Raw genomic sequence first — 56,290 nt, 5'->3', positions numbered from 1 at the left:
AATAAACAGGTTAAAACCCCTTCCCAGTACATTCTGCATAAGTGATAACGCAACATATCAATATACTACAATGACTTTTATATTCTGGACGGAAATTGTAAAAGATATTTTATAAGTTTACGTTCGAAAATAAAACTCATATATTTTCGACTGTTCCGCAACCATGCGTCTCCATTACAACTTTTTTTCAAAAAAGTAAATTTTTCGTTCTTAGCGCAGTTTTGCGCAGACAGTGACGTATATCCCCAAAAACTAGACAAGATTTGGGATTAGATGCATCACACCTGATCGTTCCGAACTGTTTCATTAAAAAGTACTAGATCAATGTAGCCTGAATTCATAATCCAAAAAATCAGTAAAAGTTACATTTTTTGAATGGTCTTAAAAGACAACAAATGTAAGCTAAGATTAAGATTAAATGTTGTAATGCTGAGGTTAAATGTATCCCAAAACAATAACAAAATTTTTGGATTTCAATATCAGCTATATGTTACACATTGCGACATTGAAATTATGGTTTGAAATTATGATGATAAAAACAAATTATTCAGTACATAATTGTTCAACTTTGAAAAATTCCCCTGGACTCAATTTTGATTCAATTGACATGAAAATTTGGATTTTTCTTAGTTGAAGTATTTATAATAAAAGAAAAATATCAAAGCAATGAAATTTTGAGATGAAATTTTGAGATGAAATTTTGAGGTTTTGTCCGGCCTCCGGCCACTGTGCATGGGCGAGAATGCTGCAACACCGTACGAGAGCGAATGAGGCACGTTACAGACAGGCGCGAAACAGGCAGAACTCAGTTTTCCGGATGAAGAAGCGCCAGCAGGAAGATCGGTAGGGTTCACGTTTCGTGCCCATAGAGGACGACCGGTCTAATCAGCGTTTTGTAGATAGTTAACTTCGTGTTACGGCGAACTTTATTCGATCGTAGAGTTCTGCGGAGTCCAAAGTAAGCACGATTTTCTGCCACAATGCGCCTCTGAATTTCTCTGCTGGTGTCGTTGTCGGCGGTCACCAGTGAGCCCAAGTACACGATTTCTTTAACCGCCTCGATTTCATCACCGTCGATATAAATTCCGGGTGGCGGGCGCGGTGATTCCTCCCTGGAGCCTTTTGCCATCATGTACTTTACTTTCGACACATTAATGACTAATCCGATTCGCCTGGCTTCACTCTTTAGTCGGATGTACGTTTCCGCCATCGTCTCAAATTTACGAACTATAATATCAATATCATCAGCGAAACCAAGCAGCTGAGCGGACTTCGTGAAAATCGTTCCACTCGTGTTTATCCCCGCTCTCCTAATTATACCCTCTAAAGCGATGTTGAACAGCAAGCACGAAAGACCATCACCTTGCCGTAACCCTCTGCGAGATTCGAAGGGACTCGAGAGTGTCCCTGATACTCGAACTACGCACATCACTCGATCCATCGTCGCCTTGATCAATCGTATCAGTTTGTCCGGGAATCCGTATTAGTGCATAATATGCCATAGGGCCCATATAGCCGAGGCGGTAAACGTACGGGTAACCAGCATGACCATGCTGAGGGTGACGGGTTCGATTCCCGGTCGGTCCAGGATCTTTTCGTAAAGGAAATTTCCTTAACTTCCTTGGGCAAAGAGTATCTTCGTGCCTGCCACACGATATACGCATGCAAAATGGTCATTGGCAGAGGAAGCTCTCAGTTAATAACTGTGGAAGTGCTCATAGAACACTAAGCTGAGAAGCAGGCTTTGTCCCAGTGAGGACGTTACGCCAAGAAGAGGAGAGGAGGATGCCATAGCTGTTCTCAATCGATTGTATCATACGCCGATTTGAAACCGATGAACAAGTGATGTGTTCACCTGGCGGATGGTGAACATCTGGTCCGTTGTAGCGCGTTCACCCATAAATCCAGCCTGATATTGCCCCACGAACTCTCTTGCAATCGGTGATAGACGGCGGCATAAAATTTGAGAGAGTATCTTGTAGGCAGCGCACAGTAGTGTGATCACGCGGTAGTTCCGACTTGTCGCCCTTTTGTAGATGGGACACACGATACCTTCCATCCATTCCTCCGGTAATACTTCCTCCTCCCAAATCTTAGTATTGACCCAGTGTAGTGCTCTCACCAGTGCTTCTACACCGTATTTTAGAAGCTCGCTTGGTAGTTCATCTGCTCCAGTGGCTTTGTTATTTTTCAACCGGCCAACCACCTCCTCAATCTCTTGGAGGTCAGGGGCCGGAAGTCTTTCATCCTGTGCACATACTCCTAGATCTTTTACCACGCCACCTTCGGTACTTGCAACGTCGCCATTGAGGGGCTCATCGTAATGCTGCCGCCACCTCTCGACCACCTCACGCTCGCTCGTGAGAATATTCCCGTGTTTATCTCGGCACATGTCAGCTTGTGGCACAAAGCCTCTGCGCGAGCGGTTCAGCTTCTCGTAGAACTTTCGTGTGTCCTTAGTGCGGTACAGCTCTTCCTTCGCTTCGTGATCTCGTTCTTCCTGCTGGCGCTTCTTCATCCGGAATACTGAGTTCTGTCTATTCCGCGCCTGTCTATAACGTGCCTCAATCGCTCTCGTAAGGTGTTGCAGCATTCTCTCCCATGCTGCATTCTTCTCGTTTTTCAACTGTTCACATTCGCCGTCGTACCAGTAGTTTCTGTGATTCGGAGTCGCGAAGCCTAGTGCTGTAGCCGAGGTACTACCTATGGCGGATCGGATGTCCCTCCAGCCATCATCAAGTGTAGCTGCGCCAAGCTGTTCTTCCGTTCGTTGGTAGGGCCACTGCTAACTGCTGCGCGTAGTCTTGAGCCACTTCTACGTTACACAGCTGCTCGATGTTGAGTCGCGGCGTTCGACTTCGACGCATGGTAAGGCGCCGTCCACAAATTACGTAACGCTCTAGGGGAAGGGGGAGTCCGGCCGAGCTTTACGGCCCATACAAAAATTTTGGGGTTTTCATACAATAAAGCGTTACGGAGGGGGGGGGGGATCGAAAAATGTCAATTTTAGCGTTACGTAATAAATGGATGCTGCCTAACAACCGTCGAAACTTTTGAGCGCATGTATACAGCTACTAAGTATTTTTCCGAATCTATATTCGTACTGCGGTATGTGCGGACATTGGTTATCTCTCTGTCTTCCTGGCGTAACGTCCTCATTGGGACAAAAGCCTGCTTCTCAGCTTAGTGTTCTATGAGCACTTCCACAGTTATTAACTAAGAGCTTCCTCTGCCTATGACCATTTTGCATGCGTATATCGTGTGGCAGGCACGAAGATACACTATGCCCAAGGAAGTCAAGGAAATTTCCTTTACGAAAAGATCCTGGACCGACCGGGAATCAAACCCGTCACCCTCAGCATGGTCATGCTGAATACCCGTGCGTTTACCGTCTCGGCTATATGGGCGGACATTGGTTATATCCGAGATGAATTTACCGTCGATTGAAACGTGGTCGATTTGGTTTTCTGTTTGATGGTCGGATGATCTCCAGGTGGCTTAGTGGATATCTTTACGGGGGAAGAAGCTGCTTCGGACTACCATACGACGGGAGGCTGCAAAGTTTTCGCATCGCTGGCCGTTATCATTCGATACGGCGTGCAGGCTGTTTCGCCCGATTATCGATCTGTACATTTCCTCCCTTCCTACTTGCGCGTTCATGTCGCCGACAACGATTTTCACGTCACGCGGCGAGCAACCATCGTATGTTTGCTCTAACTGCGCGTAGAACGCTTCTTTCTCGTCATCAGGTCTCCTGTCTCGCCGGAAGGCCATCGTACCTGTTCTGTTCAACGTCCCAACCAACACTTGGACGACCACGCTGATGGGGCTACCACCTTGGATCTAGCTGGGCGTGATGCATTCTTGCTCAGCCGCTGGATGCCAGAACAGACGCTATTTGAGCCGCACCTCCTTGGTGAACAGACGCTTGGGTCGTTCCTCCTCAATCTAGCTGAAGTCAGAAGGACGACAATGCCCAGGCTGCATTACCAGCTAAGCACACAACTCTTAGCTGGCGGTCTTTGACATCGCTTGACCCGTGGAAGCATGAAGTAGGAACTTGTGAGAACCAGAGCTATGTTGGACACTCTCCATTGAAATCACCATGGGCGTCCACTCGCCCTGGAGTATCGACGTCCAAACGCCTCGGCCAGCTCACCTTCCAAGTTATCTCAAGGTCGGCTTTAGACCCGGGAGAACTGAGCAACCCTACACTTACCTCTGCGTATCGAGCGAACAATGGAAGGCCACTAGAGTAATGGGATTTGGATTGCTCTCTTGCTTTTGTGGAATGTAAAAGTATAAAGTTGAGTAAGAAAAATAGATTTTATTCTACGGTAGGCGATCGTGGGGAAAAACACTGCTTCGGCTGTTCGTTGGGACCCTTGTCGCAACGTACACGGGGAGAGAGAGAGAGTTGAGCTGCCTACCTTGCTGAGCACTTGGTCATGGGACCAGGAGTGCGACGTCGGCGCCGCCGCGGGCCGGCGGGCAGAAACTTTGGTCGGCTGAGAACACGCCGCCGCGTACCGGCGGGCACAATCTTCAGGCGACCGAATGGGCCAAAAACTTGGAACTCGCCCCAAGATGGGTTTACACTGGAGCACAGTTGGAGCGCGATTCTAGAAACCGTTGGCGGTAGGTTTCGGAATCGGTGCCGTCGGGTATTGGAAATCCGGGGGTCACGCTAGGAAGCAACGTCGCGCGTACCGGAGCGTCCCGTTGAGCTATCGCGTAGGCTGACGGAGTTACACCAATTGACGGAGTGTAATCCGGACCTCACCTTCGAGATAAACGTCACTCGGCCTAAAGGTTAAACCTTAGTGTGGTAATGATATTTGTATTATATTTGTCATATGTATGTCTATTGTCTGTGACGCATTGGTTGTCTATTTGTCTATGGAAATGTCATATTGATGATGCTCATAATAAATAATAATAGTAAAATGTATAGAATGTGTTACATTATTTTGATTATTGAAATACCACAAATTGGCGACGAGGATGGGATTCTTTATCCGTAGTTGTGTGAAATAGTGATTAGTGTTATTAGTGTTTACTGGGAAGTGCAAAATCGTGGACACCAGGACGTTTGTCAGGTAAATATAAAACTGTTTGTACCTTGAGCTGCAGCTAGAGCTTGTAGGATTAAAACTGATGAATATTGAGAATTAACATATGAATCTGTGTGGAATGGATTTAATTGCTGCTACGCGACTTGGAAACGGACTTGGATGGAAGATACAATGAGCTTCAAGATGAGCTTCGTGACGTGTAAGCGTGAATGATAGCTTTCATTTGATACGCGGATTTTAATGAAAATTCAATTGGCTACGCGACATGATAGCGGATATGAAAGCTTTAGTTTGCTACGCGACATGAGAGCGGAAGAAACACATAGCCTGGATGGATACGCGGCTTGATAGCGGAAACAAAGAATTTGTAACAGATACGCAACATGTAAGCGGTAACTAAGCATTTTATTGGCTATGTGGCATGAAAAGGATTAAAAGTTGATTACGCAAAGACTAAAGAAATACGCGACAAGATAGCGGTTGATAAAACTACGCAGCATGAGAGCGGAACTGTGATATATTCTCGGATTTATCACATAGTATTTAATGATTCGAAGTGCCGCGATAAGAGAGCGGCAAGAGTAAGTAAATTAGCTTTGACTACCGATCCTAATATAAATTTGGCAGTTATTTGATTTTGAAAGATTTGGTTTGGATGGCATTGATGTCCTGAAAAGCGGGTTCTTGTTGAAATGGGAATTGGTGATAAACGATACAGGATTGCAGAAATAACCTTGTACTGGAGAGTGAGGTTTGGAGGCACATCCAGTGAGTCATATGACACTTGAGTTAAGAAGAATGGGTGATAGTATTGATGCAAATGCAAGGTGAGCGACCTGATCGGGATGGAATTGGTCAATTGAGGATATTGATCTTGGTTGCTCACAGAAGTTTCTGGTTAGTGAGTTGGGGTTTCGTACTCCTGATATATTGGATTTCTGGCAAGCGTAATGATAGTTTGAGGATTGGTAATCGATGGAGGGTCTGATTAAGGTGGGCAATGTTTGAGTGTTCCTACCTTCTACTAGTGTTAACTGAAGTTGAATCGACATAGTTACGGCTGGATGGCTGGAGCTGTCGTGGAGCTCAGCAACAGGTTGTTGTGGATTATGACCGGACTGTATAAGAATGTGTAACTCGGTTTAAAAGCGTAAACCGATTGGAATTAATATTTTGCATGAGAATGCATGTTTTCTTCTGAGTTTCTCGACTACATCTACAAAGGAGACACGCATTTATTTGACCATTTCAGCGATATGAGATGGCAATGGCAGTGCCGTGATTTAAGGGCCACAATGATAGCTATGTATATGATAATATTGTTTCTAATGGTTACGATTTATGCAGCAACGAAGAGGTTGGGTGAAGGAAACTGAAACAAGTTAGTATTGCTTTGTATTCCATTATGATTGATGTTCAATTAGTATAGGCCATTACCAATTGGAATTGTAGTCGGAGAATATTCATTGCGTTGTATGAAGGCTCTCCATACTTGGAGGATGGATTCAAAAGGAATTGTTTAGGTCAGTTAAAAGTCGTCATTCAGTTTCAAGGGACAAGTGAGTGCATGTAGATGAATTAGCTTTTCATAGCAGATGCCGTTTGAAACGAAATTTCCTGTTAACTGCGATGGACGATTAACAGAATAGTTTCATGATTGTTGTCCTGAGCTTAATTGATACACGCGAGGCCACATGGTAGAATGAGTAGAGGGTTTCCTTTTGTAGGAGTGTTTTGTAATGTGTGTTGGTTGAAATCCGAAGTGACCTGGGGTGAGAAAAATGAGTTTTTACCTACTGTTGTGTGTCGTAACTCGATTTGGATGAGTGAATGGTGCGCAATGCAAATAATCGATTCAGACTTACTTCTCATCTGTAACTTCGCATGTCGCACAAGTCGCGACTTCGATTTGGTGCTGCGACGATAATAACGATAATAATAAATGTGATTAACATGCATAGAATTACATTAATTTTTTGGTATTTACATTGATTCTCTCATGTTTTGATATACACTAGAGTGCAAGTTGATAGAGAGAATAAATTGGAGCCTACCTACTTCATGTTATTAGATGAAACCTAGTGCTTCCATGAGCTTGGTTTGGTTGGATAACACCAGCTTGATACCCATTTTCGTTCGAATGTTTGTATCTTAACAGCTTTTTGATATGCTAGGGTAATTCGCCAATTGTTGAACGGTTAGTACTGTCATTTTTGTTTTCGTTTATTTTAACGTGCATAATTCCACTTTAGTTGAAAAATATCCAGTGAACGTCTAGATCCACTCATTCCGTATGCTTCCCATTGAATTTAAATTCCCTTAAATTCCATTTTCTAAGAGAAAATAGAACATTTGTATGGGAAGTCTGTTACCCAAATGTTGAACGCTTCCTTAAGCTAGCTTATCCTAATGTTGGACGATTCTCGCTAATTGTTGAACGGTTCAAGCTTTGTTTGTAATTGATGACGTATAACCCGACATCAACCTATCATTGACCTGTTTCTATTTTGGCTACCAAACCCAACATAGACCCTACAGTTATCCGATGTGGGTCCAACAATGGTCCAACATTTGATAAAATTTGACCCGACTTTGACCCGACATCCGATATTTTTTCAATCTGGCGGAATTTTTCCAAGTTTTTCGTGTTTTGTGACCAGTAAGTCATTTGAGTGGCATTTTTTTTTCAAATGACAGAGAATTGCTTCTCATTTGAAAAGAGATCTTGTGGACTGAAACCGTTTTAAACATGACTAGATGTAAAAAATGTCTGAAAATATTTTACTAGAAGCGAAAACGATTGAAGAAAAGAACGCCTTTAAAAACCCCTGAAACACTCTTGGATACCCATGGGACCCATTCAACCCCCTAGAACACCCCTGCAACGACTCTGAAATCCCTTACAAACTCGTGGATCGCTCTAAAATTCCTCTGGAACGCCCTGAAATACTCCTGGGACCACCTTAACACTCTGAATCCCTCTGGAACACCTCTGGGACACCCTTGAAACCCATTGAAAACCCCTAGAGGCCTAGAACCATCCTGAAGCCCTCTGCAACATCCCTGGAACATACCTAGAACGCCCTTGGAACCCCATGACATGCACGATTAGGTAAAGTGGAAAAATAAATCTGGCAGTCATGCTAACATCGTAGGTTATGTCAGTGTTCAACAATTGGATCCTAGATGCATAATGATAGTGTGATAAAAAATATATTTTTTACAAATGAAATTACAATGAAAATGTAATTTTAAACAATGTTAAACTGTTAAGGACATCCTTCCAGTTCTTGTAACTATGGTGTGACTTTGATATTTGTGGTCGATTTGCCAGCAAAGCTTATTTCGTAAGAGCAATTTCTTAAAATTAATCTTAAGAATTGTGCAGTTTTCGTGTCATCAGCGGTACAAAATTTGCAATCATCTTTTTTGACGTGAAATATGTATAATTTTGTAACTTAATTGGAGAAATATCGTGACACACATGTATACGCATCTACATCATACGTTTACGTTGAGCGAAAATTGCTCAAGTTAGATTTATAATAAAATTTTAAGAAACTGTTCAACATTTGGGTGGTGTTCAACAATTAGCGAATTACCCTATACATTTTGAATCGTTCGAGGGATTTCAGGTAATCATTGAGCAAACTAGCGGCTGCAACATGGCTAATATAGGTTTTGATGTTGTGTGTTTCCGTGGAAGGAAGGGGAAATATGTATGTTTGTGCTTCTTTATTCAAGGCTCGATTCTGAGTTACTATCCTGTTCCAAGAAGATAAGACATTGATTCGGTAATCTTTATTTGAACAAACAGGGCTTTGATATTAATATTCGAAAAAGGATGCAGGATGACTTGTCGATCGTATGATAATAAACTTAAAAAATATTTAAAAAAAGGGAGATGTGGTAATGATATTTGTATTATACACTGAAACCTCCATTTAAGTCGATGCATGGCTGATAGAAAATAATTTTTATCATGCAGGCAATGACAAAACTATAGACTTTTATATTTTTTAGCACTTCGCATGACAAAGGAGATTTGTCAAAAAATATAAAACTGTACAGTTTAGTCATTGCCTGTACGGTAAAATTTATTTTCGATCAGCCATGCATCGACTTAAATGGAGGTTTCAGTGTATTTGTCATTTGTATGTCTATTGTCTGTGACGCATTGGTTGTCTATTTGTCTATTAAAATGTCATATTGATGATGCACACTCAATTTCTGTTTCACTGTTCGGTAATTTATTTTACGGATGTTATACCGCAAACAACCTAAAATACTGAGATTTCAGCATTTTGCATTGAGAAATACTGACGATCGGTTGTTGTGATGGCTTTTTACTGAAATTCAGTAGTTATTTTTACTGAACACATTGCAAAAATGGTGCCTCGCCGAATCAGCTCAGTGAATATAAAAAGTCAGTAAAAACTAGTACCGAAATATCAGCACACAATATATTTTTACTGAACATTCGGTAAAAATAATTGTAAACATTCGAGGAATCGAAAGTAGACGTCAAACGGAAACAATGGTCTGGAATGTTTGCCATCGACGATTGACGACTCTATCGAATTAGCAGTTTACAGATTCTTGAGTGATTATTTTATTCTACGCCTTGGCCAGCTGGTAAGCAATTAAACGAAAATTAGCAATGAAAAAGTGTTATTGCTAAACGAAGCTATAATCGCAAATGTAGGATTGCAAGGATTCCGCGCCCACATATTGAGGTTGTGTTTGGGTTTGGTAGGACATCGTACCACAAACTCAATCGAGTTTTTTCTCTCTCTTTACTGGCTCAGACCTTTTGATCCATAAATCTTCAATCGAGTTTGTGATCATATTTAATGATATTCAATATTCAATAAAATCAGAAGTCATTAAAAAAAAACTAGCGGGGAACCTTGCAGTTGCATTGATTGCGACGATCCGGTTAAATTTTCTCAAATAGGCACACTAGTTCATTGCAAATTATCAAGCGCTTCTCCCGGGAGGCGCAGTCTCGATTGGGTTCTTATGTGTGAATAGCTGGCCAAAGTGCGACTAACTTTGAAGTAGAAGCGGTGGGAATGAATGCTTATTTTTTCAGCGAATGGTAAGAGTCTGAACCACAATTTAGCATGAAAATGTGAATTCAAGCTTTACATCAATAAGCAATAAATTAACAGAAAACTGAGATTTCTGCTTGCACCAAAGAGCTGAAATACTCAGTAACCTGAAGTACACAAAAAAGTACCGAAAAAGACAGCATTGATTTTGGCGCCAATAATTACCGACTTATTCAGTATATGATTTGACAGATGATGGATTTTTTACTCTACTGAGTTTTCGGTATTTCCAAAAATAACTGAGTTTTCTCTGCTGTTCAAAAACCCAGTAAAAATTTACCGAGTTCGGTAATCAAATCTGAGTGTGTGCTCATAATAAACAATAATAGTAAAATATATAGAATGTGTTACATTATTTTGATTATTGAATTACCACACTTAGGAACACTACGCGCTCAACTTTTTTGATTGTAATGCACTATTACATCGATCTTTTCTTAACAGTGAGGAACTTTTTCAAAAAAACGTCTGTTTCGCTTCCTATCCCAAACTTAAGTGACCGACCGTTCCCAAGTCCAATCAACTCCAACCTCCTCTTCCAAAAGTCCTCTCCTCTTCTCCCCTCCTACAGTTCCTCTCCCCTCCTCCATCAGCAGTCAATGCGTTTAGCTGGATCCGGTGTTGCCCTGTCTTCACTTTGATCCTCTTTATAATTTATCTTCCATCAAGGGATGTACATGTGTTTTTTATAGCAAATTTTTACATTTGAATTTTTACATTATTTATTTGATAGGATACATATAGGTTTTAATATTCGTTTTATTTATTTTATTTACTAACAATAACATTTAATTTAAAATAATTTCTAAACAATATTGTTGAGCAAAATATTTGATAATAGGCAAAATTTAAAGAAATACACTAATTAACAAAACTATAACATAATGACCTTCATTGTTGCCGAATTAATCGGTAACACCTTATCGACTCACCGTTTTGCAGTCCAATATACTGCCCTCGGACGCATAAATGTCACATGTTACAATAGAAAAACCCGAGAAAAACACATTTGAAATTTTAAAATAAACTTTGACTATTGTCGCATTTGATTGACTTCAACGCAATTCAACTATCGAAACCTGTAAAAATTCATATGTTGACAAAATATTTCAAAAATACTTATCAAAATATGACTTTTGACATAAAAACCTCAAAAATGTCAAAATGTAACAAGTGACGGCAGTATAGTATTGCAGAAATCTTTCTTCCATAACATCACTGCCGGACAGTGCGATTAGTTGGATCACACACACACACATATGCAAATTTCAATTCAAATTGAAAAGGTATGATTAGTAATCTTTCGAAATCGGGCGTATAAAAATAAACATTTGTTAAATATTTAGCCAAACTAGACACAAATCTTGAATCCTCTCATTTACATGAGAACAACGCTTTAATGCACCTTCGCCTTGCGATGATGAAAAGCAAACGGTGTACTGATTGCCACTTTTTCTCGCTTTCGACACTGATTGCAGATTGCCGGTCGATTCTGTTTGCTCTCGCAAGCACTGTTAACACCCCAGAGTCAGTAGAATTGAGAAGTATAATTCAAATCCTTCAGGTAATAAGGAACCGCCGCCAAGCTAAAACTGTTTGCTAGTTGGCTCGGTTAATTGGAGGACTCGTGACTCGTGCCTAAACGGTTTGTCTCAGGAGGTGAACTGATATACATTTCTTCCAAAAACATAAATAAATGTGTTTCAAACCATAATGATTCTTGCGAGATGAAGGTAGGTACCTGGATGTTTTTAACTTGACCGGAATGTTGAAAAGGGTTGTACTCTTGGTTGTACCTTTTGATAGATTTTTCTCAGTGCATCTTTGCTGCACTCAGAACATTCAATGGCCAGTTGCAATAAGCGGGAAATAAAGACATTATGCACGGTTCGGTGCGTTTCAATTGTGAGTAGGGTCTTGAACCATTTGGGCAGGTGTACCTATTTTGGGCACTTGCCGCTATAACTAAGTCATTTTCAAACCGATTGATTTGAGTTTTTGTACAGAGTTAGATACTGTACGTCTCTTACTGTACTTATTTCAAAGAATCATCTTTGCGGTAAACGCTACGCAGTAGGCCTAGCCGCTTTGACGCTTGTGTCATATCATCGATATGCTGCAAGCATCAATACTGACAAGAAAAATGATCGGGTGTAATCTAACCCGATTATTTTCCAGGATGCTTTCTTGTACTGGCTGCGTATGTGTTAGATTAGATTAGATTAGATTAGTTAGATACTGTACGTATCTAACTCTATACAAAATTTCAAATCAATCCGTTTGAAACTGACTTAGTTATAGCGGCAAGTGCTCAAAATAGGTACACCTGTCCAAATGGTACAAGACCCTATTTGAAGCAGAATGATAGGATGAGCAAAAGTGCTTTTGCGTCCCGGCCAATCGATGGAAGCTTTCGGTATGATCTAGAGTTTCTTTCATGGTAGAAGATTCAAAGGATAAGATGCTCGTAGAAGTATGCCTATTCGAGCAAAATTTTAATTTTTATTTATAGATTTATTTTTGAAAGTTAATACATGTTGTACTTTATTAGCTGTGAGAACACTAGTACCGTATTTTTATATAGACTGTGTTTAGTACCCCTCTCTTCATTTAGGTCATTTCATCCGCATCACCAGACGCCACCAAACGCATGCTATCATTCGAACTAGCACGCATTACACCTTTGAGTATCCAAACAATCAAAGTAAATTGAACTAATGTGGAAAGATAATAAAAAGTTTGATGGATAGAAATGATATCACTGATAAATAGGCAAAACTTACGAGTTAGAAGTATTATCACAGTCATGACCAATATTGTCATACCGTATGCCAGTCTACCATTTTCATCAGCAGTTTCACCACGGATTTGGCCTATCCAGATACCAGCTGCAATGCAACCGATAACTAGTCCAGCAAAAATTAGCGCGTGAATAATTGAGATGAAGCATAGATAACATCTGATGAATTCCACTCGATGCTGAAAAGAGGATACTTTTTAAATAACATGAAAATCACTTAAGGAGTTTTAAGATGTGATGATGATGAAAAAACTATCAAGACTAAATTACTTTTTGGTACCTATGATAGTTAAAACGTGTAGACTGCGATGAATGTCTTCAGTTGATTCAAGTACGAGATTTTTTGGGGTGAAAACAGGTCAATATTACAATCTACATAATTTGGTTGTAGAAGCTGTTTTGGCTTACAATTTAAAATACCGTCAAGACAGTAGAGGCAATAAGGTCGCCTGATTCCGTGGTAGGTCACCATTCACCGTGGTAGTAGGGACCCATTCACCGTGTATTAGAAATGCTACTCTATTTTGTTTAAAAATGATCAAAACAACCCAGCCAAGGGAATTTTCTTCGTTTATATTCATTTCAAGTAGTAACTCGCAAGATTTTATTTAAAAAGCGAATGTTCAAATTTTCAATATTTTTCTAGGTTTATGGGACTATATGGGGCACGGTGAATGGAGATCATTGATTTTAAGGGTATTCATTTACCGTGCCCATTTGTTTCAATTAAAAAGTACGAGTAATCATACTTTCGTGTAAAACTTGCTTCGGTAATGCAAAACACATACCTGATAAGTGAATTTAATTCCTTCTTGGTGGAATAAAAACTTTACTACATTCAGTTTATCGCTTAAATCACCTTAGCGCAGTTTTCGTTTGAATCCAGTGAACGAGTAGAAGCCCGCTTCATGTAAACTCACTTTAGTGTCAAAATGATACTTTCAAAAGTTTCTAATGAGCGTTTTGACATGGTAACAATACATTAGTGTCGTATTGGTGAAATTTAACCCGTAAACACCCGGGACGATCTACTTTTGGTAGAAATGCAATATCTTCTTTGTTTTAAAACATTTTACCCCGGATTTTTTTTTATAGTCAAGGGGAATAGTTGTGCTAAGAAATGCATGGTACCTCCCCCCTTTGCACCCTCCCCCCTTTTGCGGGGAGCCGAAAATACGTGGCTTTTTTTTTGTATTTTTTATAAATTCTGCATGTTTTTGCTCAAATTTCATCGTTTTGCTAATCATCAATAGTTTTTACTGATCCTAGACATGCAATGTATTACTACCCATCATAGTCTGTTGAAGTTTTGATCCCAGAGCTATTCTAAGGCCTCCAAAATACTCCGAAGTTTGTGACACAAAGCTAACATTCTCAACCAAATTTTATGCACGATGAATGATTACAGAACATGGTCTACGGTACTCAAAAAGCCTCAAAGCACCCCTAGAAAATTTGCGGTACATGACTTGGGTGATCTAGGTCATCCAAACTACTCTGGAATTTATTTTCTTAAGATCTATATGCATCTACCACCGTTTGTGTTCACTCTGTTCAAAAAATTTAGTCACGTTGATGTCCTTTAGGCCTCACTATGCTATGAGCAACTTTATATTGTGGTAGTTGGACATTCCGTGAAATACAAATGGCCTCCAATACACTTTGAAATTTGGGTTACGATATCTACATACTGTATCATGCTTTAGTTGTGAAAAATGTTCGTGGAATGTAGTCTATACTGATGATGGAACCTCAGTGCACATCTATAATGCTTTTGGTACACTCATGGGATATTCCAGGCTTTCCAAACTATTCTGGAGTTAGGAACTTCAAGGCCTACAGGCTCTGCTCTTGTTTTTCTTTACTCTAACGGCATATTTCTTTCACGATTGTGTCTGTTGCACCTTATTATATTACGAGTATCTCTATTTGTTGCTATTTGGGTGTCTACTGGCATACAAATGGGCCCAATGTATTTTGAAGTATGGGTCGCAATATCTGTAAATCTTAGAATATTTTTATTGTAGCGAATGCTCGCGGAATATAATCTACGCTACCCAAGTAACCAGTAAGCATTTAAAATAGCATTCCTTCAGCATTATAGTAGCCTTTATGACAAGGCGTTTAATGCTAATTAGCCGTATATGCGCCTATAGTGCTACCTCACAGCAGGTTTTGGCAAAATAACGGGCTGTCTTAGTGCTATCCCTTCAGGAACGTCGTGACGAAATGTCAAAGAAGCGTAACGCCTCGTCGAGCAAAAAAAAAAATAGATTGACGTCTGCTTCTCGTTCTCTCAGCCTGCTTCCCCGCTTCATCGTCCTTCCATATTCCAGCCGGTGCTAGGTGGTACTTTTTTTTTTGCTGATTTGTGTAGTGATGTAGGTTTGAACTTACGATCCGAAGATTGATTAATCATATCTGCTTCGGATTCTGTTGCTCCTGATCCACGATGCTAAAGCTGTCCCGGTGGCGTGCGTTGATTTAATCGCCAATATAAATAATGATTCGATAACAGCTTCAGATTGAACATCCAAAACTTGTTTTCATTGAGATATTTCATTGTGGTAGAGCATTACAATCCCTTCTTTTAAATATCTGTGGAATATGATTTTCTTCCCTCTTTCAAACAATCCTATGATCCACCAAAGCATCCACCTATTCGAAACATATTTTCCGACGAAATGATAAATAATTGGTGGTTTTTTGATGGACAAGTTCCCAATCCAACCCAGCTGCAGTAATGTTTTCTTTGGTGCTTTTGGATGAGTAGGGGAAAATGAAGAAACAAATAAGATGCACAAATTTGTAAACAGAAGCATAGGCTTTGTAAGAGAGAGTAAAAATGTGTTGCCAAATGCGTAACACATCTCCCAACCTTTTTACTCCTAGCATTTAAAGAGCAGTTGAATAGCATTCTGTATGCTCCTAAGTGAAACCACTTCAAGCAGTTGAAATGCTAATTAACAGCCGAAAGCTTTTGAGCAGCACAGCTTATGCTAACTCAAGGCAGCTATGCATTCGAACTGCTTATGTAGGGCAGCAAGCAGTTTAAATGCGTAATACGGGCTGATACACGGCTTATTCAAATGCTTAGTGATTACCTGGGATATACTCTTAGAACCTCAGAGTGCAATTCTGGTAACTTAGCAACATTCGCTTGGTGATCTAGGTCATCCAAACTGTTCTGGAATTAAGACCTTCAAGCTCTACAAGCTCTACTCTTGTATCTCTTTACTTAATCGATGTAATTCTTCACCTCTGTTGTAACTCATAACACGTTGCCCGAGCAAAGTCTATCAACAAAATGATAGCAAATCGAAAACACGATTTGTAATCAGCAGCAAATTGATATCATGTTTTGATATCAGATTATCTTGATTGATTTCGATTTCAAATTTTGATATCGTTTTGCTGTCATTTAAAATTATTACAAATATTTAAGTTTTTGTGTTATTTCAAAACTTCTAGGCGACCTTGTATAAAGCATCTAATGATATACCATCAGTGCAATTAACGTATTGCATTTAGGTTTTCATATTATTCGAAAAACTCTACATTTAACGATTTTTTCATTTTTTCGCACTGATAGCAAAAACAGTAATCAATTTGCCATCACTGATAGCAGGAATTGTTTTCAACTTGCTCTCACAGGAACATTTTTCTGCTTTCATTTTTGATGTTTTAACCGTTAAAACGACCAAAACGACATCAACCTGAGTAATCATAATTTACAATATCACAACATCTAAATTTGTTTTCGATTTGCTGTCAGACTTTGCTCGGGTGAGTATTTCTTTGTGTTCCTTGTGCATCCACTGACATACAAATGATCTTTATGGTATTTGGAAGTGCCGGAAATTACCCAAGAACTCCTCTAGGCGTTCCTCGGAAATTTCTCCAGGAGTCCCTAAGAAGTTCATCGTGATGTTTTCCAAAAATACCTGTACGAGTTTCTAGGGAATGTCTCTGGACTTCCCGTGAAATTCTTCTGGAGATTCCCAGCAGTTTCTCGAAAATTTCATGCTGGAATTCCTCCGAACGTTCCTCAGCATTTATGACAATAATCCATTCAAGAATTTCGCCAGAAATTCCTCCACGGATTTTCCAGAAATTCCTCAAGAAAATACTCCCGGGACAACTGCAGGGATTCCACCGAGAAAAACTCCAAGGATTTCTCCAAGAACTGCTTCGAGACTTCTTCCAGGAATTCCTCCAATATTTCTCAAGGAAATACTTCAAGAATTCCTTCAAAACTTTCTCCAAAATTTCCAGGAATTTCTCCAGATATTCCTTCAAGAATCCGTCCAGGAATTTTTCCTTTTAAGAAGTCCAACAGGAACTCTAATAAGAATTTCTCCAAGACCTTTCTCCAATATTTGTGTCGAAATTCCCCCAAGAATCCGCCCCGGAATTTTGCCAGGGATTCCTTTATAAATTTCTCCAGAAATTCCTCCAGGGATTTTCAATAAATACCTTCAGAAATTCCATCTGAAATGCCTACAGGAATACCTCCAAGAATTCGTCCAGGAATTTCTCCAAGACATCCACCAAGAACTACTTCAGCAATCTCTTCTAGAACTCCTTTCCATGAATTCCTTCAGCAATACCTCCAAGAAATCTTTCAAGAATTCCTCCAAGAATCTCTTTAGGGATTTCTCCAGAAATTCCTTGAAGATTTTTTTTCATGAATTCCTCCCAGAATTCCTACAAGAATACTTCCTGGAATGTCTTCAAAAGTTTCTTGAAGAAATGTCTGGAGAATTCTCTGGAGGAATACCTGGAGTACTTTTTGCAAGAATTCATGTAGTAATTTGTGAAGGAAATTTTAAAGAATTTTCCAGGGAAATTCTTAGAGGAATTCCTGAAGAATTTCCTTGAACTGCGAGGAAATTTTGAAGTTATGTTCAATTTTTATTTACTGGAGGATTTTATGAAGTATTTCCTGTAAAATTCATGGAGCAATTCATGCAAGTAATTCCGAATTCACGTTAAGTATTTCCCACAAGAACTGGAATTGAAGGGATTTCTGGAGAAATTCCTGTAGTAATTCCTACAGCAATTCGTGTAGGAATTCCTGCAGTTATTCCTGGAGGAATTCCTAGAATATTCCATGAAGGAATTCTTGAGGTGTTTCCCGGAACAATTCCTAGATGATTTACTGTAGTTATTCCAGAAGGAATTCGTAGAGTAACTCCTTGAGAAATTCCTGGAGTAAATCTTGAAGGAACTCCTGGAGTATTTGCTGTAGTTATTTCTAAAATATATCCTGGAGTATATCCAGAAAGAATTTCTGGAGGAATTCCTGGAGAAATGACTGATAGAATTCCTGAAAGACTTTAAGGAATCCCTGTGAGGAATTCCGGGAAGAACCCCTGCTGGAATTGCTGGAGGTATACTGGGATAATTTTGTGGAGGAATTCCTGGAGGTATTCCTGGGGGAACTCCTGGAAGTATTTCTGTAGGACACCGTGGAGGAGTTTCTAAAGGAATCCCTTGATGAATTCATAGATTAATTATCAGTTATTCCTGAAGAAATTCCTGGAGGTTTTCCTGGAGGAACTTCTTGAGAAATTAACCGGGAAAGTTACCCGGAAAAAAATCCCTAGAGAAATTCCTGGAGTATTCCCTGGAAGAATTTCTGGAGGAAACTCTGGAGGAATCCCTTGAAGAATTTCTGGCGAAATTCTTAAAGGGATTATAGGCACAAATCTTAGAGGGTTCTCTGGTGAAATTCTTAGGGAAGGATTCTTGGAAGAATTCTAGGGGACTTCTGTGGAATCCTCGGGGAGTTTTCAGAGGAATTGCTGAGGAACGTTCAAAGGAATTCCAGCATGAAATTTTCGAGAAACTGCTGGGAATCTTCAGAAGAATTTCACGGGAAGTCCTGAGACGTTCCCTAGAAACTCGTACAGGTATTCTTGGAGAACATCACGATGAACTTCTGATGGACTCCTGGAGGAATTTCCGAGGAACGCCTAGAGGAGTTCTTGGGTAATTTCCGGCACTTCCAAATACCATAAAGATCATTTGTATGACAGTGAATGCACAAGGAACACAAAGAAATACTCAACATGTTATGAGTTACAACAGAGGTGAAGAATTACATCGATAAAGTAAAGAGATACAAAAGTAGAGCTTGTAGAGCTTGAAGGTCTTAATTCAGGACAGTTTGGATGACCTAGATCACCAAGTGAATGTTGCTAAGATACCAGAATTGCACTCTGAGGTTCTAAGAGTAGCGTAGATTATATTCCGCGAGCATTCGCTACAATAAAAATATTCTAAGATTTACAGATATTGCGACCCATACTTCAAAATACATTGGGCCCATTTGTATGCCAGTAGACACCCAAGTAGCTACAAATGGATATACTCGTAATATAATAAGGTGCAACAGACACAATCGTGAAAGAATCATGCCGTTAGAGTAAAGAAAAACAAGAGTAGCGCCTGTAGGCCTTGAAGTTCCTAACTCCAGAATAGTTTGGAAAGCCTGGAATATCCCATGAGTGTACCAAAAGCATTATAGATATGCACTGAGGTTCCATCATCAGCCTAGACTACATTCCACGAATATTTTTCACAACTAAAGCATGATACAGTATGTAGATATCGTAACTCAAACTTCAAAGAGTATTGGAGGCCATTTGTATTTCACGGAATGACCAACTACCACAATATAAAGTTGCTCATAGCATAGTGAGATCTAATGGACATCAACGTGAATAAATTTCTTGAACAGAGTGAACACAAACGATGGTAGATGCATATAGATCTTGATAAAATAAATTCCAGAGTAGTTTGGATGACCTAGATCACCCAAGTCATGTACCGCAAATTTTCTAGGGGTGTTTTGAGGCTTTTTGAGTACCGTAGACCATGTTCTGTGATCATTTATCGTGCATAAAATTTGATTGAGAATGTTAGCTTTGTGTCACAAACTTCGGAGTATTTTGGAGGTCTTAGAATAGCTCTGGGATCAAAACTTCAACAGACTATGATGGGTAGTAATACATAGCATGTCTAGGATCAGTGAAAACTATTGATGATTATAGCAAAACGATGAAATTTGAGCAAAAACATGCAGAATTTATAAAAAATACAAAAAAAGCCACGTATTTTCGGCTCCCCGCAAAAGGGGGGAGGGTGCAAAGGGGGGAGGTACCATGCACTTCTTAGCACAACTATTCCCCTTGACTATAAAAAAAATCCGGGGTAAAATGTTTTAAAACAAAGAAGATATTGCATTTCTACCAAAAGTAGATCGTCCCGGGTGTTTACGGGTTAAAGGAAATTGTCATACCATTGAATTGTAATATGGAAATAATGAAGAAATATTCGAAGGCACACGGTGAATGGAGCCCCCACGGTGACTGGCACCTTGAAGGTACCGTAATCCGGGGTCAAATTTATCACTTTAAAACAACTTGTGCGGATAACATCAGTGCCGATTCAAATATTTCCAAAAGAATTTCTGTAAATCCAATACCCAGTGGATCTCCATGGAACCGTGTTATAGAATTTTGTTCAACAAATTTAAACTTTAAGTTAAATAACTTCAAACATCAAAAAAATGGAAATGCCACTTTGGGGCGAAATTGATCAGTATACAATTAAGCATCGGTTGGAAACGAACATTTCCTTCTAAGCTTAATTTTGCTCTTCTAAAACCGAATAACGCGCTCAAAATCTTACAACTAGTGAATTCAATACTTAAAATGCAAAATTAAATTTTGAAATTTCTCCTTAAATGCCTAAAGGTAGGCAATTTCATTTGAAATAAGTGATTTCTATCAGAATAAAGGACTATTTCATCATAAAATGAACTTTTTTGTAAGTAGGGTAATTGTTCCCATCGTTGTGGTAGTACCTATTGTTGCGGTAATGGCAATTGAGCACTTTTTCGACTGAAACGTTACCAAAAGGTATTTTTAATAGATGTATGGTGCTTAAATTATGAGATTGCACCATTTGTTTGCTTAAGATTTGCCCAAAAACCTATTTTAAAAAAATATTTTCCTAAATGTGTTTGCTGCTGTGTTCCTATTGTTGCGGTAGTGTTCCTAATGTTGCGGTATCCCATATGATTTCAATGGGATACCGCAACAATAGGAACAAAATACCGCAACATTAGGAACACATACCGCAACATTAGGAACACAATGTTCTTTCAGATAAAAACGAATAAAATGCTCATAACAACATCAAAGTGGCAATATTTCGTTATTTTCCCGTAGATTAAGGATGGATTTTATTATTTTCAATTCAATCCATGTAAAAAGTTTGCTTGGGGCGATACAATTATGGTTTAAACATGAACCCAGCGCTTAACTCCTCCATGATCGGATCAATTACCCTATTTCATGTTCTGATTAGCTACATAACTTCCCAACCAAGGCTCCACTAAAATGTTAAAACAGAGAATTTACGGGAAGTCCTATTGGCAATCGATTGTTTAGTAGCAATGATTTAAGTTAAATGAGAAGTAAATTGCAAATTCCTAAAAAAAATAAGGCAAAACTAACTTTTTTCTAAAAAAAATAAAAGTCTATACTCATCTCTGGACATCTACGAACCAGATGACGTAAAAAGTTTAAGATCATTACGACGCTTAAGAGTTCCCAGTATGGAATAACAATGTAGTGCCCGAATGATCAATTTGACCCCGGTCTACGGTATCTCAGATAATATTGCAAAAATCACTGGCGTTAAAGATAATATTTTGAAATCCTGGATTCCCAATAATAAAATATTATATCATGCTATTAGTTTATATTACCAAACCTAACATTTGAAAATGGCCCATCTGCTTTGAATGAACAAACACGTTTCTGTCTCTGTGGGACCTATCTGTATCCACCCACATAAATCAACACCCTTATCAAAAAGAGTAATCTACCGTGACTTCAGGTGAAACCGACGAGAGATTTATTTTCATTTATATAAAAACGCTTTAAACTTAAAGCATGATTTGAAAAATGACTATCATATGACTCAAGGGTTATTAAATAATAGCAAAAATAAATGCCCCATAAAATATGCATTTTCTCACTTTTTGGTTTTTGATTTTTTTTTTATTGAATAATGCAGCAATATTTTCAAAATCCGTTTTCGTACACAGTTAGAGGACGATCAAGGTATCTCCTGATTTTTTTTCAGGTGGAAAATGTTTTTCAGTTTTAAGAAAACCATTTTTGGACAAAATTTCGAAAAAATATGGTTTCTGAAAAATTGGCAAAAGCTTAACACCTGGAAAAAAAATCAGGATATAGCTCGACCCTTCCTCTAACTGTGTATGAAAATCGATTTTGAAAATATTGTTTCGTTATTTAATAAAAAAAATCAAAAACCAATAATAATATAAAATGCGTCCAGTTTCGCCAATAAAGGAATAGGGACGGAAGCAATAATAAATTATAAAAATTCCATAAACATTGCATAAGTAAATCACAGTTTCCCACGTATAACACTAGTTTACAAAATAAAATGAAAGTCATGAACTTCTGTCAACGTTCAAAGTTTTTGAAGCATAATTTAGCGCTGATTTCGAAACCACGCTTCAAAAAATTTTAAGTAGAGAAGTTTTTAAGTTTAAGCTCAATATCTAGTTTAACATTTTTTTTTAAATATGAAATTTACTAAAATTCAAATATCTTGGGTTTTTTTCAACCAATTTCAAATCTTTTTCCATAAATTAAAAGCTGAATACAATACCATTCAATCATCTGAATGCAGATTGATGAAATTCAAGATATTGGCGAGTTTTAGGGACGATCTCCTTAAATTTTAGCAAAATTTCCAAAAATTTATGAAGAAATGTATTTTTTTCAACAAGAAAAAAACAATTTAAAAATCCTTTCTCAACGTTTATGTGACATATCATATATGGGCGAGTTACAGTAAAAAAATCAGCTAAATCGGAGCATTGATTACGGAGAATGAGATTGTGCAGTGAGCGACTTTGCTTAAAAATAGAACAAAAATCGATTTCAAATCATCAACATTGTATGGAAAGTCGAAAAAATTTCCGCACTACTGTAATTTTTTTCCTTCGCGTTTTCGAACTCAGAGCATGATTCTACACCAAAAATGATCATCAGCTTACCGAGTTCAAAAATGCTGTAAACTAGTGTAATTAATTTTCGAGCAATAAAAAATCTCCGAATTTTCACAAATAAATAAAAAACAACAATAAAAAATATATAATTTCACCATTATTTTTTTTTAATTTTTCATAAACATAAGAAAAATAATAAATCTCTCGAAAAAAAAAATGGCAATTAATCAAGAAAAAACAAATTTAACACTGAGCGAAAATAATAGAAAATAAAAGGCCTGTTGCCGAACCACAGAACTATGATAGAAAGACTGAATAAAAGACAAAAATAATGTGTGCAATTAGAATTTAAAATTTTTGTACAAAATTATTGAATCTGTGCATTATCTAGAACCGAATCGGCGCAGTTACGGTGTATCGGATTTTGGAAACATGGGCGGCCTTCTGTCCCCTCATTTCCTATCACTCCTCTATGTGGCTTCACCGCATGGCTTGCCCGATACTTTTGGCTAGAAATACATTTAAGTTTATTTCTCGTATTTATCGTTATTTTTTTTTTAATCTTTTTATTTCGTGAATTTCAACTTAAGCTAGTTTTTCACACATTTTATTGCTAAATTTTAAATTGCTTTTTTGATATTATTTTAAATTGTGAATTTTTAAATTTATTATAAAAAAATGGGTCTCCAGTTAAATTTGTGGATAAGGCTTTGGATCACCAATCCGGAGACGGTGGGTTTGATTCGGAACTTTTCTCGATAAGTTGAACTTTTGTGGCATGTCCCGTTTTGATATTCGCATCTAGCTATCTAATTACCATATGTCAAGTAATCAGCTTCTGTCACGACGCGTCGTCTCCCAGTCAGGTGCAATGGAATCAATAAACCCCAAGACCTTCCCAGGTTCTGCAGACCAGATCTCACTGGGTTGCAAGCAACTGCTATTTAAAAATCTTTGCCTGCACCACAACTGCAAAGCAGATGTTCCAAGGTTTCACGTTCCGTATTACAGAAACGACAGATATCACTCTGAATCTGGCCAATATTTTTCAAGTGATACCTGCTCGGGAAGTGTCCAGTTACTATGCCAGTGTATTGTACATGGAGCTCTCTTGTTGAGCTCTAAGAGCTTTTTGGTTTTATAAGCATTTGGTGTTATAAATTGTTTTGACTGATTGCAATTTTTGACATCCATCCAATTGGATATCACCTCCTGCTCAGCCCAGAATTTTAGGAGCATTTTAATTGTACAGTTTGATATACCACAGAATGGTTCTGGGCCAGCAAACTGTAAATTGGAACCACTTTTAGCAAGCTCGTCTGAAATTTCATTCCATTCAATGCCACAGTGACCTGGAAGTTTGTAGTTTGTATGAGACTTTATAGGTTTGAAGTTTGTATGAGAGTTTATAGGGAAAAACGTCGATTTTTGTACTTTTCCCTCGAAACGTTCTTAATTCCCTCAAACCACAAAATCGATTAAATGAAAGTATAACCTAGAATATGCCGAAAAGCTTTGCCGAAGACCGCAACGTGATCAAATACTTGTGTAAAAAGCTATAGCATGGGCAGTGCATGCCCAATCAGTGAGATTCCATTGCTTTTGTTATCCCCTAAATGTTAAGCACTACCAGATGGTGTGTTAGTAATATCTTTTTTCACAAGCTTCGGATGACTTTGCAGTCTTCGACAAAGTTTTTCGGCACATATAAGGCAATAGTTCTATATAATCGATGTTGTGATTTAGCAACATATTGAGCCGTTTACGAGACAAATGCAAAAAACGATATTTTCCCATATAAACTCTCGTGCAAACTTCAAATGAGTTTAGCACCGCCTAAATGTTAACGGATTCAGCTGAAAATTTGACCACAACACCGTGGCGTCATATAGAACGAAATGAGTAGGGTACCCATCGGACTTTTTTAAATGTTGTATTTTGAGCCACGCTAGTGATGACTGGACAAATTTCGTTTCATATAGGGCATTGGGATGCTTCGTTTGCATAGTCCCCTTATTCGGCCTATCTCACACGTAAACCAAAAATAAAAACAAATATGTATAACTGGAGATCAAAAAATCTATGCTAAAACAATTTTAACATTTTATTTCAATTTTATGGAAGAAAAATGTCACTTTGTTTAGCTTTAAAGCCTGCGCACTTTAGAATCCGTACACTTACAACCAACCAGCTGCAGATCAAAACAGGTTTCATTCAGATAAAAAATGTTGTTAGAAGCAATTGAAGCTTATTTATTGCATTTGGTCAGAAAAATATGAAATATGATGTATTTATTTATTAATTTTTTAATGAAATGTTGCTCTGAATTCGTAATTAGTGCAAGTTTTTTCAGCACAAATTGAACGAAAATCAATAATCGTCTGATTAAAAATTTGTGTAGAAATATAAAATTGCCAAATCCAGCAATCACGCAATACACAATCATTTTAGGTATTATGATTGTTGATTTAAGCTAAGTTTCCTGGTGCCAAGTAAGGTGCTCAAGTAAAATTCTACCTTTCCCGCAAGTAATTTTGACAACTGATCCAGCATGGCGAGAAACGTTTCTTTTCCGAGGAAAAGTGACAGCTCCATTGGATTCACACGGGAGACGTTACGAGTGTTACACTTTTCACCTTACTTATCATCTGCGAACTGCTCGAGTAATTTTGAAGCGGAATCATTACTTGACCATTACTTGTCCTATCTATTTGCACAGTACGTACGAAGTGGAAGATAGCCATAAAGAAGGTAAAATATTCCATGGCACAGTGTTCAAAATCGATTATTTTGCGATCAAAATTTAATAACTATTTTCAGCTTCATTCTAGAGGTTTGGCGTGTTCTGAAAAGTTTTTCTGCACGTTAAAAGGCGTCTTTTGATAAAATGTAATAAATGATTAATGCCCCTACACTGAAATCAATTTCATAGTATTCTGAACGACAAACGCGTTGTTGAATTTAAAAGCATAACGTTTTGTTAAATATACCATGAAATCCGTGAAATTCACTGAAAAATAGTTGGGTTGACCCCGTTTTCCATAGTGATTTGACTGCAAAATTAACAACTCAGTGTTTTTAAAATCCTCACTTAGCACGAGCACATTTGATCGTAAAAATTACTATCTTGGTCGTAAAAATAACAAAAATAGTGAAGTAATTGCAAATTGTTGTTTTGTTTACGCAGTGAGCTCTGCAAAAAGAGTACAAAACATTTTTCAGACCTATTTTTTTAAATAAGTTGTTCAGTATGATAAAACCGAGATTAAAACGCAGTGAAGTCGGTTTACAGATCAACATGTTCAAGTGAAATCAAAAGGTTATTAAAGGCAAGCCAAAATTTCAGATAAATATCATTATTATGTTATACTCGCTTGCTTCTGTGCGTTTTAGATGATATGGAAAGATCCAGAATTACGACGGTGCCAAAAGGCATTTTTCCGTTTGATAATCGTCCGATCTAACTTGGAGAATTAAAATTTCTTACGGTAAGTTTATATTAATCTATAAAATAAGTTGGTTCCAGTTTCTCACTAGGGGTCATGTTATTTTCAGGATTGTTAAATGGTGAAATTTAATAGTTCCTAGAAATTCCCGGTGGATGCATACGGGAGGATTCCATTGCTCACAACCTGGAGAAAGTAAACGGAGACTGCTGCAAACCGAGCTGCAAACTGGACTGCTCCAAACTTCCCTCAGACGTCAAGCAGATGCCGGTATCGGTCAATCGTGGTGGCGATAATCTTATCTTAATTTTTTTTAATGTTTTCATCTAATGTAATAAAATTCAATAGCTTCAAATAAATAAAATTGTGATTTAAAACTATGCTGAAATACAACAAAACCACTACCACAGTGCAGTAAATCGGAAACAGTCAAAGTAACAACCTTGTATTGTATATTTAACTGACGAATAGTTTACTCAATAGTGAAGACAACAACCTTAGCAGGAATTCAGAATAATAGTAATAAATACTATATGTCTTCTCATGATAAACACAAAGTCACTTCGGTTGAAAAACGTTGGTGCGAGTCTGTTAATTGTAATCCCTGTTGTAGTAATTTTCACGACAAGGCTGCTTTCAGTGTAGAAGTGAGATAAAATTTTTATTTTTTCGAAATATTTTTTAAAGGCTCGGAAAAATTGTAGCCCATAATAAGAGAAAAAATCGTAGAACATGTCGAAGCTCCACCTCTTACGGTTTTCGAGATATGGAGCGTTTTGTGCGAAGTACCCCTAAAATCAGTTTTTTTTTTCAGTGTAGCTTCAACAGCGGCGTACGATCTACAATCGTCCCTGGCGCCATTCCGGCATCGCTGCTCGGCAGGACTCAAATGAACCCGGATAGTTGGACATCAGCGACAGCAACCCATAATGGACCCCCAATCGTACTGGAAACAGGAACAAGCATCAGCCACACATTAACATCCTCGTGCTCATCATTCTACCATGATAGGGTAGAACGTGAAAGCAGCACAACGACAACCAGTTCGATGTAGTACAATTAGAAAAGAATACATTTAGGCGCTATACAAAGTGTACGTACAGCTTCCAATTTGGAATCGCTCACGCAGTGCCCTAGTGGACAATAGAGCTGTAAATTAGGTTAAGTGATTGAAGAATAAAAAAGCGTGCTTTTGTAGATAACACCAGCAGCCTAGTAATGGAGTTTTCAACAAAAAGTTAAGCAGATTTTTGCCATTCTGAACCTCAACATTTTATTGAATATTATTGATTTTTGCGCCTTTGCCAGCGGTGTAAAATTTCTTAGTAAGCGCCGTTTTTATCTTCCCGCGTCGAAAACCGTTTGCATTTATGTTACTCATACTCACATTTAATATTCCGAACAAAAGAATAGCATTAAAAATGAATGAAACTAGAGATGTATTGAGCACTAAGATGCTGAAGCCACTGATTGTTTCACCTGTACGAATTGAAAGCGCTTGTTATTTTTTTTATGAATAAATCACAAAATATAGACATACCTTGATCACCATTAGTTGGTTTTATTGTGACGCTTGCATTAACGAAGAATAAAAATGCTTTAGTCAGACATAGACCAGAATAAATTATGCCCATGACACGAAAATGCTTATTTGATATCATCTTGAAGGGTAAGCATTCAGATCTATGAAGACGCACTATAAGCTAACAATATTCGCTGCTTGGCTCTAGTTGCTTGAACGGTTGAATCTAGACTACACTATCCCTCCCTAACCAATCTCAACTATATTCCTATATTGAGTGGCTCGCTCAAGGGTGATACATGAAATATGTCACAAAAAATGCAAATGACTAATTCTCGCTGAGACCGGCACACTATTTACATTGTCGTTTTCTATATAAACGTTCAAGATGACGACTGCATACAATATGGTCCACCCAAATTTTTATAACTGCAAACAGTAGTTCTATCTTTTCTCTTTTCATTAACACTTCGTTTCAAGATACATATAACAGTTTAAATGAGCCAACCATTGCCAAAAATCGAGGGCCCAGAAGAAATTATCATGGCTTTAAATAACGGGGGTCTATTAATTTGAGCAACCAAATGCATTTTCATATTTTTTTAGAAGATTTTCAGAAAATCGCCAACTAAAACAATTCTAAACACTAAACTAAACAATTCTGACTAAAGTTTTAAATAGTGGGCCACCTTCCTCCTTCCACTATTCCAACTCTTTTTTAATTATTTATTTCGATTTTTGTAAAGTTATCGCAATGTTAGTAATTTGTACGTAACCCCTCATGCAACTTCTTCCTTATGTTAAAACAACTACATATGTTCAAAACATTTATGTTTGAAACTGATGCCAGCCAACGCCTCAATCGCACCCGGAAGTGTTTTTTTTTATAAGCGGGAGAAATATCACGCCTATGAGGCACGGTGTCAAAACTTCGATTATTATCGAGCTTTCATGTACCTCGGATTTTTCTTCATGGAATGCCAGAATTTTAACCAAATAGTATGAATGGAAAATTTGAAAAATATTCCATCGGGAAAATTTTGATCTAGCTGAGTAACAGTTGAATTTTGGACCCCTGGAGGACGTTAGTTTGAATTTAAGTCAACATGAAAGAGCATAGAGGGTGTTATGTATGATTATCATATTAGTATGATGGTCGTAGAAGCATCGACTGTCTATCAAAAATACCCACAAGGCCTGATTTCTGAAGCATTAGTTTTTACTGTTTTGGACTCCCCTAAAGCATTTTGAACCCTCTGAGGTATATAATTTGGACATCCAGTGTTTCAACCTATATTTTAATGAAACTTCTTTCGAAGAAACTGCCACTTCAATATGCTGGCTCACATTCTAATCACTGGATTGACAAAGGCGAATAAGAAGAACTTTAAACGCGCTAGAATGATAAACGAATTTGTGTTCATCTGCAAGCTTTCTCCAAAACCACATTGCCTTTTTGTATAAGCATGTTGCGTCACTCGCAAGGATGACGACATTGATAAAAAAAATCAAAGCAAATTGTATTTTTCGAGAGGAAATGATTCATAGCAATCTAATCTTTTGAATGAGGCTTGGTAATAGAAACCAGAGAGTCCAAAATGTATCCAATTTATTGCGCATTTTTTCACCACTGGACTGCACACTCAGTCTTCATAAGTGCGAAAACGTTAATAAAAGTGCGCGATTGCATCAGGACCGAGTTTTCGAACCGAGTTGCGATGGGAATCACGATCGGGTTGCATTGTTCGAAGGAAAAAGTGAAAAGTGGCACGTGTTTAGGGCAGGCGCACATTTTCCTTCCTTGGAAGTGATAAAAATGGATGCACACTTGGTAGCAAACAGTATTGCAGAAAATTGAAGGAGTTAAGGAGTGGTTGCGGTCATCCAACGACATGGAACTGGGTGAGATCATTCCGAGTTTTTTTTTTTTCTTTACATACTAGAGGAAGTTGGGATAATTTCGCCAATCACTCCTGGAGTCTGTAATATCTGCAAAATAATCTTGTAGTGCTGGTGCAGGCCTAGTATTGAGGCGATAAAAGTGATTGCAGTTCAAAACAATAATTGAGCAAATTTAAAATAATTGGCTTAACTACCTCAACGGCTGTTGATCACAAGTAACACAAATGGCTACTCTTAGTAAAATACATAATTCGAAAATAGCTATCTAAGCTTGAAAGATTATTCTCCGTATACTCTAAGTTCAATACTGTGGGAAACGCGCGACTATTTCCGTGAGTCGGTCGTTTTTCTCGGAAGGGAGATGGGGACGCGAATATTGAATGCGAAATTAGAAGCGCGCAATAATTTTCGTGGGAAAGTCGGTTTTCACGGTAGTGTAAACGGTCAATGCGGTGACGCGTTTAGTATAGAACGATCGTTGACGTAGGGTGGGGCGGGGCAAGATGGGTCGCAGGGCAAGATGGGTCAGTGCCATTTTCTAGCGCATTACTCATGTTTTGATTATGTTAATAATTTTGTTAGGTGACCGGCATGAATATACAAAAGTATAGGGTATTGATTGAAAAAATATTCACTCTCATAGGAAATAAAAAATAAAATGGTTTTTAGCCATTTTTCTTATGCGATACATTCCATATAATCTCCATATAAACGATCGCGGGGCAAGATGGGTCACCTTCAATTTTGAGCGTATTCTTGAAGCATTCAAAAGCTATTTATTTTTTATTACAAGACTATCTCATAACTCACTTCAATCAAGCGGAATGAACGCCTAAAATTATAACATAAAATTATGATATTTTTTTAGTGAAAACATCGATTTTCAAGTCGTCTTAGGACCACTCAAATTGTAAAGTTTTTCATTTCCCAAATAAATTTATAAAATTTTTACTAGTAGCTCTTGTTTACTCAGTATGGATATGGAGCATATATGAATACGGAATAAATCTTATATATTGCCGTTTTTCGTTGAGAAAATGTGAATTACTTAAAAGATGACCCATCTTGCCCCGCTCTTTTTTCACGACGCAAAATCGATCACTTTTTAAAACTGCTTGTTTAACATCACATTTTGTATTTAAAAAACTTTTGAACGACATTTGGCATAGCTAACTAGTGTATTAAAGATTAGAGGACGAATACAAACCTATACGATTTGTATTTACAAAATTATGATGATCCATCCTTAGGCGACCCATCTTGCCCCACCCCACCCTATGTGCATTACCCTTACTATCGCGACCAAATAATCGGGATGAAGACCGTGTCGTGTATTTACATATCTGCAAATTAATCTTGTAGTGCTGGTGCAGGCCTAATATTGAAGCGATAAAAATGAAAGAAGAGAGTGATTGCAGTTCAAAATAATCATTGAGCAAATTTAAAATAATTGGCTTAACTACCTCAACGGCTGTTGATCACAAGTAACACATATGGCTACTCTTAGTAAAATACATAATTCGAAAATAGCTATCTAAGCTTGAAAGTTTATTCTCCGTATACTCTAAGTTCAGTACTGTGGGAAAGACGCGACTATTTCCGTGAGTCGGTCGTTTTTCTCGGTAGGGAGATGGGGACGCGAATATTGAATGCGAAATTAGAAGCGCGCAATAATTTTCGTGGGAAAGTCGGTTTTCACGGTACTGTAAACGATCAATGCGGTGACGCGTTTAATATAGAACGATCGTTGACGTAGGGTGGGGCGGGGCAAGATGGGTCAGTGCCATTTTCTAGCGCATTACTCATGTTTTGATTATGTTAATTATTTTGTTAGGTGACCAGCATGAATATACAAAAGTATAGGGTATTGATTGATAAAATATTCACTCTCATTGGAAATAAAAAATAAAATGGTTTTAAGCCATCTTTCTTATGCGATACATTCCATATAATCTCCATATAAACGATCGCGGGGCAAGATGGGTCACCTTCAATTTTGAGCGTATTCTTGAAGCATTCAAAAGCTATTTATTTTTTATTACAAGACTATCTCATAACTCACTTCAATCAAGCGGAATGAACGCCTAAAATTATAACATAAAATTATGATATTTTTTTAGTGAAAACATCGATTTTCAAGTCGTCTTAGGACCACTCAAATTGTAAAGTTTTTCATTTCCCAAATAAATTTATAAAATTTTTACTAGTAGCTCTTGTTTACTCAGTATGGATATGGAGCATATATGAATACGGAATAAATCTTATATATTGCCGTTTTTCGTTGAGAAAATGTGAATTACTTAAAAGATGACCCATCTTGCCCCGCTCTTTTTTCACGACGCAAAATCGATCACTTTTTAAAACTGCTTGTTTAACATCACATTTTGTATTTAAAAAACTTTTGAACGACATTTGGCATAGCTAACTAGTGTATTAAAGATTAGAGGACGAATACAAACCTATACGATTTGTATTTACAAAATTATGATGATCCATCCTTAGGCGACCCATCTTGCCCCACCCCACCCTATGTGCATTACCCTTACTATCGCGACCAAATAATCGGGATGAAGACCGTGTCGTGTATTTACATACCCAAGCAGCACACAAGTCACAAAGGAGTGTCGACAGCGCAGGTTTTTGGTTGTACAGGAGTTACATTTATGTAAATCTAACTCCAAGGCAAAATAACTTGAAAATGACTGTTGTCTAACCAAAAACCTGCGCTGTTGACACTCCTTTGTGACTTGTGTGCTGCTTGGGTATAACTAGTGGATCATATCACCTACCAAAGGTGGCTCCAAGATCCACACCTTACCCTACCCTACTAACAAATACTCCTTCCCGAGACAACTGTGGGGATGCTGTGGATTCCACGGTTTCTAGTAACAACGGTTGTCGAACTAACATTCCTTCCCCTTTCCCGATGACCGTAAGGACGTGGCCGGGCCGAGTTGTGCACATTGAGAGTGTGTAGCTAGTCCCAAGCACCATTCATTGGATCTCAGTGCAACTTCGATTGTTCTGGTCAATCACGGAGTAGCAACAACAATGTGTACGGTTATCTTTGCTTTGCTTTGCTTGTACCGACTTTTCGAACCCTCTAAGCAGAATACCCTCTTCGAATTAGTGTAATCAGTTTTATATCTTTTAATCCCGCCCTATTTTGCTTATTCTTTGACAGATACGCATATTTCGACTATCACTTGTAATCTTCCTCAGTGTCAGTTATCCACAACAAGTGGATAACTGACATTGAGGAACATTACAAGTGGTAGTCGAAATAAAAAAACAAATGCCCTCCGCGAAATCATTACATTTACATGAAAATATTATTAAAAACAAAGCTGCAGTTTTTCAATGAACTTGATTTTTTGTGATGATTCGCAAAAATTTTGCCGGTTTTGTCATTTTTGTAGTGATACACATTCAGAATTGAGTAAACCTTGTAGATATTGGTCAAGAAAAGGCATTTGCAAAAAAAGAAAGCAATCTTCATAATTAAGAAATCAATGTGTCGGTGCCGTAATATTGATTTTTGTTGTCATTGCCACTTAGATTTCATAAAAGCATCCTTAAATGCATAATGGTTCATGGTTGCATTTTTGGAGATAGTTTGGTGCCAACTAGTTCCAATAAAAGCAAATCTAAAGCTGTTTTGTTATTTTTCACTTTATATGATAACCAAACGGCAACTTGAAAAAGTTTGACAGCTGTAGTTTGTTGTTGATATTCGGATCGTGGGAATCGCGTGAAGCTCCCGTAGGGGCATAATGGACACCCTAAGCAAATGAGTACGTTAGGCCTGTATAACAGAGTAAAACATAACATATTGTCAGTTGACTTACAACTTTAGCTTGTTTCCTACGTCTTTCAATCATTTACAGCAGGTAGAATGTTTTTATTGTGAAGAAATAATGAATTGTAAACCGTATGTTTTTCGGGGCTGGTAGGAAAGGTACGGGGCGAAATGGACACCCATCGGGGCATAATGGACAGCCCTGCATATTATACGCTATTTCTTTGATTGCAACGACCAGTTAAGTAATATGCCTACGGAGATCAATATCACAGATATAATACTCCATCTTAAACGAGTTTACATAACATCAAAGTTAATTAAGGTGTCATAATGCATCACGAAGCTTTCAAACGAATCATTGACTTTTTCCTTTTCAATGATTGTTTGCCTCGCGTTTTTGAAGTGATAAAAAACTATCAATTCTGCAGCAACACAGCAGAAAAAGTATCATCGTAATCACTGCGAGTGAGCTTATAGAGTGATACTTTTTCATACGAATATTCGCTTTGGTTGCAGAAAATCATCACTTTGAAATTTCGAGCCGTATATCCAACATGGCTGCCGATGCTGATGATGCCGTAAGAAGCCTTAAATTAACTTTAGGCTAAAATAATCGGATTGATTTTTTCCAAACTCTCTTAAACGCCCAACAATATGCCTTACGCATACATCCATTCGTAATTGCCAGTGTTCATTCCGAATCGACTACAACATTAAAATTGCTATTTCAAGTTAAATCTGATCAAAAATAAAATACTTCATCCATTACTAAATCTTTGTATAAATGTAGATAAGGTAGCAATTCACTTGTTTTTATGGTGGACACACTCCAAAACTCGTTATACCTTATTTGATGCTGCTTCGAAATTATAAGAATTTCACCATATGAAAAATATATTTCAATTTCAATGATATTTTGGTTATTTTGGGGCAATATAGATGGTACCGTGATTTCGGGTGAAATTGATCACTTTTCGCAGTTTTATGCGTCTTATTTTTGAATGTTTGTCGATATGGTTAAATTCAATGCTTTAAAACAAGTACGACCATGGTTTTCATCAATCAACGAGGTTAAAACTTTTACAGCAAATCATTTTATTATAATAAATATCATTTTAAAGAAAAAATCAAAAATTTTACTTTCGGGGTGAAATTGATCAGTCAGTGAAATGCCTTTGTAAGTGCTGAAAATTATTTTTTACAATTACGTTATGAAAAGTCCTACTTTTCAGTTGGCGAAAGTATGATGAAACGGCCTTCTTTTCTGTACTGATGTAAAGGTGCTGAAAAGTAGCACTTTTCGGCACTTTTGCTAGAACACACTTTTTACGACCTGTCACATATTCTGTAGATTCAGCTGTTGATTCCTCATCCACTGAGCAGCTCGAATTAGAATCAGGTTGATTTCATTTCCGATTTGGACTGCAGACCAGGAACTCCTTTGCTCCTACAAATGTTTGACGACGGCGACGACGGAAGCTCAAGGGGGTAGATGACGGTGTGACAAAGCGACACCTACTATACCATAGCCTACCTGATCGAAGAAAAAAGTACGCTGAGGATCATGGACTCTCGCACGTGGTTTCAACTGATACATGTTTGTGTAGCCGGAGAAAATTATACTGAATAAGTATTTTTCGTAATAACAAAAAATGTTGTATGCAACTCGTTGCAAAACTCGATTTTTTCAGCACTCGTCGTAATTATCCAACTCGGCAAGCCTCGTTGGATAAATGTACGACTCGTGCTAAAAAAATCATCATTTTACAACTTGTTGCATAAATAACTATTTCCATCTGAATTAACCACCCTAAAATGTGAGAAGCTATGCAAAACTATTACAAGTTTACTATATTTTTAATTATTTAAGTTTAACCCTCAAATGGATACCTTAAATAAAGGACAGTTTTGGGACCCTGGGGTCCATTGGACCCCAACATTTATTCTCGTATATCTCATGATCCTTACTTTTTAGAAGGGTGATGTTTTCAGCAAAGATGTTAGGTATGTCAAGGCCTATTCATTTCATTTATTTAGTTCACATCAAATTCATGATAATACTGAATCAACAATTTGCCGCCATAATACTCGATTTTTTTTTATTATTATCTTTATTAAAGAGACTTTCAGCCCTTTAATACTCGATTTGCAGCTGCAGCTCTCCATCCTCGGTCACGCCCAACACTCGCCAGATCACGCTCCACCTGGTCCGCCCATCGTGCTCTCTGCGCTCCACGCCTTCTTGTACCAACCGGATGGTTAGCAAACACCAACTTTGCAGGGTTGTTGTCCGGCATTCTTGCAACATGCCCTGCCCACCGTATCCTTCCAGCTTTGGCCACTTTCTGGATACTGTGTTCGCCGTAAAGTGCAGCGAGCTCGTGGTTCATCCTTCTCCGCCACACACCGTTCTCCTGCACACCGCCGAAGATCGTCCTTAGCACCCGTCGCTCGAAAACTCCGAGTGCTTGCAGGTCCTCCTCGAGCATCGTCCATGTCTCGTGTCCGTAGAGAACCACCGGTCTTATTAACGTCTTGTACATGGTACATTTGGTGCGGGGGTGAATCTTTTTTGACTGCAGTTTCTTCTGGAGCCCATAGTAGGCCCGACTTCCACTGATGATGCGCCTTCGTATTTCACGGCTCACGTTATTGTCAGCCGTTAGCAAGGAACCGAGGTAGACGAATTCTTCTACCACCTCGAAAGTATCCCCGTCTATCGTAACATTGCTGCCAAGGCTTGTCCTGTCTCGCTCAGTCCCACCTACCAGCATGTACTTTGTCTTAGCCGCATTCACCACCAGTCCGACCTTTGCTGCTTCACGTTTCAGGCGGGTGTACTGTTCTGCCACCGTTCCAAATGTTCTGGCAATAATATCCATGTCATCCGCAAAACAGACAAATTGGCTGGATTTCGTGAAGATCGTACCCCGGCTGTTGAGCCTGGCTCGTCGCATAACACCTTCCAGGGCGATGTTGAATAGTAGGCAGGAAAGTCCATCACCTTGTCGTAGTCCCCGTCGAGATTCAAATGAACTAGATAGCTCACCCGAAATCCTTACGCTGTTCTGCACACCGTCCATCGTTGCTCTTATCAGTCTAGTCAGCTTTCCGGGAAAGCTGTTCTCGTCCATAATTTTCCATAGCTCTGTGCGGTCGATACTGTCGTATGCCGCTTTGAAGTCGATGAACAGGTGATGCGTTGGGACCTGGTATTCACGGCATTTCTGGAGGATTTGCCGTACGGTGAAGATCTGGTCCGTTGTCGACCGGCCGTCGATGAAACCGGCTTGGTAACTTCCCACGAACTCATTTACTTTAGGTGAAAGACGACGGAAGATGATCAGGGATAGCACTTTGTAGGCGGCATTCAAAATGGTGATCGCTCGAAAGTTCTCACACATTAATTTGTCGCCTTTCTTGTGGATGGGACAGATTATTCCTTCCTTCCACTCCTCCGGTAGCTGTTCGGTTTCCCAGATCTTGACTACTAACTGGTGCAGACAGGTGGCCAACTTTTCCGGGCCCATCTTGATGAGTTCTGCTGCGATACCGTCCTTACCAGCCGCTTTGTTGTTTTTGAGCTGGTGGATGGCATCCTTAACTTCCCTCAGCGTGGGAGTTGGTTCGTTCCCGTTCTCTGCTACACCAACATAGTCATTTCCTCCGCTGCCTTGGTCCTCCGTGCCTACATTCTCTTCGCCATTCAGGTGCTCGTCGAAGTGCTGCTTCCACCTTTCGATCACCTCACGTCCGTCCGTCAGGAGGCTCCCGTCCTTATCCATGCAGATTTCGGCTTGCGGCACGTAGCCTTTGCAGGATGCGTTGAGCTTCTGGTAGATCTTGCGTGTTTCCTGTGAACGGCACAGCAGTTCCATTTCCTCGCACTCCGCTTCTTCCAGGCGGCGCTTTTTCTCCCGGAAGAGACGGGTCTGCTGCTTCCACTTCTGTCTGTATCGCTCCACATTCTGTCGGGTTCCATGCTGCAGCATTACCGCCCGCGCTGCATCCTTCTCCTCCAAGGCCTATCTAATGATAATTAATTTAGTACAGGAAATTACCGCTAGGTGGCGCTAGAGAGCATTCGAAAATGCTCCCAATCAATAGAATGAAACGTACCTAGCAAGCACACAAGACGCTCAAAACAATAGGATAAATCGCACTTCTGTAGATGGGTAGACATACATGTCCTGCGGCTCAAAAGGGGTCGTTCAAATATTACGTAACGATAGGAGGAGCGGGAATGGGTCAAGCGCAGTGTTACGCTTTATACAAAATTTCAAAATTTGTCACACAAAAGTTGTTACGTGGGGTAGAGATGCGTTCTTTTTTTTAATTTGGCGTTACGTATTATTTGAATGAACCCAAAAAGACATCACAGACAAACATATGTAATACTGAAAAAATAACATGTCATATCTCGCAAGACCCTGACTACTAGTAGAGTTGGTGTCTTCGGCAGAGTTGTTTGCTTGGGCAAGGGCTTACAGATGATGGACCGTTTGATTTGATACTTCACCACAAGGCGGCGCTAGTGAACAACAAGTATTATATCTCAAATATTCCAGGATACTGATTACTTGGAAAGATGGTGTCTTTGGAGTTGTTTGGTAAGTAAAACATTCACAGTTGATGAGCCATCTGATTCGGAACTCTACCATTGGGTGGCGCTAATGAGCATGTACAGTTTATATCTGTCATACATCGGGATGCTTATTATTTATAGAGATTTTTTAATAGTAAATTTAGAGTGTACCTATATGACGTCGCACAACCCAGAAATAGTGGTGCCAGTTCTGCCGTGTGCGGCATAGTTGTCCCATGTTCTATGGGATTCCCTATTCACATGGGACAACTATGCTGCACACGGCAGAGTTAACATTTAAATTTTATATCTCAGAGGAATTCCGGAAGCAATTCTTGCATCATGGAAGGAATTCCATGAGGAATACCGGGAGGAATTCCGAGGGATTTTTCTATGAATTTTTAGTTGAATCGCTGATGGAGTTCCTAAAACAATCCCTGGAGAATTTCCCGAAAAGAAAATCCGTAGTGGATTTCCTAGATAAAGCCCTGGAGGAACATTGGCAAGAGTCACTGAAAGAATCCGTGTATTTATTTTCAAAAAAAAATCCCAACGGGAGTTTCTTCAGAAATTCCTGAAGGTATCCGTATGAAAATCCCTCGACCAATCATCGATGGAATTATTGGTGACAATTTTGTATCTGATGAAATTACTGGAACATCATGAAGGCATCCTGAGAGAATCCCTGAGAAATACCCGGAGTCCTAAACGAATTTGTAGAAAAATACCTGAAGAAACCTTGGAATGAATCAAGTGAGATGCTTTCGAAGATGTTTTTTCAGATTTGAGAGCCAGCTTCTCAATAATTTACGCGATTTTGTCAAAGATGTCGACTTTGTAGGTAGGAGGGTGGGAGTATTAATCACTGATAACTACATCAAGGGTAACGCTTAGACAGACGAACATCTTTAAAGAAAATACCAAAATTATATCTTTTCGTTAGACTGAGATATCGACGAAATAAATTGATTGTGCAGGAGCGCCATCTAGTGAGATGATTTCAAATTAGAGATTATTGAAATTGAAAAATTACATTCATATAAATTAATCTGCCAAAGTCATCAACTTAGGATATTTTCTCTCGATCGAGATATCAAGTACCTAAAAAATGTATATTACATTTTTGAAATGTGGTTCAAAAGTCTTATCCATATGTAATCTTTGAAGCTTTACTTTCTCCACCTGGTGAGTCAATTGTGAAGTAAATTATCCATCAAATAAGAAGTTTTGGTATTGTTTGTCATTATATTGCATCAAGACATTCACCTCAAAAGAAGTTTACATTTTTGACGACGTTTGCCGTTCAGGGTGTCTAGGATGGTAAGCGAATATGTTTCTATTAGCGCCATCTTGCTGAAAAACATTAGCATAGGTAATTTCTATTATCAAAAAGATTTTGGTGTACTAAACACTTTTGCCGAAGACATGAACATTCTATGCATTTAGAATATCAAGATATTCAAGCTTTCAATCCATAATTTGATCACACACTAGCGTCATCTCCTGGGCCTATTTCGATTCAATTAATTTATCATAAGATTGCCCTTGGTCTGCAGAACAATTTTGTCGAAGACAGCATTATTCTAGGAAGTCATGATCAAAAGATACAATCATTTGTGCCGTGGGGTCCAATGGACCCCAGGGGTACAAAATCGCCCGGTTCAACTTTGACATCGAGAATAATCCATATTACGCCTCGAAACTATTGATATTTTTGGCCAAATAACTCATCGTGGTGTAGTTTGTAGGTACTGTAAAAATTGGGCCGATATGTCAATCCAAACTTGTTTGCGACAACTTCAAAGTGGCTCTGGGGTCCAATGGACCCCAGGTATCCATTATAGGGTTAAAGTTTAATAAATCGAAAGAAAACGCCTAAAAGTATGCAACTCTCACTAATTATGTGTATCAATATTGTAGGGGGATTAGGGGCATAATGGACACCCTAAGCAAGCAAATGAGTATGTTGGGCCTGTATAACAGACAAAAACTTAACATATTATCAGTTGGCTTACAACTTTAACTTGTTTCCTACGTATTTTAATCATTTACAGCAGGTAGAATGTCATTAATGTGAAGAAATAATGGATTGTAAACCGTGTGTTTTTTGGGGCTGGCAGGAAAGGTACGGGGCGAAATGGACACCCATCGGGGCATAATGGACACCCCTGCATATTTTATGCTGTATCTTTGATAATATCGACCAGTTAAGTAATTTGCCTACGGAGATCAATACCACAGATATAATACTCCATCTTGGAGGAGTTTACATAAGATCAAAGTTAATTAAATAAATTTTAGGCTAAAATAATCGGAATGATTTTTTCCTAACTCTCTAAAACGCCTAACAGTATGCAACGCGCGTACGTCCATTCATAATTGCCAGTGTTCATTTCGCCCCGAATCGACTACAACATTCAAATTGCTATTTTGAGTAAGTTCTGATCAAAAATATAATACTTCATACATTGATAAATCTACGTATACATGTAGATAAGCTCACAATTCACTTGTTTTTATGGTGGATACATTCAAACACTCGTAAAACCTTATTTGCTGCTGCTTCGAAATTATAAGAAATCCACCATATGGTAAACCTTCTTCAATTTCAATGATATATTGGTTATTTTGAAGGAATATAAAAGGTACTTTTGAAAAATAGAACAATGACTTGTTCCTTTACACTTATGCATTAAAAGTTTTACATAAAAGTCCACGGTTTCGGCAAAAACAGGGGTGTCCATTTCGCCCCGGGTGTCCATTATGCCCCTAATCCCCCTACATCCGAAAAAGTGCAATTTTATGCATAAATTACAACATTTATAGAACTTTTATTGACGAAAACGGGTTTAGCGAACACTTGGCAGCTATGAACATTCATTTGAATATTCATTACATGTGCGATACAACTTCGGTAACAAAAGTTTGGAAGTGTCTATGAAGATCGCCTAATACGCAGTTCCGGAAAATATTGAATTTAATACCGAAATCTGTAACTAATTGGCTATAAAACATATTAACTCATCATTCAATAATCCTTGAGCAAGGTGATGGTCATTTTCCACAAATTGTTTTAAGTTTAAAGCATTATTTTGAACAAATAAAAATGTACCTTTCGTCTCCCACTGATCAATTTCACCCGAAATCACGGTACTTTTGAAAAATACCATAGAACCATGACTTGTTCCTTTACACTTATGCATTAAAAGTTTTACATGAAAGTCAACGGTTTCGACAAAAACAGGGGTGTCCATTTCGCCCCGGCTGTCCATTATGCCCCTAATCCCCCTAATAGTTGTTTTGTTGATTCTTCCAATCTGAAAAAAATATCTCTCAATCTGGATTCATACTGCCGGTCCACCCTGCCACCCCATGCAACAACGGCAGCAGCAGTGCTGCTGATGAAAAAAAACCGTTCGTTGGATCACTAATTGGTAATAAATCAATAACTTTTTCCACAAGCATCCAATCGTTTTGCGGTCTTCAAAGGAAAGTTTCATAAATGATTTTGCTACAAGAAAAATCCATTTGAATTAAGGAGACAAAGGGCGACCTCTGAGATTTTTTGTTTGTAAGTGTTATTTTTCTCATAGTAAATCCTATGCAAACTTTGAAACGCTTGTGCTAAATTATAGTTTCACCGATTGCGCTCAAATTTTGCACAGTTCATATGGGACCTAAATGGAATCCAAAAAGTCGACTGGAGCGAGGATTCATTCTTTCCATACAAGCGTGTCCCATGCTAATGTTAACCGAGCGGCTCATAATGTGATCAGTTTGTTATTTTATATACTTCTAGGATAAGGAGAAGGCTCAAGGAGTTGCGGCTCTCAGGGTCTTCCCGGTTGAAATATAGATTTTTGTGGGTAGTGGCTACTAGCGGGTATTTCACTGTAGAGAAGGTAAATTGCAAATAACAGCAATAGCATCTTATCTGCTGATACTTACTGCAGCATCGGGCACACTTGGCAATTGGAAACCGAATGACCTTGTCATGGCTTTTGTCACAGCAAAATACTTTCTTGAAATATTTTATCGTAACATTCATAAACCGATGTTGCTAGATTTATTCAAGCAGTCTTCTAGAGGATGTGAATGCTACATCTAGCTTAACATATTTTCATTCTTTTTCGTACTACAGAAGGTTTCAGAACAGTCTGAAGTTAAAGTAAAAATTCGGACAATTTGCACAAGGTCATGAGGATGTCGGTGTGTTAGTGAGAAATGTGTTAACTTTTGCTCTGGGATCATGCATTGGTGCGTGGATGCCAGACATAAAGTGAAATTTAGTGTGAAGATTAATGTGAAGCGGCATAGTTCGCTTGGTTGCTTACGGACACACTTGTTAGAATCCCAAAATGGCCGACTTTGGCACCTACTCACGATTTTGAGCGTACAAATCTCATCGTAAACGAAACCAGTGCATCTGATCATCTTATTTTAAGCTTATTACAAGTGAGCAAGAACAGAATAATAAAATGCATTGTTTTTTGATGCTTGCTCTTTGAGATTTGTGCGTCTGAAGTTCTGATGCACTCGTGAAGCTGGATTTCAAGACGTTTGTCCTTAACTTGTAATCGTTATGTGATATGCGATATTTGTTTTATTGCTCTCATCGCTTGACATGCGTTTGTTGCGGAGCGCATTTGTTATAAACATGCACCGCTTAGGACAAAGCGTTTGTTTTTCGGCGTGATCCGTTTTTTGTACCCTGGATCTGAGTGATAAGATATTCGTAGAAGTATGCCTAGGCTTTTGATTTTTTTTTTGCTTTTCGATTTATTAGATTATTCATATATTTTGTTCTTTGTAAACTATCAGAGCACAAGTAATAAATATTCAACCACGGCATGTTAAATCTCCGTTTCTTGATTTAGGCAATTCCACCCGCAGCATCAGATGTCAGCAAACGCATACCATCATTTGAGATAACGCGCATTACACCGTTAAGTATCCACACAATCAAAGTAAATAAAGATAAAAAAATAATTAATAATGACAGTGATATGATTAGTAAATAAGCAAAACTTACGAGTTACAAGTGTTATCACAATCATGACCGATACTGTCATACCGATTGCTACTGCACCGATGGCATCAGCTTTTTCTACGTTGTTATTTCCTATGGTGATACCACCCACAATGCAACCGATAAACAGTCCGGCAAGAATCAGCACGTAAACAGTTGAGATGAACCGCAGATGATATCTGATGAATTCCACTCGATTCTGAAAAGGGGATACCGTGTGTGTAAAATAAGTTAACAATACATGCCTCTGTAAATATTAAAACATCCTTAAAAATGGCGTGAGAAATAACATTTTGAAGTCCCAAATTTCCAATCACAATATTATAAATATTTGATTAGTTAACCTTCCTTTTGCATCACATTGGGAACAGCTCGCTGGCATGGTGTACGGTTTGGATCAAAAATTAACCTAATGCCAAAGGAGGGTTAGTATTACGTAGACTTAAATGATTTGCAGTAAAAGTTTCTACCTCGTTGACTGCTGAAAACCATGGTCGTACAGAGGACAGGTAATATTTTCACTTTTCAAAAAATGTTCAAATCGCTGTAACTATTCGAAAAGGGCATCAAATATTCTCAAATGTGTATCAGTGGTCAAAATTTGGGAAGGATCGGGCCATTCTACACAAAGTTATAAAGGTTCTAGAAAAAGGTATAATTATCCGATAACCAATTTTGAGCTGTTATATCTCCGGATTCAATAAACTGAATGCAATGAAATTTTTTGTCATTTTGTATTTATTTTTAGAATACAAAGAAACTCGAACATGTTTCCAGAATCCTCAACCATCTGATTGTCTAATTTGATGCTGTTTGAGCAACTTGACTGTATTGTTGTTTCCTCAATTTCTTGCAACTTAAACAACATAGTTATCCAAAGTTTTGCTCAAACAACATCAGATTAGACAAGAAATCATAACACTCACGCTTTTTGCATCATTTCATTGCAGAAACGGAGATCCTATCTTCTCACCATACACAAATTCAGCTCATTACTACAAATCAAAGTACTAACTGGTTGTGTCCTATAGATTGAAGCTTCAATAACGTTTGGTTTTATATTCCGCGTACAAAACAGTTAAAATATTAAACTTTAACTGATAAGGGCTAGAGCAGCTAAGTGCTTGGCGCGATGTAGGAAAAACGCTATTCATTTCGGACCTTTGGCAGTCGAACATTAATTGTTCACGTGTGTAGTTACTTCTCGACATAAATATGTATTATTGACAACTTCGTTCTAATGCCTTTCTTTTTATTCGAAGAGGTCGTACAAGTTGTGCTCATATTGAACCTTTCACCATCATTTACCTCGTTGTACGTTAAGTTTGTTGTTTGTTCGGATTCTGTATAAATTGTTAGGTTTTTTTGTAAAGCTAGAATTATATAAATTATAATATGTAATAGAATTCAGCTAATTGTATCATTTCACATGTTTGTAATTCTGCTTCTATTAAAAGATGAGAGGTTTTGCGCCAATTTGAGCAGAGATCCAGATTTGAAATTCTAGGATAAAGATCGTAGGGTAAATGAAAGTAACGAACGCTATCAAACGCATTTCATATGTAAATGTAGGATTTTTTTTATCTGTATTAATGAGATTTATAGCCCTAGGCTAGTTCATCTCGGGACCCACGCTTTACTTTCCTTCCGAAGGAAGAACTCACATTTTGCGAGTTTGTTGGGAGTGGGATTCGATCCCATGTCCTCGGCGTGATAGTCAAGTGTTCTAACCATCCCACCAGGTCCGCTCCACTAGGAATTTTTGACAGATTCCGCAGATAAACTTCAAGAAAATTTTATAGCAGAAATCTTCGAGAAATTTCTAATTCAAACACTGGGGTCGTTTTGTCGAAAGCTTCAAATTAATCAACTAGTGGATTCCCTGGTGGAATCTGCTTACTGGAGTTGCTGGTCGTTTTTTGTGTGTGTGTGTTTTTTTTTGTGAAATACATGCATAAAAATTTATATAGTGATTTCTTGGGTAGATTCTGACTGCCTCCCAAAAGATTTTTTTTACAACATTTTGGATCTGAATCAACTGCTAGCAAAACTTCATGGAGCAATTCGTTTTTGTTTCAAATTATCCTCTATATATGTCGATATGCTCATTTTCACAGGTTACATGCCAGACTTCGTTTCCTGCGTGCAAAACATACTAGGTAGCGAAATAACATCTGTTTTGTCGAGTTTTCCTAGTTATGTAAGTTTTTTTTTATTCTATAGTGTGCATTGCGAATTAGTGAATTTATGCTGGCCTGCCTAGATCCGGCCCTGATTTTACTCAACCAATTAAATTAGCTAAAAACGTGTTTACCTCCCGCATCGAAATCTTTAGCCTGTGTTGTTCATACTCACCATCAACAATCCAGATGTAAGAAGAGCATTGAAAATAAGTGAAACTAGGGATATAACAAGCACTACAATGCTGACGCCACTGATTGCTTCACCTGCATAATAAGAGCGTGCTTGTTTATGAGTTTTCATGAATAATAAAAAAACAAAATATCGTCATACCTTGATAAACATTAATTGATTTCACTGTATTGCTCGAATTGATGATCAATAAAATTGATCCTGTCAGACATAGCCCGGTATAAATGAAGCCCATGACACGAAAATTCTTTATTGATGTCATTTTTAAGGATTAATGACGACGCACTATAAACTAACGATATTCACTGTTTGGCTCTAACTGCACTATACTGACTATACTATCCCGCCCTAGCCAATCTTATCTAAATTTCTGTTTCAAGTGGCTCGCCCATATAGTCAATGCGGTAAACGTGCGGATACGCAGCAAAACTGTGCTGAGAGTTGCGGGTTCGATTTCCGGTCGGTCCAGAAACTTTTCGTAATGGAAATTTCCTACGCTTAGAATATTTTTGTAGCTTTATCCCATACAAATTGTATGATACAATATGCACATGCAAATGGTTATTGGAAGAGAAAGCTCTCAGCTAGTAACTATGGAAGTGCTCATACAACACTAACCTGAGAAACAGGGTTTGTCCCAGATGGGATGCTACGCCATAAAGAAAAATAAGTGACTTCCTCGAGAGCTTTTTTTATCTTTTTTATTTTCAAGAATTATAAGTTATGGTAGTTCTTCACACTTCCTCGAGAGCTGTACATTTTAACTCAACCCTCTTTTCCACTATTTGTCGCACTTTTTGTCTGGAACCTCCAATATCATTGCAACGGTTATGACGATCTGCGGACTCCCAATCCCCCATAGTAGTTTGGTGTAAATATTATAAAGCTGATGCCGTGCGAAAATCTCAATCGCGAACGTTAGACGTTTGATTTATATGCAGAAGAAATATCGTACGGTGTTACATCCCACACACTCAGTTGAGCTCGGCTAATTTTCATTCTTTTGTCGAGATTCGCACAGTCGAGCGCTCGGCAATCGCAATTTAAGGTTGAACGATTCGTCATTGATATAACCGTCATCATTGACAATTACAAAGCAGTTTTCTCGTCCAAAACTGAAAATTTTGCAGTGAAAATGTATTCACTGGATTGTGGTTGGAGAATGAAGTACAGTGTTTTGAACGAGAAAACTGCTGTCGAATTTTCAATGATGACGGTTATATCAATGACGAATCCTTCAACCTTAACTGAGATATCAGCAAAAAGTTCAGTTTATTCATAGCAACACCCATGGGTGCCGCTATAATCAAACATAAAACGTCAAGCATTTAGCCGAAATTTTAGCAAATGAACTTAAACCGAGATTCACAGAGCCGATCTCGACATTCTGTTTTATGTGTGCACCTCTGAATGTTGCACTTAAGCATAAGCATAAGCATAATGGCTAGTTTCTACTTCGTACGTACTGTGCAAAAAGATAGGACAAGTAATGGTCAAGTAATGATTCCGCTTCAAAATTACTTGAGTAGTTCGCAAATGGCAAGTAAGGAAAAAAGTGTAACACTCGTAACGCCTCCCGTGCGAATCAAATGGAACTGTCACATTGGCGCAGTCCACAAAATACGTAACGCTCTAGGGGGAGGGTGTGAGTACGGTCGAGCGTTACGGTCCATACAAAAATTTTAGGATTTTCATACAAAAAAGCGTTACGCAGGGGGGAGGGGGGTCGGAAAACGTCAATTTTAGCGTTACGTATTAAATGGATGCTGCCTTTTCCGTGCGGAAAAATAGTCCGTGCTATTATTTCGTAAGGAAAAGTAACGTTTCGTCCCATACTGGAAGTTGCCAAAATTACTTGCGGAAAAAGGTGAAATTTTACTTGAGCGCTTTACGTGGCAACAGGAAACTTAGCTTAAGGCGAAACTGGATCCATTTCCTCACTTTTTGGTTTTTGATTTTTTATTAAATAACGAAGCGATATTTTCAAAATCGGGTTTCGTGCTCATGTAGAGTATGGATCAGGGTATCTTCTGATTTTTTTACGCGAGAGAAAATGTTTTTCGTTTTTGCAAAAACCATTTTTGAACAAAATTTTTCTAAAAAATGTTTTCTGCAAAAACGAAAAACATTTTCTGCAGCGTAAAAAACTCAGAAGATACCCTGATCCATACTCTACATGTGCACGAAAACCGATTTTAAAAATATTGCTTCGTTAGTTAAAAAATCAAAAACCAAAAAAAATGAGGAAATGCTTCCAGTTTCGCCTTAAGCATTAAGCGAGTCGCACAAATTCGTAGGGGGTACCATAGCACATAGATTTTGGACTAATCTCTGACTCTTAGACAAGACTGACACAATCCTCCAATGGTTGAGAACTGTCTTGGCCTCGTTCTTGCAACTGCTGAGGGATTGGAAAGGATGGTTAGTTGGACACCTAAGAAAGATGTAGATAGCTCTAGGATCTCTCAGGTCCAGGTGTCACGGGAATTTGGGTGTTGTTAGTGGGAGGGTAAACTCCAAGGGACACGTTTGGTAAACGTTCAGAAAATGCACCTGTTGCATTTGCACTTATGCAAAAAACGGAATAAACATAACTTGGCACTCAAAAGTAAAGACAAGTTGTTTTGGATATCCATTTGATTTCCCAAATCCGATCGGAACGAATGGCCCAAACGTGTACCAGACGGCGTGACCCTTTTCAACCCGACAGTTTTAAATTTGAACAAAATTGTTTTGTAACTTGTTGATTAGCGTATCGAGCCCTGAAGATGGTCCAATAGCCGGACCGAAACGTCGGCGATGATAAACAATTAATCAACGCAATTTATCAGACTGCAAGCCGAAATTCTCTAGGAAAATTCATTTGATTGTAGTTATGAGCATACCAACGAGCTGTGCTTTCAGTTAAACAGCTGGGGAAAGATAAATATCTGAAATAGTTTTTTTTTTCATCTGTGGATCATTTTCGATTGATATACTCAGGAAAACCCAGCTAAACATGGTGACTAATAACTAATGTCATACGGAGTCCCAGAAAGTGTGGACAAAACTTTGCATAACGTCAAAATTACTACATATTCATCTTACAAACTACATATTATGTAATATTTTTTTTTATTGAACATAATGTCAGTGTACGCGGAAGATTAGGAAGTTTGCTTGCCGTGGTTTGTTTTTAGCACAACAGTTAACAGTAGGTAAGTGATTTTGGTAGCTCGCTTTTGGGCCACCCGTCTTCGTTTAGAGTTAGTCTATGAAGGGAGAAGCAAATTTTGCCGGATTCGCTCTTTCTGGATTTCGTCATTTTTTTCTATTTTTTCCACTTTATCCTTCGTTCGACGGCCAGAAGATCACCAACACTCACACATTGAAGATGCCTGCTAGTTCCCGACAGATATCTCATTGGTTCCTTGTGTAAGTGTAGCTGGTCTGGCGATACTGGAGGAGCATCCACGGGCGGTCAATCAAGCTCAAGCTCAAGTTCAAGCTCAGTTTTTTTATATAAAAACTTGAAACTCCAGCGACAGCTAGGTAGTCAGTTACAATAGTATAATTTCCCATAACATAGATTTCTTCATAGCTCTTTTCAGAAGTGGCCAAAGTCTACGCTCCATAAAAATTTCGAAAATTTTGTATGAACAAAAGTCTACGAGGGGGAGAGGGGTCTGAGATGGCCTCAAAAAAGTACGTATTTTATGGACAGCGCCTGATGTATGAGTGAGTCACTCAAATTATATATTTTATCACATTGGAATGTTTTGCTATTTACATACATACATATGTTTTTTTTATTGTACACATTATAGCCTTTTATTTAAGAGGTTACATACCTTGCGGGGATTAAAAAAATACTATACGGTTCAATTTTCACAAATAAATGCATAGTTGTTTTAACGACGCGTAGTGCGTCATCAGCATCATTGAAATCTCGCTCGAAATTTCAAAGTGATAAAACTCAGTTACCAAAGCGCAAATTCGGATGAAAATGTATCATCCCATATGCTCACTCGTGGTGAGTGTGATGATACTTTTTCTACTGCATGACTTATGACTTATCACTTCAAAAACGCGAGGCAAACAATCATTGAAAATTAAAAAGTCAATGATTCCTATGAAAATTCTGTGATGCACCAAGTCACCTTAAAAATACTTTGTTTCAACTTTTAACACAAAAACAACGACTTTTTCGTTCAACATGGATTTTATCGTGCAATTTTTTTTAGGTAATGTGAATCGCTCATTACCTCAAGATTCAAAATACAAACTATTAGAAAAGTTTGCAAATCGGTCAACTAGTTTTTAAGATATCACCGTAATGGCACTTGTTGAAAACATCATTTCGAGATAATCGCGTTCAGAGTTTCGTACTTTGCCTTCATGGAGGGCGCGCTTCAAACGGCTGTAACTTTCGTTCTAGTGCTCCAATCTTCATGAAATTTTGAATGTGTTTTAACTTTCTGGTAAACTTTCAGATTATGCAAAAATTCGATTTAATCTCGTAATCCCGCAAGTTATAAAACTCCTGAAAAAATGTCCTATAATTATTTAAACTATTTTTTTTTTTCTGGAAAAGCTTTTCAGTAATCATTCAGTAGTCACTTTATTATCGATTTTCTATGGTTTTTGATATTGTCCAAGCTAATTTTGTGGTTATTTATTTATAATTCATAATCAGCTGCCCCGCCTGCTTCGTTTTAGTGCCGTGCGTCGTCGTTCGAGCTGTTGCGAGAATTCGGAGTGCAAAAGGAGAAAAGCGGGAACTCGGTCGAATGATGCCTGTCGAAGACATCAACTGCCCAGTAGACCGTCCCTTATTTTGCAAAAATTGGAAATGTTATAAGTTCGTTAGTGGAAAACGATCGTTTTAGCTGAGAAATGATCGTGTCAAAATTGGAAGTCCGTATCTCAAGGCTAAGTGGTCTCTCAAGGGGTCTAAAGTTGTCAAAAATGTATAGGACTAAAAGAACATGATTTTTTTTTTCGACGACACGCTTATCTATTAAAACCGATGAATTTAGGACCCTAAAGGGCCAAGAATGTGCTTAGAATTGCGATATCTTCATTCGTTTTTAAGTTATTGAACAAAATAGGATAGGCTTCCTTCGGGATCTAAAAAAAATGGTCAAAAATGTTGATTTTTCGGCTGTTTTTTGTCAATAACTTATAAACAAGTAGGGATATCGCAATTCTAAGCACATTTTTGGTCCTTTAGGGTCCTAAAATCATCGGTTCCAGTAGATAAGCGTGTTTCTTCGTCGAAAAAAATTTCATGTTTTTTAGTCCCATACATTTCTTGACAACTTTAGACCCCTTGAGGGACCACTTAGCCTTGAGATACGGACTTCAAATTTTGACACGATCATTTCTCATCTTATAACGGTCGTTTTCCACTAACGAACTTATAACATTTCCAATTTTTGCAAAATAAGGGACGGCTTACTGCCCAGTCTGCTTCGTTTTAGTGCCGTGCGTCGTCGTTCGTGTTAGTGCGAAAGGTGAAAAGCGAAAATTTAGTGTGCGAAAGGAGAAATACGGCAACTCGGTCGCATGATGCCTGTGAGAGACATCAACTGCCCAGCCTGCTTCGATCGAGTTGTGCGAAAGGAGAAAAGCGGGAATTCGGAGTGCTGACATTACATCTCTACTGAAACATAGCTTTTAAACTCCAAACGAGATGACAGTATACAGCTGTTGTTACGAGTGGAGAGTTCTTCGGACTTCCTTTAAGCACACTCGGTTTTGGAGGATGAGTAAGCTAAAAGCTGAAATTTCATTTTGTTAGGTATGGGTTATGTTACAAATTTACAATGACTTACATTTACTTGTCCTTCCTCATATACAATCCACTATCGCAACAAAAACAAATCGTATAGCCAGATTCGTTGATCTAAATAATTCAATGGGTTCAATATATGCTCAAATCTCACAATAAATGCAGTTCTTACATCAGAGTTAAATGATATTAGCAATACTCTGAACAACTTAGAAAACTATGATTATTTCAAAAAATGCAGTAACAAATGCTTCTATTTATATTTCGTTTGATTTAATTTCTTCTCTTATTCAAATCCTTGCCCTATCGGCATCTACGTATACAGTCCTCTCTTAGCATTAATCAAAGAGACGGCCGTGTTGCCAGTTGTTAGACGGGCAGTTTCACCGTGCGCAAATACACCGCAACACTTCCCCGCCGTAAAGCTGGTTAAGCAGCTACTGACCAGCTTTGCTTTCTTCTATGTCCAGTCGCGCTATCTTGGCAACCGGACGTTTCATCATCCCAGTCGCCGTCTGTATCTCGGCCTCACGAACTCTACCATCCGTTCCTTCGTTGACTTTCACAACTCTTCCACGTATCCATCCATTGCGAACCTTCTCCTCTACGATGACAACCAAATCTCCCACGGCAATCGGCCTCACTTCTCCAAACCACTTCGTTCGTCGAGCAATGGTTGGCAGATACTCTCTGATCCATCTTCTCCAAAACTGATCTACCATGGAGCGACACAGCTCCCAGCTTCCTCTGCATACCATCTTCGGCTCTACCAGGATCTTGGGAGGTTGTTTCACACCTGTTGAGCTCAGCAAAAGAAAATGATTTGGCGTCAGTGCCTCTTGCTGCTCCGTTTCTAATGGAATGAACGTCAAGGGCCTGGAGTTGACTACGCTCTCTGCTTCTACAATAAATGTTGCCAGAGCTTCTTCTTTCGGGATCTCGGTCGTTTGTATCGCCGCCATCGCTGTCTTGACATATCTGACCAAACGCTCCCACGCGCCACCCATATGCGGCGCTGCTGGTGGGTTGAACACCCATCTGGTATTCGTGTTGGTGAACGTCTCTGCAAGCTGTCGGTCCATCTCGATCATCTCCTTGCGCAAATCGTTATTCGCCCCCACAAAGTTCGTCCCTCTGTCGCTGCGTATTTCTACCGGAGCGCCCCTGCGCCCGATGAAGCGGCGTATCGCTTGCTTGCACGATTCTGTCGAGAGTGAGTGCGCCACCTCCAGATGCACGGCACGAGTAGTGAGGCATGTGAATAGCGCTATCCATCTTTTCACTGTGCTACGATTTACCCGAAAGGATATCGGGCCGAAATAGTCGAGCCCTACGTACGAAAAAGATCGTTCATACGGTTTTAGTCTCGCCTCGGGGAATGGAGCCATTCGTGGAACTGCCGGGGTCGCCTTCTTCACCTTGCACATCTGACACAGCTTTGCTATGTTGCGAACTGCTGCACGAAGGGCAGAGATATGGAATCGCTGCCTCACTTCGTGGACTATTGTTTCCCCATTGGCGTGCAGAAACCTCCGATGATACCATTGTAGCAGCAATCGGGTGACTTCGTGCTCCTTCGGTAGGATGATCGGGAATCTCGTATCGTACGCAACGAAGGTAGCGGCGGAAATCCGGGACTCCGACCGAATCACGCCAGCGTCATCCATGTATGGCGATAGCGTCCGAATCTTACTCGTTCGTTCCAGCCTACCACCTTTCATACTATTCTCCTGCAGCTCCTTGGAAAGCACTGCAACCTCATCTGGATACTGCTCCCTTTGCACCATCCGGAAAATGTTGATCTCTGCTTGCGCTAGTTCTTGCTGCGTCAGCAGCCCCATTCCTAGCTGATCCTTCTTCACTCTTCGCAGCACATTCCGACAAAATCGAAGCACATAAGCTACAGCTCGCACTAAACGGGTCCAGTTGGAGAAACGCGCCCAATCCACCACCAGACTCACTGTTGCGTCCGTATGCACCATACATGCTCGCAGCTCTTCGGTCGTTTTCTGTTCCGTTGGTTTTAGTCCTGCGGGCCATTCGCTTTCGGGTGTACGCAGAAAGTTCGGTCCTCTGAACCACTGACTATTAGGAGATAAGCAGGGACCTCTTCCCCACTTTGTCGCCAGATCTGCTGGATTCTCCTTTGTTGGTACCCACCGCCATTGTTCCACGTCCGATTTGGACAAAATTTCACCGATGCGACATGCAACAAACTGCCGATAATTTCGATGGTCAGAGTTGATCCAGGCTAGCACCGTCTTCGAATCGCTCCACATAATCACTCTGTCTATGTTCATCGAATGCGGTTGCGAATCGTCTTCAGCAGTCGAACCCCGATCACCGCTGCCATTAGCTCCAGCCTTGGAATGGACAAAGCCTTCAGAGGAGCTACCTTCGATTTTCCACCGACCAAAGCTACCTCTCCACCATCCGCAAACTCCGCTCGAAAATACGCTACACAAGCGTACGCTTCTTCGCTGGCATCCACGAAGATGTGTAGTTGCAGGTCGATGACATCCCTCTGCGCACGTTTGGGAAAATAACAGCGGGAAATACGGACTTCATCCAGGCGTTGAAACAGGTTCGTCCAGCGCGACCACTTCTCCTTCAACTGTACCGGTATCTGCTGATCCCAATCCGTGCTCAATCTCCACAGATCTTGGATAAGGATCTTTCCGTGGATCAAGAAAAAGCACAGCAGCCCAATTGGGTCGAACGGACTCATGACGACTCGTAATGCTTGCCGCTTCGTAGGATGGTCTGTATCAATAGCCAGTGTTGTCGAAAAGGTGAAAACGTCTTCGTCCGGTTTCCAGTACATTCCGAGCACTCGTTCCGTCGAGCAGTTCTTGTCCAGCCGGAAACTTTTCTCGACTACCGCATCGCAATCCCCGACCCGTTCGAGGACCTCTTTGGCATTCGACAACCAGTTGTGCAGGTAGAACCCGCCGAGAGAATGCACGTGCTTGACCTCCGTCGCAATCTTGATTGCTTCCTCGACACTGTCTGCGCTATCGAGATAATCGTCCATGTAATGTTTTTTTCACGATTGCCTCGGCCGCTGCTGGAAACTCTGCTGCATATTCTTCGGCATTTTTATTTTTAACATACTGTGCCGAGCACGGTGAGCAGGTTGCTCCGAACGTAGTGACATCCATCAGGTAGACGTCCGGGACGTGCGAAGGGTCCTCCCTCCAAAGCAACCGTTGGGCATGACGATCCTCCGGCCGAATTCGTATTTGATGGAACATTTCCTTCAAGTCTGCACAGAATCCAATCCGTTTTTCCCGGAACACAAACAAGACGTTCAGCAGTGTGTTCAGAAGGTCCGGTCCTTTCAGCAACATCGTATTCATTGAAACTCCATCAACCGTAGCCGCCGCGTCGCAAAATATACGGATTTTCGTCGGTTTCTTGGGATTGATAGTCACTCCCAATGGAAGGTACCACGTTCGCTTCGGATCTGCTTCGTCGAGTTCCGCCTGCGTAGCTTTGTGTATGTAGCCCTTCGTTTGGTATTCAGACCACTGCTTTACTACACTCTCCCCAATTACCAGATCTTTCCGAATGCGTCGCTCCAGGCACTGAAGACGTCGGACCGCCATCGGGTAACTGTCCGGAAACTCAAAGCGGTCGTATCTCCAAAGAAGCCCCGTCTCGAATCGTTGACCGACTCTCTTTGTAGTGTTCTGCAGAATCTGCTTCGCTCGCTGTATCTCTGACGACTCCGGGCATGGCATAGCAACGACCCCTAGACTTTCCACGGCAAAGAACTCCTTCACTAGATCTTGCAGCTTCTGGTCATTCTGGCATTCGCAGATGTGAAAACTGTGTGCACGGTCATTGTACTCGCTCTGCATTTCATACACTGTCCATCCGAGCCGTGACCTTGCTGCAATGGGCTCTCCGGGTTGCCCTTCTCGCACCTTCAACATAGTCGTGACGTGTGCGTTATCGTTCCCGATAAGAATCCGGGGAAGAGCGTCTTCGTAGTCCTTTATCGGTAGGCCTTTCAGATGTGGAAAGTCCTGGGCGAGTTCCGCGTATCGCAGCGACTGCTGTGGTAGATCTAGCTTGCGCACAGTTCGCACATCCTTCAATGTGAACCTTGTCTGTCCATTTTCTCCGGATATGTCCAAAGCTACTATCTGAGATTCTGCTTCAATCCGTTTCACGTTAGCTGTCCACTGCAGGCAAAGCGGTTGGGTTTCTCCTTTGACGCCCAGTTGCCTTATGATCTCCTCGTCTACCAGCGTTTTCGCAGATCCATCGTCCATCGTGTGTGTCTGTTCGTATTGTTGTCGAATACTGTGTTTGCTATCCGGTGGTAATTAAATGTAGTTTTATGAGTAACTAAGCCGCCTAAATTCATAACGTGATTTGTTAAACGTTTGTGCAAACTCCTGCTGTAGAGAATAGCCCAAAGATAGCAATTCTCCCGTCATTAAACCAATAAAATCTGGTTTACATTACCCGTGTTTTCATCGTTCACCGTTCACAATTGATAGTGCTTCATTGTGTTTACCACTCACCATGAACTGCAAAAAGTGCTCCAATACTATCGACAACGGCGAAATGTATACTGTGTGTGAAGGCAAATGTGCTAGCCGTTTCCACGCTACATGTGTCGGTGTTGATGAGGATCAGTGGAATGCACTAGCGAACAACGTTATTTGGCTGTGCGATTGTTGCATGGACGACTTCTGCAAATATCGGGATCGTCAAGAACCGCGTATATATGACACCACAAATGCAGCTCGGTCCGTGGACGAGGAGATTTTGGATCTTAAAGCCAAAGTGACCACG

The 56,290-nt window shown here is 39.3% G+C and overlaps 2 protein-coding genes across 7 annotated transcripts; both read right to left on the bottom strand.

Annotated features, from left to right (window-relative positions):
• Positions 1–12,646: 12,646 nt before the first annotated feature.
• On the bottom strand, positions 12,647–46,043 carry LOC109416987 (uncharacterized). Of its 6 annotated transcripts, XR_009999240.1 has the most exons (5): positions 45,850–46,042; positions 45,691–45,782; positions 43,339–43,534; positions 12,973–13,168; positions 12,647–12,903 (listed from the first exon to the last, which is right to left on the bottom strand). XR_009999240.1 is itself a non-coding variant. In XM_062859794.1 (4 exons), exons 1-4 carry the CDS (start codon positions 45,968–45,970, stop codon positions 12,800–12,802), a joined length of 513 nt encoding a protein of 170 aa, XP_062715778.1. In that variant the 5' UTR covers positions 45,971–46,040; the 3' UTR covers positions 12,647–12,799. The 6 variants fall into 6 exon arrangements, 3 of the variants coding, with proteins under 3 accessions (XP_062715778.1, XP_019546647.1, XP_062715779.1); XR_009999241.1 differs by lacking the exon at positions 45,691–45,782 and having other exon boundaries at positions 45,850–45,990; XR_003896274.2 differs by lacking the exons at positions 43,339–43,534; positions 45,691–45,782; positions 45,850–46,042 and adding exons at positions 27,883–27,974; positions 28,036–28,265.
• A 5,875-nt stretch (positions 46,044–51,918) lies between these two features.
• LOC134290665 (uncharacterized) lies at positions 51,919–53,760 on the bottom strand. The gene has a single exon (XM_062857843.1). The coding sequence runs from the start codon at positions 53,758–53,760 to the stop codon at positions 51,919–51,921; it is 1,842 nt and encodes a 613-aa protein (XP_062713827.1).
• Between the last annotated feature and the right edge of the window lie 2,530 nt (positions 53,761–56,290).

This window comes from Aedes albopictus, chromosome 3, assembly GCF_035046485.1.
Source record: "Aedes albopictus strain Foshan chromosome 3, AalbF5, whole genome shotgun sequence".
Lineage (NCBI taxonomy): Eukaryota > Metazoa > Arthropoda > Insecta > Diptera > Culicidae > Aedes > Aedes albopictus.
This window is presented reverse-complemented; position numbering and strand designations above follow the sequence as displayed.

What these genes read in the sequence shown, in the direction of transcription:
- LOC109416987 (XM_062859794.1), bottom strand. Translation starts at nt 45,970, where the DNA reads ATGACATCAATAAAGAATTTTCGTGTCATGGGCTTCATTTATACCGGG. An exon ending in TTACATCTGGATTGTTGATG is followed by an intron (nt 13,169 to 45,690) that starts GTGAGTATGAAC and finishes TCCTCTTTTCAG; the next exon opens with CATCGAGTGGAATTCATCAG. An exon ending in TGTGATAATACTTCTAACTC is followed by an intron (nt 12,904 to 12,972) that starts GTAAGTTTTGCC and finishes TTTCCACATTAG; the next exon opens with TTCAATTTACTTTGATTGTT.
- LOC134290665 (XM_062857843.1), bottom strand. Translation starts at nt 53,760, where the DNA reads ATGTGGAGCGATTCGAAGACGGTGCTAGCCTGGATCAACTCTGACCAT.